Raw genomic sequence first — 60,948 nt, 5'->3', positions numbered from 1 at the left:
TTTCTCTCACTTTTCATGCATGATGCATAGGGCTGGGTGTCGTTTAAAAAAATACGATACCAGTACCAATACCAGTACCCTTAAAGTGATACCGATACCAATAGAGTACTTCATTCGATACCTTTTTTTTTAACGTTTTGGTGGCATCTCGGCACGCTGAACTGCCAACTCCGTCACATACACCGCGCTCGACTTCACCATCACAGACTGTATGGGTTGTAGCTGCTGCGGCAGTGGGCCAATCACACGTCGCATTAAATCGAAGTATCGAATGCAGGTATCATTTGACTGGAGAAGTTTCGATACTACTTGGTACTGGGTTATTTCGGTCGATACCTTAAAGGTATCGAGTACCGATACCCAGCCCTAATGATGCATGTATTTGCATTTCACCACATCGTGCTCATTTCACAAAATTTCATGAAACCAGGCTGGACAGATATTTTTCTGCAACAGAACACTGTCTCGGACTATAATCCACATACACAAAAAAACAAACCAAGATGTGCCATGATTGCATGCCAGTGGTATTTTCCTCCATAAAATGTGTGTTATGCAATCCTATATTGTTCAACGTTTCGACCCGAGGGTACGGTTTATAAAGATGCCAACCCTGTTCTCCTGCCTGCTAGACACAGCTTGCCCGGCCTGCTACTCCATCTCTCTCTTCACTGCCTTGGGGAGAGAAATTTAAGATGAGATTTGCATATAACTTCAAATCAAGTGCAAACCTATTAAAAGATAATATATTAAAATCCTAAATTTTTGCTTGAACAACAAGGGGTAATTTTCCTATTCACACCAGAGCTGGGGCAGATCGGGCCTGCACACACACACACACACACACACACACACACACACACCACCATGCCTCCGTGTTATGAAAACAGGAGCTCGGTTTAATGCTTAAACTTGCCCTCTGAAGGTGTGTTCCAACTACACGCATTCTACCAGACATGACTATCAGATAAACTGCAGAGGAAGAGTTAAATATTGCAGGAGCCGCAGTGTGACCTACCTGGCTGTAAGGAAAACACCCGCCCTGCTCTAAGGATCATGGGAAGGCGGAGGAATCAGGAGTCAGAGCGGGACACCGAGAGCCACAGAGAGAGGCGACGAGGCGAGGATGAGGAGGTTTTTCCGAGCGCACAGGGATGAAGACTACAGTCAGATCCAGTACCTGACGGCCAAATGCAACCGCCTGGCACATGAGAAAGGTGAGTTATACAGGTCAAGTCTTTTAACAGCTACATTTTCAATCAGTTACTGCAGTGTTGGTTCTGTCTAATGTTAGTTGCCTTCATGCTGGTTGTGTCAGATTTTACCTAACTGCCCTGACAAAGTTATTAAATGTCTAATTAGCAAACTGGCATTTAGTGTAAATTCAATGAAGCCGCCAATAACTGAGAACGACGGCATAATATTAAGTCAGAAAAAGCATCCGTTTCCGCTTATATTGATTGATCATTATCCAAAGTGACAGGTTTTATGAACGTGCAAATACAATACTCAGATCCCATAATGCACCAGTATAATACACACAGATAGTCATGCATTTACTGTGGCTGTGTCTGAAAGCGCATATTACCTACTATTTACTGGGTGTTTTCAATGTTTTAGGTTGATGTTTAATACCAGTTGCATGCCATAAAATGAAAATACTTACAGATGTTGATGTTGCCTTATGTATTGACATTAATGCGTTGTTAGTATTTGCATATTTTCCTCTGCATACTGTCTTTGGTAGCTAGTAGATACTTGGTTCAAAGGTCATGACATGAAAGTGAAACTACGCACAAAAGACTGTAAAAAGTGCATGTTGCTGTGGCTGTGTTTTTAGCACCAGTGACAGTTGAAGGAATAACATTTAACAGAATTATCACATAATAACAATAACACCATAGTGACTGTAATCCATTACAACTGTATTGAATCAGATTAGGATTGAGTAATTTCCTGTTAAACGTGTTTGAAGGATAAAAAGATATGCTGATTGGAAAATGATGGACACACCTGGTCTAAATAATTTGAAATAATGATTGATCATTTTTAAAGACGATGCTAACAAGGCTGATTCAGATTAAACACGTACCATTTAATTGACACCTTTAACCAAAGCATCACACAGAACCACAAGTGCGTACATTTTAAAGCTGGGTATCTGAAATTGTCTAGAAATCTGAATGAATGATCCATTTTGCAACTCCAGAGAATTTACACTTGAGTAGTAATTCAAGAAGTAAACCAAAAGTAACTGAAAATAATCTGAGGACATTGGTGAGCTGGAGTAATTGAATGAATTACATTGCTGGTTACAATTTTAAGCATGTAATCCTACTTTGTAACAGATTATATTATCAAAGTAACCATCCCTGTCATAACAACAGAGATAAAACCAATGAATGAAGCACAAACATCAATTATCAAAGAATTTTGTAATCAAGGGATAGACATCAGCTTTATCAAGTGTCAGACTGGTTAGCCTCCAAACTACATCAGAATCACACAGATGCCATACAGGATACTTTTATTTTATTTTACTTTTACTTACTTACTATATAACCAGTTTAGTCCCTCTGAGGTCAAAGATCTCTTTGCCAAGGGAGACCGCAGCAGCACATTTAGTTAAAGTTGAACAATATACACATTTCATAATAAGTAATAGACAGTAAATTATATGGGAAGAATAAGAGAGAGAGAGAGAGAGAGAGAGAGAGAGAGAGAGAAACAATGCCACAGTCAACTTAAAGGGGTAATCTATGACTTCTATTGATCTCTATTGGCGATTATAACATCGATAGAATTTCTCTCCTCCTACACAAGTCTCTGGCACAGCCTCCAGATACACTGCATGGCCAAAAGTATGAGGACACCTGCTCATGGAACATCTCATTCCAAAATCATGGGCATTAATATGGAGTTGGTCCCCCCTTTGCTGCAGCCTCCACTCTTCTGGGAAGGCTCTCCTCTAGATGTTGGAACATTGCTGTGTGGATTTGCTGCAGAAATAGTGAGGTCAGAAACTGATTTTGGGGCGATTAGGCCTGGCTGGCAGTCTGCGTTCCAGTTCATCCCAAAGGTGTTGGATGTGGTTGAGGTCAAGTTCTCCCACACCCATCTCCACAAACCATTTCTGTATGAAGCTGGCTTTGTGCACGGGGGCATCGTCATGCTGGAGCAGGGAAGGGCCTTCCCCTAACTGTTGCCGCAAAGTTGGAAGCACACAATCATCTAGAATGTCACTGTATGCTGCAGCGTTAAGATTTCCCTTCACTGGAACCAAGAGGCCGAGCCCGAAACCATGAGAAACAGCCTCAGATCATTATTCCTCCTCCACTTTTGGCCATGTAGTGTACATTATGGTCAGTTTGTGTTATAGGGCAGTAAAAATCTTACTGCCTCTTTAATCAAAACATAATTTCAAATGGCACATACTGTATATCTCACATTATATAGAGTTTAGAAATGAGTCCAACATTGCTGTGGTGCTGTGTGCTGTGTGGTACAGCAGTGCTCGACAGGGAGTGTCTGCTGGCCAGAGAGAGAGAGCGGAGGCTGCAGAATGATCTGGAAGCTGTGGCCACCCGGCTCCTCCGCCAGGAGCAGATCGACACGCAGCTCAGGATCAAACACGACCAGCTCATCAGCAGGCTGCACCAGCAACAGGTGAACAGACTGTTTTAGTTCTGCACACATTTCTGGAGGCAGAAATAATCTCATTGGTTGAGTTAAACCTCAGTGGGCGGAGCCAAAGAACCACAGTTTATTGTACCGCAAGTTAGCTAACTGGCAAACTTGAATGGCAAAAAAGGAACTCTAGTAAAAATATGAATAAAAAAATTGAATGGCAATGACTTCTTCTTTCATGTATTCATGACCAAGGCATTCATGATGTTGGAAGGTCAGCAGCTAGCTAACTAGCTTACCTAACTAGCTGTAGGCTAGTATGGCTAGTTTGAGCTATCTATCTAGGCTAAGGTCAACATAGATAACTTAGTATGACTAGATTGCATTTTTTCAGTTAGTAGCAGAGCGCTAGGCTTCATAATATTAGCTTTCTCCTCTTATAGTTTTCCTTTTTCACTGCTTCAGATAGTGTTGCCAACTCTCTTCCAAGAAAAGTAGCTATTCACTGCTCAAAAAGTTGCTAGAAGTCGGCAGATAACATCATACGCTAATTTTCATACAAATATATTTGCTGCACAACAAAGTTGCCAACAGAGGCTTCAGTCGATCATTAATTAGCCAGAAAAAGGTTCTTTGGACCCGCTCACTGAGGTTTAACTCGACCAATGAGATTATTTCTGCCTCCACAGCAGCTCTGCCTCTGAGTAACTGAAACTCTGATCTGCAGCAGGTGACCAGCCCAATCCCACAAACCCTGGACACTATAAATCAACTGCGCATTGAATGTGGTGGCCTTGTCATCTGCTGTGTATAAGAAGAATTGCCTCCTGGGAATACTTAAAGATCCACTCTACGCTATTTAACTCTAGTTATCATTCCCACCATGATTTCGAGCACAGCATGCAGCTCCATTTAAAAAAAATGTGACGTGGTAATTAGAGTATTGTTAGGCAGTTGTAGTTTAACCTCATTCCAACCTCATAATTTGAAACAATTCATGCATACAACCATGGCCATGCCAGCGGGGCACCTATGCCGCAATTACTGTAATTACACTGCAGTTAAGTGCCAGTGTTAACATTGAGTAAAATGCACACATTTCCTTACAATTAGCTTGGATGATTTCAATATTTTATCATAATTTGAAGATTCCCCATATGGTGAAGTGAAATTCCATTTATTAAAAACCTGTATTTATCTAGGGAATGTTTTCCTGAACATGCATACTGTTTTTCAGTCATTCCCTGCTCCCTGCTCACATTCATACAGTTACACAATTTCTTACTTGTTAGCCGCCCACTACAACCACAGTCTTCTACTGTTGGCCACTGAACCAACAGTAGGTGAGTGTGTCTTCCCCACCCAGATTTATTTGATGTAATCTCATGTTTGGGCTTGCCACAAACTGCCTGACCTATAGGTGCGTTGGATATCACTTCTGTCTGAACAACATGGTATGATCAGGCCATCTCAAGTAAGCTCACATTTTCTTAAAAGCACAGCAAGTGACTACATTCCTCACATATGAGAATATATGTTTACATGCGTGTGTGTGTGTGTGTGTGTGTGTTGTGTCTATGTTGATGAGATGAAACTTTATTGATCCCTGGGGGGAAATTAAGTCATTGCAGCAGCAAGGAAGGAAACTATAATTTAAGCACGCAAATACAATATATAATAGGCAATAAAAACAGTAGAAGCAATGAATAGTAAATATAATAGAACAATAAAAAACATTAAAAGCGATAAAATAGAATATAAACAGCTGTGTGTATGCTGCCAACAATTTCAGCACTACAGAGTGAGAGGGATGGGAAAGAGTATGGAGTACTTATATGTATGGATTTACTTAGTATCTGTGTGTGTGTGTGTGTGTGTGTGTGTGTGTGTGTGAGTGTGTGAGGGTGTGCGTGTGAAGGTGTGTTTGTACGTGTCAGTGTCTAACCTACATGTCCCTCTGCTCCAGGACCTGGTGGAGTTCCTGCAGCAGCGTGTGATCCTGCTGGCGGAGGAAGCCTCCAGGGACGCCGAGCTGCTGCAGCAGGTCAGCTCAGAGCTGCTGAGTCTGCAGAGCTCCGAGGTGCAGCTGGAGGGCCTGGTGGAGGAGCTGCACGCTGAGGCCCAGCACAGCGCTGCACTGACAGAGAGTCTCCAGGAGGAGCTGCACGGGTAGGCCCACGACAGCATCTGCATGAGGGAGGGAATTTATAACAAGGTTGTGGAAATTATGCAAGAGACACCCAGAATGTGAGTTTACCAACCTTTTTATTAGTGACATGTAATTTTACATTGCAAGTAATATACAACTTTATTCTAGTTCCACTATTCTAACTGCATATTTTCAACTTAATGTTAGCTTACGTTGTCTGAATGCATATTGGCTGTTATCGACTCTAATCTTTCTTGCTCTTCAAAACAAACTCATGCAGAGTGTCACCAGGTAGCCATCTTTACATCTTTGCAACCAGAAGCAATGGGGCTTCTGGGAAATGTGGTATTCATTTTGAGAAATGCTACATGTAGCACCTTTAAAGCTGCTAGAAATCTTTATGATCTAAATCCACTACATTGTAGTGAGAAATATAAGACTGAGGCAAGTTACATGAAAATAAGGTCATTAAAAGAAGATACAACATAAATTATTACTATTCTGAAAATGTAAGTCTTTGGTTTATATTGGTGATTATTGCATTGTGGGGATTACTGACTAGAGTTCACAATCTCCTAGTTTTTATTTACATCAGTGGTGAAGATGCCAAAATGATGATGTACAATATTTAAACTGAGGGTGCAATATGAACCCTTATTGTTCTTCAGTAGAACACGGCCTGTCACAGTTTTGAGTTGTAGATGAATTATCTGGAAAAAATGGTACTGGTTCTGTCCCACCCCCTGTTGTCTGTAGACATATTAAACTGGCAGTGGTTTGATTTAAATACAAGCCTCCACAGTCCACCCAGCTGTCCAAACTGAACAAAATGTAAAAACGAACGTTAACCCAGATAAGGGCACATACTACACAAAGAAACATTAAAATGAATGAAAACCGCTAACTTTTGATTACCATCTCCAGCAAACTCAAGCCAAGTGAAGCTGTCACCAGCTGCTCTGCAAACACGCAGTGAAGAACTCCACCTCGCACTGTCGTCTCACGATCGAATAAAAACATCAGAGTTTCTAATCTGTGATTTTAAGTCAGCAAAAATACAGTCATCCTCCGAGAGGCGCCGCACCTCAATCTGCTGACTTCAAATCCCTGTGGAGAGTTAGGGAAGTTGGCTTAGTGTCAGAATATGTTATCACATTGTGATTCCAGGAGTTCTCCAGCCGACAAGTGAGCTGATGAAAGAGACCTTAACATGAACAGAGAGCTTATTATTTACATTTTTACATTTAGCGGAGCCTCTTAACCAGATTGCCTTACAATGGAAACCTTGCAATACATTGAAAGTAAGGAGTGGAAGGGTGAAAGCCGTCCTGACAATAGATCCCACAAATATTTCCCCGTCCTTTGAACGACCATGTGTAATACAGAAATGTTAGGTAAAGAAATAACTCAATTTAACACAACCGCTGAAAGGGAAATTCATCTGCCAGTCTGTGACAGAGCAGCAAGGATCAAGGAGGGTCCAACATGTAAATCTTGATGAATAAATCTGTGGAAGAAGCACCTGTTAAAACACTGAATACTAAGAAACAATATCTAGCACAGTCATCTACTGAAGCCTTTTAACATTTCAAATGAAAAGCCTTCATGCTTCTTCCCTGTAGTTTTCACCAGTGACTGTTGACATTACTAGAATAAAATGTTCGTCATAGATAGTGCACGTTTTCATCGGGAATTGGCAATGATAAAATTGGGAGAAAATAGGGAGAAATACAGCAGTGCTGTGTCATGAACCAGACCTGGGTCATATTGTATTTGCACATTTTGTTTTTTTTTTTGTCTATTTAGGTGGCAGATGGGTGAGGTTTGCCATGCAGGACAATACAATGAGTGCCAGAATGTTGATACCATTACAGAAAGCCAATTGAAAGTCAATTTAGTTTATTCCTTTATATTTATTATATTTAGTTTTATCCTGTGACTGACAACTTACCTGATACTCTTTAAATTGTCCTGATGCTCAAAACTCTGCCCATCTGGCCCTGCAAGAAGATTAAAATGCCTTCAGAAAAAGTGTTGGGGAAACACAGAGACAGTGCTTTCTCATTCATTTATGCTTAAATCCCCATTTCCTTCTCCTTACTGTTGTCTGTTGTCTTATATTTGTCACCAACAGTAAGACAGTGGAGCTGGAGGAGCTACAAGGCAGCAAAGAAGCACTGACAGAAGAACTAAAGGAGTTACGCAGCGCCCATCAGAGGAAGGTGAGGGAAATCCAGCTCACAAACCAATTTACTTATGTATATAAAGAAATAGTTGCAGCCTTTGTCATTCAGGCCTCCAGCGCAGCCTGAAGCCAGTTTTCAGACAGTTTTGTAGATTGTTTCTGCCACATTCAGGGTATTTTGTTTACATGAGTATTAAGAGCCTGTATAAAGAAAATTCAAGTTGCACACTCTTCTCTTTTCTTTTAGTTCCTGCTAACCCTAACCCTTATTTCCTTATATGTTCTATATTGGGTCATAGGTCACAAAGTATCAGCATTCTGTGATATAAATATTAAGAGCCTGTAGTCAGCTCCACCAATCAATAATAATATCAGGGTTTCCCATAGGAGATGTGTAAGTCAAGGTGGTAGTGGCAGACTAACCTACAGTATATACCAAAATAAATAATGTGCGCACTTAATGTTCTCTATTTTCCTTTTAATATGCAAGGGCAAATAATCATAATTAACTTTGTTTGAAAAATCAAGGCTAACACAGTATACCAGTAAATGCAGGGAGTAAGGCAGAGCTAAATGTCATGAAGGAAATAATTGGAGGTATTACTTGACAACAGAGCTATATACCAATACCTATATACCACTGCGTATTCTGATATTATGGCTTTAACATTAGCTGAGTGTGTGGCAATACACTCACATGATGTGATGATCCCAGAATGATTTGCTCTTCATTGCTTGCAGTGTCACTTTTGGCCAGCAGATGTCGTGATTGGACGCTGTGTTCATTATGGCCTTGGTCTCAATGAAAGTAAACATAAATAATTGGAGTTTTTGAGTTTTTATGGTTTTACATTTTTGGTCAAAGTTGTAGCCAGCTCCACCAATCAGAAGTAATGTATTAACACAACTGTTGATGCTGTCTCAGGCTAGCTTAGGTCAAGATGGCGGTGAGCCAGCGAAAAACAGTGACTTATGGTCCACTGCCTGATTTTGAATAATTAGATTATTTCATGAGACAATGAAACGTAAAACCACAAAAGGTTCAAATTTATTGCGGCCAAATTTTAAAAACTACAACCAACGCGATCAGCACATTAATTCATAGCTTTGCTGGCGTTAGATTTGCATTAGTGTGTGTTGGGTCTGGGCATTACCGAAACATTCCTGTGCACTGTCAAGAGTTTTATTTACACTTGGCTCCAACGACACACTCCCTTACTGGCCCCTGACTCAACCAGTCCATCAAACGGAAAACAATCCAGGTCTACAATTATCTTTCCTAGGAGACATCTGCAGAAGTCCAAGAGAACAAAACAACAGACCGCCATGTCAGTAAAAAAAGAGAGACTTAATGAGAACGTCTATTTGTGGTGGATCATGCCAGTGAATTATTGTGAAAGTCCTGAGAGTCTGAGATTAAGTCTGACTCCATTGCCTTCGCTCATCTTTCCAGATGATGGCAATGAGTGCAAGAGGCAATTTCTTTCTTTTTTCTGATCTATTTTTAAGCAGAGACACACGCACCGCCATCACCACAACCGCCCCCATTATTTTCTGCTTTTTTGTGTTGTCTTGATCCCTTTTTAAGGGGCTTTAAGGGGCAATAAAGTATTTTCGTCTTCTTCTTGAGGTAAGGGAACTGCAGCAGGAGAATGAGAGGAGTCTGAGGAAACTACAGGAGACAGTGGAGCAGTTTGAGTGGCTGTGTGAGCAACAGCGCTACTGGATGTGTTGTGTCAAGAGGTGGGCAGTTTCTCCCTGCTGTATTTACCAGTACGCATTACCTGATCCAACTGTCCTTCACACCCACACACAGCATCTGATACACAGGATCCATTATACAAGATCTCATGTCTCTTGTGTTTTAAAGGGGCATTAAAGTGATGTTGAATTTAGGTAGTAGCTTGGGTTGTGTAGCTTCCTGGTCATGATTTAACCCCAAAATCATTGATTCTGTGTTAGGCTGTTGCTCCGTGAGAGATGATTGGAGAATTGCGTTTTTTTTCTCTCTCCATTCACTGCCATTGCATGGCCAAACAGGTCTGAAAATCACACTTCTAGCACATAAACAAACACGAACAAAGCAGCTTCTGAAAATACATAAAAAAACGAGTAGTGTCGTTCTCGTGTGTTTAAGCGATTCACTGTCTTTAGGTTTATTAAACCAAGTGTAACATCGAAATCCAGTCAGAAGAATTATGGTGTTACACTATGGTGTTCAAACTGAAAGGTTTAATAAACTTAAAGAAAGCGATATCAGCGACAAGTAAAAACTGCAACAACACTGCTAGAACTTATCTCCTCTTAGTCTCTGTCACAACCCCCCATCCCACTGAGTTACAGTGGCCTGTAACAGACAAACAATAAAGTCACGTTTTCACAATAAAGACAAGTAAGCTATAATTATAGCAGAGATCCAACAGAAATGTCTATATTTCAAGGGACCCTTCAGAGAAGTGAGGTGCTACTGTACTAAGTAAGACACGTGTGGGTGGGGGGTGGGGCTCAGTGTCACATTTTGTAAGGGGCCCCAGAATTCCCAGCAGCACCCTTGCTAACATTGGAAACAAATGTAAATTGTATGTTGACGTCTTCTGAAGGATTATGCTAGCTCTGCTGGGTAAACGTGAGGTTTCCGAGGTATTTTCAACTGAGCTTCATTTTCACATGAGAAACTTCAAGTTCTTATACATAATGTGAACATGCTTGCTCAGGCCCGCTAACCTCCCCACCAAATATTCCCTTTGGCACAGTCATAGTGCAGATGCCTGGGGTGAACAAGATACTAGTTTTGAGCCCTGCCTCTAGCCAATAAAATGTGTGTTCCTCTGAACTTTGCCACAAATTCAGAGATGAAAGATACTCGAAGGATACTCGCACCCTAGATTGGTTCTCCTAGCTTTACTAAAACCTTCTGTGGTTACAAAAGCCTTTGCAAGTTCAAAGTCAGCACTAAGACTTGTGATAGGTGCAAGACAATTTGTTTGACCAATCAGGGGTTATGTCATTGGTTTTGCACATGCTAAAAGGTTTTGCACCCAAGAAAGGCTTTAGTAAATCAGGACCTACATGGTTTAATCAGCAGTTTGAAACGTTCCTGAATCAACCACTAGAGGAGTATCAATCCAGTGAGTGGGTATCTTTTTTCTTTTTCATTGTCTCAACCTTTTATATCAGTCACACTGCAGTCAGTGTTTTGGATGTTCATATAAACTAACTCCTTACTACAGATTCAAAGACTGCCTGACAGAGGAGAAGGAGACTCTACTGCAACAGGTGAGCAGGTTAGAGAAGAAGGTTATGAAGCTGAAGAAGAGTTCAGACGGCGACAGTCCCACACAGACCCTCCTCTGCCCCCTACAGGACACTGAATGCAGGTAAGGATAAATATATATAGGATGAATAGAGTTGAATGATTGATTGATTGATTGACTATTTCACTGATTGATTGAGGGATTGGTTGAATGATTGAGCGACTGATCAGTGCCTGTGCTACTGAGAGGCCCTACAAAGAGAATAGACAAGGACTGATGGGGTTTTATGTTATTATAAGAATTAAACAATTGATAACTTGGTTGCCCGCTTGATCGATTGCTTGCTTGATTGGCATCAAAGGGATTAGCACAAAAAAATAACAATCAAGAGACATAGCAAGAGGCAAAGGCACATAAGGAAATAATTAAATACTGCTTCAGTCCAAATAAATCATACACAGACAATAGCACCAAATCAATCTATCATAAAATTCAATTTTGAATGTCCAAGTCTAATTTAATACTGCAACAACACAATACATATTAAAACACTTACCTCCATGACAGAGCTACACATCTTTTGCCAGAGATGAGCTCTGGAGTGTTTTAAAAACACTCTCCCATCGGGCATGAAATAAAGAAAAGAACATTCTTCCGCAGCTTCCATAATTTTTCTGTAGTTTCCACTTTGGTCCATCTCCTACATGCTTTCCAATATAACATGAATCTACATAGCAACTACTAGCTGTATAACCTGCCTTTCCTTTGAAGCAGGAGAACTTCGTGGGATGCGGAGGCCATGGCGGATCTGCACTCAAACGGGTTGTATGAGGAGCTCAGCCGGGTATCTATCTATCTATCTATCTATCTATCTATCTATCTATCTTGATGGTCATATATGTTTAAGGACTGTAAAAGTACCATCAGGGTTCATAAACTCTTCATAAAGTGTTTTGTTAATTAATCTTCTGGTTGCAGTCTGAAGAACTCCTAAAGATTTCTCTAAATCCCTTTACATTTTAGAGTGCACCAAGTTCAGCGTTTTTAAATCTCTGGGTAGGAGACAAGTGCAAACCTCAGGGGTGAAATAGTGGAGATTCATAACAGAAGGCTAATATTCAGGTGGACGGCCGCCAGTCCCCAGAGGAGCTGTTGTGCTGTCTGAACTTCCAGAGAACGCAAATATATCTTGGGCACTGGAGTCTGATTAGTCTGCTGTATACTCTAAAAAGTAAAAAGACCTTTGGGGAACCTGTAGAGGTTGCTCAAAGCCCTTTTGCAACCATAGGGTTCCTTGAAGAACTTTCGTGAAGGGTTTATGAACCCTGATGGTACCTCCACAAGCATCTAACATATGAGGGTTCTTCAAGTGACGAACTTACTTACCGGCTCCCTTCGGATTTTAGAAGAACCCCTGGATGAACCCCTATTTTTAGAGTGACAAGTTCAGTATTTTAAAATTTCTGGATCAGAGACAAGTGCAAATCTCAGGAGTGAAATAGTAGAAAACCAAAACACAGGGCTAAAATTCTTCTGAGGACGTCTGCCAGTCCCTAGAGGAGTTGTCGTGCTGCCAGAGCTTTCACAAAACTCTGATACTTCATGGGCACTGCAGTCTCATCAAAGTTTTTTTTTTCTGTCTGCCTGCTGTATACTCTAAAAAGTAAAAGGGCATTGAGGAACTATTAAGGGTTGCTATAAGCCTTTATGCAATCATAGGGGAACCCCAGAATGTTCCTTGAAGAACCCCTACAGAAAGGCTTCACAAACCCTGCTGGTATTTCCACAAACCTCTGACCTAGCAGGGTTCTTCAAAGAATCCTTTAGGGCTGTTTTTTCTAGCGAGGAACCCAAAGGTGACTATTGACTGCCTCTGGATTTTAGAAGGGACCCTCTATCTTTAGAGTGCCCAGTTCAGTATTTTAACATCTCTGGATCGGAGACAAGTGCATATCTCAGGGGTGAAATATAAATCCAAAACATAGGGCTAATATTCATCTGAGGACGGCTGCCAGTCCCCAGTGGACTTGTCATGCTGCCAGAACCTTCAAAAAACTCTGAGACTTCATGGGCACTGAAGTCTCATCAATGTTTTTTGCCAGCTGTAAACTCTAAAAAGTAAAAAGGGCTTTGAGAAACTTTTTGATTGCAAAGCCTTTTTGCAATCAAAGGGGAACCCCAGAACGTTCCTTGATGAACCCCTTCAGGAAGGGTTCGCGGACCCTGATGATACCTCAAACATAAGGAGATTCTTCAAGGAACCCTCTAGGAATATTTTTCTAACGAGGAACCCTAAGGTGTCTAATGGCTGTGTGTTTGGATTTTAAAAGACCCCCTATCTTTAGAGTGACAATTTCAGTGTTTTAAAGTCTCTGGATAGGGGGAAGCTTGACAGACAGAACATAGGGCTAATATTCGTTTGCGGATGGCTGCCAGTCCCCAGAGGAGCCGTTGTACTGCCAGAACCTTCAGAGACTGCTGATACTTTTTGGGCACCGGAGTCACATCAGGCCTTTTTCTCTGTCTGTCGGCTGTACATGGCTTCCTCCCAAGCCGTCCGGGTGCTCTTCCAAAGCAGCAGAGAGATGACTAATAATGACTGGAGGGAGTCGATTGCCAATAGCCTCTGTGCTTCATTCCCCTCACCTCTCACAGGCTCTGCAGTGCATTTCTTGGGATAATTATTCTGATTGAGTGCAGATGATGCAGGGTGTTTTTTTCAGTCCCTGCAGAGCTGAGAGAGAGGGAGAGGAAATTTAGCTGGAGGAACAGGGACCGCCGGAGACATAGAGGAAGCAGCCATGATAAAGCACATTACCGGTTTCAGCATTATTTATATATATGGCAGATTCACATAGTTCTAACTCTTAAATGCCTAAATGGACATAAGGGAGAACGAAATGGAGACACAGAAGTGGTATAGTTTTCCTGAATGCATTTTTCTCACTGTAAACTGTGTAGGTCTTGAGCATGGTTTATGTTTATTGTCTTTGGTCATGTTAACCTGCAGTTTATTTTTCTGTCCGCAGGCGGGGAGCTCTATTGACGGATACCAGAAACCTCCTTGAGGACACGAGCCTGGAGTCTTCTTCTTCTTTTTCTCTTCCCACCTTTTCCAACCAGAAGATACTGTAACTGCTGGATCTTGGTGTGTGGTTAGCTTTGTGTTGCACTTTCCAGTCATTGTGCAAAAACCATACAACCTTAGAAAAACATACATACAAAAAACCATACAGTGTCTATTCTTCTTCTGCTATTGTTTACCTGTCTTGAAAAGAATCTGCGTAATGATATATGAGTGAATGAAACACCGTACAGCTGTTTCACAATGTGCTTCTGTCTCTCTTTTGTTGTGACACATGTGTGTATAGTTATTTGGTCCCATTTTCCTATAATTGTCCATTATTGAAACCTTGTAATCAACACCACTAAAAGAGCAAAAAGCACCTGAGAATGTTCTTTTGTTGTTCTGCCAATGAATCCTCACAGGGAAGCACCAGCTGGCGTGCAGAGGAAACAACAAGTGTGTTGTTTTCGCCAAAATTAAACTGTACTGATTGTTCCCCCATTGAGAATTTGGTACATCCTGACTCAGACGACCACAATCACTTCACTTATCACTTCACTTTCACTTATCAACAAGTCTCTTAAATGTACATGAATGAGTCTTGGTGATATTGGTCCAGAGAAACAACTTAGAAGTACATAGTGAGACACAACAGGAACCTTGCAAGACAAACTATGGAGAGTAGACTATATCACTTTAGTGCTTTATAGCTGTGTGCATTTGTTGCATACAGTATGGTTGAAGCTGTAGAGGAAAGTGTAGATACTGACCAACAGTGTATAAGTCCAGACAATGAGGAAGTTAAGCTGAATACAATGAGATGCATGAAATAAATTATGAGTGTTGGTAGGCCTGCATTCAAGGTTGAGCAAGACTTCTCAAGTGAATGTTTTCCACTAACTCTTGTAAACAGTTTTTAGCCTGGGGCTCATCTTAGGCATCTACCAATACACATAATCTTCTGTAACTCTTCCTGCTGCTAATGAGGGTGAGCACCTATGTAGAAAGCTAGCTTGAATGTTAAGACCAGGGTAAACTTACAATGGAGTCAAAACTTGGCCAAAATAGAAACACAGTCAAACACGTCTTTGTATTACTTGTTTATTTACACTCCATGCCAGTTGGGCCGCATGACAATTAAAGAGGTAACTGTAACCTAGGGGAACTGGAGATAGCAGTGACAAAAACTCAAAGAAGAACAACAACAAAAGGATTTAGCAGTGGTTTGTTGGGTCTTAAAAATGCAGATATTCTCCAACAAGCAAGCCATGACTAAAAATGATTCATTTTGAAAGACTTGACCACAAGATATTAGCACAGAAATGGAAATGGAGACGTATTCCCTCAAGGAAACACAACCAATCATGAGAGATTTTACACCAAGCGCAGACGGTCTCGCAGTGGGAGCTGGAGTGCAAAGAATTCGACGAGTTCGGCCAGCAAGCTTGTTCACACTGTGGAGTCCGATGCCAATGTGATGCTTCATGTTTTTCCACAAATGTGCCCTTTTCTTAGAAATTCACTTCAGCAGCAAGTATACTGTGGCGTTTAGAAGAAAGAGGAGATGGGTGAGACCGAGTACATTAGATGAGCAACCCCCAACAAGCTTGACCTAACCTTGAACTTTAGATCTTCCCTCTATCAATAGTATCCAAATGGATATTTTGTTGATAGTTTGAGCATCTGTGGACCGTTCAGTGTAATACCTGGACAGTCTGTTGTGTTGACAGAATCTTATTCTCACTGGGTTTCCACACTCATTTGGACATACAATTCAAGGACTTTTCAATTACTTTCAAGGTATTGTGTGGTGAAATTCAAGGACTCAAAATTGGCATGTTTTGGGATAAGACATGACATCAGTCAAAATGATGACATGCTGTTGCTAGGACAAACAGAGGGCCAGAGAGCTGAGGCATATTGATGGATTTGGGTGCTATATTTTAATTAAAAAATCAACTAGTTTCAAGGCCACTCATTAATTTTCAAAAGCTTTTAAGGCTTTATCTTGTGTTTTTTCATAGCCTGTGGGAACCCGGTCCTCAAATCATTCCACCCTTTTCCCCGTTAGACAGGAAAAGCGTGGTGGTGGTATGGTGTGTGTGTGGTGTGTGTGTGGTGTGTGGTGTGTGTGTGTGTGTGGGTACTTTCAGGATTAGGGTTAAGGTTGAGGGTTGAGGTGATGCTGGACTAAGAGCTGAATGTGTCAGGGTGCAGGGCCCAGTGTCGCGTCTTGTCGGAGGGGTGGGGCCCCCAAATTTCGAGCGGCGCCCCCGACCACAAGGGACGCCAGTGGCAACACAGCAGCAGCTTGCCCTCTGACTGCCAAGCGCTAAAAGAGGCTGACCCAAATGAGTTCTGAATGCCAGAGGTGTAGCCAGAGATTAACAACGTGTGGCAGCTGGAAACAGGTCGCGTTTGCACACAATAAATACTCCTGCACCCCTCCATGCAGAACGCAGCCAGCGAGAGTCAGACCTTATAGGCGTTATTAATAGAACAATTATAGGTAGAGCAAGAATAGCATGTTTATGTCCAACGCTCGTCACAGCCAGGGAAAACACATTACAGATATTTAACACCAGGATATATCCATTAAAAAAGTGAGACTTGTTAAAATGGAGACCAGGAGACTTGTATTGCCACGTGTGACTTTTACTTTTGTCTGCACACTTGCTTGTGCAAACACAGATTATGTGGTACAAGCATGCACTGTACATAGCTTATATACAGATTATAAATAGAAGTGCTTGGGTTTGGAATAGGTTCAATTATTGTAAATAGGACGCCTTTATTGGACGTTTACGGGACCTGGGGTTCATGTGGAGAAATATCCCTCTGTCTTCCCTCGCAAAAACAAACTCTGAGATGTAACAGTGCACAGTCGTCTGCGGTTCCGAGCTTAAACCAAAAGACAAAACGTTAGCGAAACACGGAGTCACGTCTGATTGGCTCCCTCGCGGAGATGAGACTTCAACCCAGCTGAGTTGAAAGTTGTTTACTCCGATGTCCTCGGTGTATACTGCTGTTTGGTTTCAGCAGATTGATTACTATGGATGTTTTGGGACTTTTTCTCCCTCTCGGAGGAAGAGGCAAACTACTTGCCCGCATACTAATGTAAAACAGAGCGGGGTGATGCGGTTTTCTCCCTGACACTGTTTGGAAGGGTATGTAAATGTTTAACAGTGGCGTGAGTAAACACACACAAGGGTTAGGTGTCAGGATTTAGAGAGGGCTTTGTTTGGCGGCAGCGGATCTGAGCTGCGTACAGCGAGCATCCTCGTGGCACAAAGCTGTATATGTAAACGCAGTGCTATTCTTATCTGGGAGAAACAATGACATCACATGTGGAGAAGTCATCCCCATAAACAACAGTGGAGTGGCCAAGTCAAGTGAAAATGCCTGAGGTATATGTGACAGTGTTCAGAGTCCTGGAGGAAGGAAGCTGGAGAGTTCGGGGGTTCTGGTTCTTGTCCGTAGTTTACTTCTTTCTTACTGCGGCACCAACCATAAAGCACACACCACACAAATTAGGCATGTGGTGTGTGCACTTTGTTACAGATATTTTCATACTTTAAACTTAAACCAAACTAAACAGTACTGTGCTGGACCGCTTTAAAACCCATTACAGTTGAAATGCGACGAGAATAAGTGAAGAATAAGTGTGTACAGGATGTAAATTCTTATTGTTTACACATTACTTAACTCAAACTTAACCGAAGTAGTTGCAGCGTAGACATAAGTTCCGATTTAAAACCATAGACCGTAAAAAATAAAATTGAACCTTGAAGACTTTTTTTGTTTTCTTTTATATTTTGGTTATGTGCCTGCTTTCACTTGTACTCTGTTTATGTGCCTGTTTCATCTCTGTATTGAATATGTTTTTAACCATGTATCTGAAACTTTTGTGTTTTTATGGACGCCAGTCAGACTAGCTGTTATCTTGGTGATAGCTAATGTGTATCCTAATAAATGAACAAATAAACATAATGTTTAGTGTAGATTTTACTCTCTAACTTTCGATCCAACGCACGTTCAGCTGGTGCAACAGGCTGCAGGAGCATAAAGATGGCCGCCTCCAGGACTGATGTCCTCCAGACACATTTCAGAATGCATTACACACCCAGTACCCTCCTAATGGTTTCTACACAAAGCAGATGCTCACATTTGGAGGATCTGTATTGTAAGACAGGAAATTACCAATAAGTTGCCTTCCTTGTACACAGTCCACTGAGATCTACATCTCTGCCTGGTGTGTGACTTCAAAAAGAAAGCCGTTGAGTTTCTCACATGCTGGAACTCATATGAGGATCTAACCAACTATAGCCAACATGCAAGTCCACCCACAATGCATCTATCCTGCACAAAAGACCGGTTGCCACATAATGTGTTGTGCCCTCTCCTGTTTGAGAAGAGAAGAAGATTTTAATTTTCCAAATGTATTTTTACTGCAGAACAACAGTTGCAGGGCGGCGAGAATTAGGACACCGCCCTTGACAAGACACTGTAGCATTACGCCACATTAGTTCCCAGTTGCATATGGCAAAAGGAGGGACTTCTATGTTGGCTACGTCTGTGGCTTCTGACAAGAGGAAGGGACTGAAAACCATGTGACTCTTTAAGGCCCTTCAGCTCCAGAAGACGGCGACTATGAATAGACCGAAGCATTCATCGCTCCTTGGCTCGTACCCTTCCTTTTGTATGGCTTCAATAGGCGCTCTCCGGACAAAAGAGGATACAGCTCCATTGGAGCACCATTTTCTCTCAGTGTGTGTGTGTGTGTGTGTGTACTTGTTTTACTCTCCTTGTGAGAGCCTGTTTGAGTTTGGACCTTTCAGATCGAGGACATTTTTGCAGCGTGAGGTCAATCTGGCCGATCCTCACTTCTACAAGGATCTATTATGGGTTAGAGTTACAGGTTAGGGAATGAATGTAGTCAGTGAAGGTCCTTACAAATACAAATGTGTGTGTGTGTGTGTGTGTGTGTGTACTTGTGTCTATGTGTATCTGAGCATCTCCAAACAAAATAGAGGATAGAGCTTCATTGGATCACCGCTTGCATGTGTGTAGGTGTGTGTGTGAGCATGTTTGTCTATGTCTGTGTGTTTGCATGTGCGTGTGACTAAGTCTGCGTGTGTGTGTGTGTGTGTGTGTGTGTGTGTTTCTACGTGTGTATCTGTCTTCTTGACAGAGGCAAGATGTTGACACACCGCTGACCCCTGGCTGGCATGCGGCGGCAGCTTATTTTACAGCCCATGGGGTGACTGAAGGGTGACTCTGTGTGTGTGTGTGTGTGTGTGTGTGTGTGTGTGTGGCGGGAGCGATGAGCCCCAGACGGCTGCAGCAGGCGTCCGGACCATGGAGTGCACAGGTGAAGCAGAGCGATGGGGTCGTTCCACCATCAGCCGGCTGGGAAGAAAAGCCTCCCTTTACTGTCGTACGAGACGTAATGTCAACGGTCTGGAAGACATATGTGTTTTATGTTGAGAAATATACTTTCCACGCCATGGAGTATTTACCCTGGCAAGGAAATTTGACTGATATTATGGTGGCTGTATTTCATCGTTATTACATTGCCAATATTGCTAGTATTCTTGTTGAATTTTGATAAATTGCTCTGAAGGAGATTCCCAGCCGACAGTGTTACGGGGGAGAGCGAAGTTACGACCACGAAACGCAACGGCGCTCTCGTGAACTTGTGACTTTGTGACGTTCGATTGTGGAGAATGTGTGACGCTCGTCTGCTTTTTTTTTGTACCTCCCAGTATTCACTCAAGCTTTCATACAGCAGGCAAAATATTAGGACGACTTGCTCTTTCCTTGAAATAGACTGACCAGATGAATCCAGGTGAAAGCTGCGGTCTTTATTTGATTTCAGCTGTTAAATCCATTCATCGATTGAAGACAGAGGAGATGTAGATGAAGGACAGGATAAAGAAGGATTTTTTTTTAATCCTTAAGACAATTGAGACATGGATTCACTTCAAAAAGAAAGGAGAAATGTAGATGAAGGGGAGAAGATGGGGTAAAGAAAGTTTTTTTAAGCCTCGAGACAATAATATGTGCATAAGAGGAGTGTAACTCAACAGTAAGAAGGTGGTCTTAACACTTTGTACACTTGTATGATTCCCATTCAAGTTTCATTCCTCATACTTTCTTACAGAATGATTGGGAGCACAAATCAAGACAAATTCTAATGCTTTTTAAAGGATGCAAGATAACTTAAAGTGATGTTGAACCTTGGTAGTACCTTGGATTGTGTATCTTCCTCCATGATAAAACCCAAAAATCGTTGATTCTCTGTTATCTGTTGCTCCGGTCGAGGAGATTGGAGAATTGGGGTTTTTTCTCTCTCCATTCGCTGCCATTGTATGGAGGAACAAGTCTGAAAATCACACATCTAGCACATAAACGAATGCAAGCAACGCAGATTCTGACAATATATTACAATATATTGTTTTTTAAGTGAATCGCTTTCTTTATGTTTATTAAACAAGTGTCAGAGATATTGAAAGCTGAACTTCAGGTAATGATTCACGTTCCAAAATGGACGTATACGGTCTCCTCTTCATATGCTCACTGGCTATTTTTGGAAGTCCTGTCTGCTAATATCACTCCTCAGCTGTTGGACTTCTCCTTCAGTGTAAAAGCAGCACGATATCAGCCGTGCTGCTGGCACCTACAGGGTATACAAGGTGCACCAGGTTGGAAACATTTCCTCCTCAGGTTTTGGCAGACATCTGCAATCCATTTTCTCGCAGACCCGAAATGCCTTTTGTGTGCCAGGGCAGGGATTTGAGGCACTGCTTTTTACTCCATCTCTGTTTCTTCTCTTTTCATCTTCTTTTCACCTCCCCTGTTTCAGACGTCCAACTGTGTTTTTCTTTTTTTTGGCACCTTAAAAAGGCAGAAAGGAGAAGGGAGAGGCCTGTGAGGGATCCTGGGAAAAAAGTCAAAGGTTTTGTCAGACATCAATAGAGAAGGAGGGATGTCTTTCTTATCACTCCCTTCTTTGCCCGCCTTTTCTCTGTTTGGCCATTAAAAAACAGTTGAGCTACCGCCTCCTTGTGCCCCCCTCCCCTCCCCCTCCCCTCCCCCCACTGTCCCACCCCCCGGCTTCTGGTGGGAATATATCATGATGTGTGTAGAGGAACTATTGTCAGTACTCTTTAAATCAAGACTCTCCTCCTCAGCATGTGAAGCCAGGATGAAAGCCGGGGTAAAAAGCCAGGCATTAAAGTCCCACTCAGGTATCAGACAACTCACTCACAGCATTCACATTGTTGACATTTTTAAAACATGAAATGAGCCACAAGAAAGGAGAGAATATGTTAATAGGCAAAACATCGCTAGGATTGATCAGATGCCATTTCAATTCAATTCAATTCAATATCTTTAATGTCGACTTAGAACAAACATAGACATAGAACAAACACTGTAGCTAAAAACAAACATAAAAAACATATAAGAGAACAGAATCCCTAAAATAACACGTAAAACACATCAGAATCCCTAAAATAAGATAATTTATCATTCATAAAAAGCCGCTTTTATCCGAAACGCCTTACAGTATCATGAGTTCATACAATAGTAGATAGGTTCGCCCCAGCAGCAACTGAACCCCCTAACACTAGGAGTATTAATGCCATGTTCTAGTCATTAATCCATCCATTAAAGGCCTACATTGGGTCACACACATACCCAATGCACCTCAAAATCCTGATGTCAAATCCTCCTAAATTCTCAATGAACTTTAACCATCCCTACACACTCTAAAATGACTCTCTTACAGTGAAAATCAATGCAACGAGGGCAGTCACGTCTGTATCTGATTTCCAGGGAACTCACCCCCGTCATACCTGCATGTTCTCCATCATATTTGACCTACATGAGAGGCAGAGTGTTGTTTCACGGCTTACCCCGCCACTAGAGGTCCCTCTTGCACCAGGATTGCCAGATCAGTGCAAGCCCATTTGGCACGCCGCGAGACATCTCTCAAATGTGTCTTCAATTAGCGGGCTGCAGTCAACACCATCCTCCGACTTGGAATGTCAGCTGAGTTCGAGATAACCTCCTCGGTTTTCTTTTATCCCACCATAAAAACCCCAGCAGGGCCAGCAGCAGCTCTCTCTGGACGTCCTGCACACATTTGTAAAGCAGATTCAGGGGCTTGCAGATAACAAAAGCCACTTCTGAAAGCCACTTCTGAAAGTCACCGCGCTCCGCTGTGACTCGGGTCGGCCCGGCTGAGTTATGGCGCCGCTCCTTGCGCGTGAAATTTTCATTGGTGCCCGTGTGCAAGCAACAGGCTGGTGAGCTTATAATGAAACGGTAAGATGAGAGGATGAACTCAGTGCACCGGTGAAGATTCTTCAGCAGCGGGGTGCAGGGATGAAAGAAGGGTAAGCCGGGACATCCAAACATATGCACACACGTTTGGGTTCGGCTAGTTTTTGAAGGCCGATGTTGATATTTTGTGCTGATATTCAAAATCCTTACATCTGACAATTTTTATGCCCAAAAATGACAAGGATCCAGTGTTTACCCCAGAATTTTATTCTTCTTTGGGTGGAAAAGCCTTTGAAACAGCATTTAGACCATCATGGGACACTAAAACTCTCCACTGAAACCCTAATTAAATTCTTTTAGTGTTAGCAGCTCTTTAAGGCAGGGTGCCCAACCACACCTATTCAATGGTAGAGAAACTCTGGGATACATTACTGCCTTTTAATTAAGAATATATTTATAAGAACGTTGAACAACGAGATGAAACAAAAAGTGCAAAGAAAATGACATTTCATTGTAGGTTTTTTATGTGGCTGTGGTCATATTGGCAGGGGTGGACATGACTGGTTGACATCTAATATTTCATGAAGGCCCAATATCGGCCTGTTGTATCGGCAAACCGATATCAGTCTAATCCTAACACACATGCACACACACACGTGCACAGACACATGCATGCTCAATTGCACATAAGCGCACCAATGTATAAGTGCATTCCCTCAGACAGACAAATACATGCATGCACTTAGTCACAGACACACACAAAGACTTACACACACACACACACACACACACACACACACACACACACCCATTCCCTAAACTCCTGTGTAATATTATTGTAAGGTTTCCCACCTGTCTGCAGCTGTCAGCGGAGTCTTCTTGCTATGGATACCTCCCACCTACTGTGTCTGCAATGCTGCAACACACACACATGCACACACACACACACACACGCACACACACACACACAAAGAAACAGTAGTCTCCTCCCCAGTGGGAGAGCGGCCTTGACGAGCACGATGACCGAGTCGTCCGCCGCAGGAATGCAGCCTGCCCTTCTGCCAAAATTAGGTATGACAACAAACCTTAAAACATTCAGCAAACAATTGGAAAAGTTGAGCTACCCTTGGATTGTAACGTGGCCCGTTTTATGAAAACAAACAAAAAAAAGCCTCCGAGCGGAACGCAGGGAGACCCAAAGCTCTTTTTCTCTCTCAGTGATTTCTGTGTCAAATCTGGGCTTCTCCAAATCTCACTCCCATGCAGTCACACCAGTTCCAAGAATATGTTTTGAATAAAGCTATTAGGCGCGCAAATATGGTGCGTGGCACGGTCACCGTTCTCATAATGTGAAAAATATGCTTGTAATTAAGTAAATATAAATGGGTTTGTGAGTGTGCGTGCGGGTGCACAAGTGTGTGTTTGTGTGTTCTTGTGTACGATACAATGCACATCCAGAGTTTCCCCTACCATTGAATAGGTGGGTGGTGTGGGTGGTGTGGGGGGTCGCCCTGCATTAAGGTGCTGCCAACCCACCTAAAAGAGTTTCATTAGTCTGGTATGAGTCCAATGATGGTCTGAATGCTGTTTCAGAGGCTTTTCCACCCTGACAAGAATAACATTCTGGGTGGAAACACTTGTGTACACTGTGCAAAATGTTTGCATATGTTCATGTTTATATGTTTATGTACCCTACTGGATATTTTGTTGCATATTTTGTCTGTGCTCTGTGGCTCTGACCTTTGTGTTCCTTAATTTTTTTTATCTTATTCTACTGCTGCACTCATTTTGTGTCTCTCTGGATGAGAGTGTCAAGTAAAAGCCTAAGATGTAAATGGAAAAAATGTGTGTGTAAGCTCTCCACACATGCATGCGTGAGTTTGTATGTACTGGTTCCTATTTGTGTGTGCATCTGTATGTGTATGTATATATACAGTATGTTCTGTGTGTGAGTAAATCCTTCTCCACTTGCTCCGCCGTGTCCCTGCCAAGCAGACGGGGTGACATGAGAATTGAACCATCTGCGTCTCCCCGTTGGCCCGATCGCCAAGCAGCCGCTAACTCGCTCCAGCTGCCTGGGAATGGAAAAGACGATCCGGAGACGTTCCAAACGAATGGCAACCGCGATACAAAAGAATGAGGAATGAAGAAAAAAAAACAAGAACGACGTGAGACAACGCAGATGTAGATGCTACTTTCTCTAAGCTACCCATCTTAACTGCGGCTGGCTGGGTCTTTCTTTTCCGTGACTCACCGCTGGGGAGTCGCTGGAGCGCCGCTGACCCGAACAAAGCTCTCTGGCGAACTTGTGAGGCCTCTTCAGTGCCCAGACAGGACAGGGCAGCGGGTTTAAGCCCCGCTCTGACACGAGGGGTACGTGCCATAACTGTCAGACACACAGCAGGCTCACGATGGCTGGAAAAACGTGGAGACAGATAACAAGCTAGAGGCCATAAAATTGAAGATACACATGTCATTGTCACAGCAGTTCCACTTTATAGTGCAGTCCTATGCTTTCTGGACTGTTGCTCCGTGTTGGAGAGGAATTGTTTGGAGGATGGGAAGGTTTCTATTCATCTGTCATTGAGTGCATGGAACATTAAAGCTGCACTAGACAAGATATTTATGTAAAAATACATCCATCTTATCAGCCTAAATCACTACAAGACAGAAAAGCGTCCCATCCACACTAATTGAGACCCCATAGATTCGAATGAAGTTCTGGCACCAGGTGTGGACTCTCCTTCGTGCTCAGGATCCAAAACTTAAGAGCGAAATCCAAACTGTCTCCTAAACAGAGTGAGCAGCGAGAAAGCTGGACTCATCACCGTTAGATCTTTCCCTCTCTCGTCTGTTTGGTTTCCTTCGGTATAAAGCATCACCAGGGTTGGGTTGGTTACTTTAAAAATGTATTCCATTACTGTTAATAGTTACCTAATCAAAACTGTAATCAGTAACCTAACCCAAGGGATTATCCAAGCTCAGTAATGTATGTAATGTAATGTTGAGGTATAAAGTTTGCATACAAACACAAATTTTCTTCTGTGCCATATTTTATAAAGATATGGAACACCTGCCACTATTTAAATGGCCTTCAAAAGCATTCCCAGAAGTACTTTTTTTATAAGAATCTGCCATCAGAATTCATCATTTTTATAGGTAAAACAATACAGTTACAATTTTTGTATTTAGAATACATAATGCCGTTACAAGTATTTTGTTGCCGTCCAACCCTGAGCATCACAGAGCGTCAGGACTGCAACATGAGCGTGCCGTGTGCAGTTTACTGACATCATGCGATTTGGAGCCGCCAACCTGCAAAGTTGCCAAGTGCGGCTCTGAAAATAAGATAATAAAGATATAGCCAACACTGCAGTTTAATGAGCAGGTCGCTGTTGACCCAAATTTCTTCTTCCTCACACAGACCGGAGGAATGGAGGAGAGCTCACTGGTTGAAAAGTTTAGCGAGGCTGAGCCTCTGTCAAAACAGTTGACGCAACGCTGTCAAAACAATGAGCTGTGAGTAAACCCCTGATTACAGAGCGATGTGTATCTGCAGCATTGTTGTGGAAACACAGACCTGCGCGCCGCCGTATGGTTCCTCTTACAGACCGCTCACATTTAACCCCTTTGCTGATGTGTTGTTTAATAGCGATGCTATCTGGGCGCTCGCTCAGCACGGCTAACTCGGTAGCAATGCTATCATTACAAAGTCATTAACTCTTACCATGTTGCAATATGTTGACAGCGGAGACAGGCAAACATTGACATAACACCGTGTCAACAGAAATATAAAATACATGTTTAGATTCGGTTCACCCACCATCGAAAAATAAGTGGTTTGGATGAGAATCTGTGAGCGGGGGAACGAGTGTGCTTTTTGCTGTCTTTCTCCATATATCTCGCGTCTCTCTGTGTGTCTCTATTGTGATTCGGTTACTTAATTGAATCCATAAGCGGTGATACACCAGGCAAAAGTTTGGGCAATGTAGATGAACAACATTTTCAGCAACAGGCAACAAACTGAGCTGCAGGGTCATAAATCCAGTCGAATGTTCCCTGGCTTTGTGCTGAGGCAGCTTGTTGGCCGCTGTCGCCCGTCACCGCGGCCAAGAAAGTTGCCCCGTGCATCACTGCAACAGGCAAGTTTCAGGCCACTGATGTGCATTGTGTATTAGCCTGAAGCCTGAGTATGGTATCAAAACATAAGGAACATATTTTAATACTATTTTCTGCACAGTGCGGCTGCTGTACATCCATTAAATTGCCTCAGAGCTGAGGTCCAAAGCACTTTAAGACCGCAAGCTCCCCAAAGAAAAACAACGCGTTCGAGAAGAAGAAAGAATACCTATTCATCTGAAGGCCAAGGTATTTTCTTTGCGGCGTGGCTCGTGATTTATTTTTTTTTTTAATAATCCTATATGGCCCGGGTCTAAATTTTGTCTTTATGAACGGCTGTTTTCTTTCCAGGTATTTTCATTGTCAATTAACCCGTATGGATTGGTGTCAAGGGGTAGCGGTTGACTCCCGGACCCCAGACGGGTCGGAGAATGTCTGGCTGTAAAAGAGAGGAAGAGGCGTCTGGGCGTGGAGCGGGGAGTTGTGGGTTTTGGAGTCTGGGGCACAAGTACGATCCACACGGACGGCTGCTGGACGAAAACCACGTATCTGCAAAGAAGGAAGAGAAGAATGCGTATACTCTCATTGATCCCCGTGTATTTTTGGAGGCTTTTAACAAGCTGCAAAGGTCCAAGGTTCGTGAAACACATAAATGACCGTATAAACTTTTATTTCAAGAAAGAAAAACATAAAAATTGCATTACATTGTTTTCTGGAGACGGCCGTCATGGGTTCCACTTTTTCTGTCTCTCTCTGTGTGTGTGTGTGTGTGTGTGTGTGTGTGTACACAGTGAGGAAACTGACCTTGAAGCTTATAGGCTTTGCTTCAACTTCAAACCATACATGAGTTCCTGAGAGAATTGTACACACACACACACACACACACACACACCCCAATCACACTATTATTTATCTCTCTTCTTTTGTGTGATGAATTCCCCTCGTATTTAACATTTTTGCAAAGCTACTCATGGGACATTCATGCCAATAAACATGTTAAATTAATGTTAAAATTAAATTAAATTATCTCAAAACTGATTACAAATCTGTGAGCATTGATTGTAATATCCACAATCTAATCTACAATCTATAATCTAATACAGTATATTTATCAGGGAGTTATGTATTGTTTATTTTAATATGCTGTACATGGTTTGCACAGTTACCAAAGAAACAAGTGTGTTTGAACAACAGACCCTCTCCACTAAGCCCAATTCTCTGACTTTGGAGGTAATTAGCGGGGGTTTGAACGCGGGCCAGTGCGTAGCATATTGTACACTGGCGAGGGGTAGAGGACACGCCGCTTTGATGTAACATGGATTGGAGCGGATTGAAGAGTGGCTGCATTCCCAAAAACACGATGTGACCTCTATAAAGAGCCGGTCCAGAAGCTGTCTTCAATCTGCTCCAGGATCACTGCTTGGGTCACAAGACTACAGCGCTCTGATTAGGACTTCAGACGCCAAAAATGATCTTAGATCACGACTCCTGACAGGTTTTTCTAAAGGATTTGGGCTCAGAGCAGTGGGAAGCCTTCACTGCCTTTGCACAGTCTACATTCTCTGTTACGAGTATTGTAGTTGAAAAAAGTGTGGCCAGTGTAAAGCTGAAGGTTAGAGAAGTGGTCACTGGTTCAAATCCCCAGACCGGCTGAGATGTGTGATACTTTTTCTCATCATCTACTGTTTTAATGCCCTTTAGCAAGACACCCCATGTGCTTCAGTGGAGCTTCACCTGCTGATCAATTCCGCCATCATTCATTAAGTTCATCAAGTTAACTTTATGCAAATGAGCGCGGCGTTCGCATCTCGAGAGTCAATCGCTTTCAATCACGAGCCAATACGAATTGATCGCGTTCAGTGGGCCATCGCCGTTCTGCTGCAACTACTCTGTCCTACAAAGTCCAGTCAAGTTTATTGATAGAGCGCTTTTAAAGGAGCAATAGGTAAGATTTTTACTGGTCCAAGAGACAGAACAAGGATAACTCAAACTCGTAGAAATAGGGTCAGAGCTTGTGTGTGTGTGAATATGAGAGTATCGGACAATACCAGGTCAGTCTGCAGGAGAAGTGAATGAGTGACAAATTGGAGCAGTACTACTGTAACAAAGCTAAAACACAACAGAGATTCAACCCAATTCATGAAAGCTTTTACATTTGCTGTCTGCCGGTGTCTGGTAGGTCTTTCCTGGGAGAAATCCTCAGGAAGTGATGTGTTTTACATTTCCGGGTTGTTTGGAATAAACAGAAGAAGAAGAACTGGGTAGTTAGCATGAGCAGCGATAGCCACCATGGCTGAACAGACAAAGAAAAGAGAAACTCAAACTGCATCAACAGAAAATCCAAGCTCCGTCCACACTGTTTGATTGACAAATGATGAGCGCTTAGCACCAAAGATGGACACAATAAAAAAAAGGAACTCACCGATTACTACTTTAAAGTTGGTTGTAAGATGTGCTGAATAAATGGATCTTGAGTCTGGATTTAAATACTGGGTCGATGGCAGGAAGTTTGCTCCAGCTGTTTTCCTTCCAAAGCCAAAGAGCAGTCATTGTGAGAGAAGTGAAGCTGAGAAAATTGACGTCAACGTTCATCTCCTGTCCTGAGAAAAGTATTGTTGGCACAGCGTATCATTTAGTAGCATTTATGGTTATCATTTTTGTCAATTTTAAATTGAAACCTTCATCATAACCTTTAACTTTTAAAACACACAAAAAGTAGTTAGTGCTTGACTAAAGCCAAGTTGACGATGAATGGACCCAACCCAAGATGGTCCCAACTATCCTCCTCTTTTTTAACTGTCAAACAAATTACAAGTTTTGATATTTCTGACATGACAGGAAAGTGGATTCCCTCTGAAGCGTCCAGACAAACCCCCTTTTATTGCTCTCAGTCTGTTTCCTCACTCTATCACACACAGAAACACACTCAGCCCCTCACAAAAGACTGACCATGCTTCACAGACCTTGTATATACACATTTCGCAGCCCAAATATTTCTCAATATATCAAGTGCGTGATTCAAAGAAATCCTCTTTAGGTGATGTAATTGCAAAGCCAGTTATAAAAGCCTCCCTGGACAAAGGCAGGAGTCCGGAAACAATGAAATGAACACACCAAACAGGCTGTAATGAGAAAAGCAGCTACACCTAATCCAAAGACTAATTCAGCTCTGCAGTAAACCTGATGGGGAGCACAATTGGTCTGATTCTGAACATGCCTCCTCTGGTTTCTGGGCGTGCAGGGTAGAACGAGCTGAGGTGTGTTTAAGTGTGTAGGTGTGTGTGTGTGTGTGTGTGTGTGAAAGAGAGAGAGAGAAAGAGAGAATTCATCCAGGGTGGCCCTTTCCCTCCCTCTTAAACTTTTCCATCAGAGACAATGTGTGAAACCAGTAGGAAACCTCCCAATCTTTTATAACTCTTGGAACAGACTCGGAGAACAGATAAATTTCAGTGTTATTATTGAATAAATTGCAGTCTGGAAGCTTCCAAACCTAAAGATCTCATGCAGTGCACTCCTGAACAAAAAAAAAAAAAAAAAGAAAAAGCGAACAATACCCCATCTTTCAGCAGGTTTGATATGAAAAATACAACCAGAACCCTCTGAAGCTGGACCGGATAACAGCTTATGGATTTCCCATCTCCTTTTTCCCCTGGATGCAAATAATTTTACTTTACTATAGGACTTGATGGGTGTTGCAAATCACATTTTGGTTCTTGGGGTTCTTGGCGCGCCGCAATACTGTGATGTCTTTGTAACTCCTGAGAAGGCCAATGTGGGGTGACCCTCAAAGTGAGAACAAAAACTATTGGCTGGGGTTAACATACAGATGTAGACATTATAGAAGTCCCACTTCTTCCTGCATGCATGCTGAGATACTGCTGCGCTTTGGCTCCGTCCCCGAGAGGAAATATTTGAGGAAAACAAGCTTTGCTCTCGCTCTGACGGTTTGAAGTCACAAGGAATGGTCTGAATACTACTATTACTGAGTTTTACATCATGATTTATTAATTAGTTTCTATCATAACATTCTCTGCAGCACTAAAGGCGCGGTCACACTAGCACAAACCTACGCAGACATTTGCTTCGCTTCCCATTGACGTCAATTGAAAACCACACAAAGGACAAATTAAAAACAATCCCTTCTGGTTGCGAAGCGATTTTGCACTTCGTCTTCGTAGAGTTCAAATTTGGTGAACTTTGACCTGTGAATTTGCACAGCCGGCCAATAGAAACACTTGTTTGGACATGTTAACCTCTGAGGAAAAAAATCCAAGGAATCCATAATATTATATAATAGATGGTACATTCATGGTTTTCCTGTTGTAATGTAGCCTACAGTTAACATTGGCTTGCTAAACCACATAGCATGGCATCAGAGTCGATTGATTGCTACTTAGCTATGTTAACTTGCTAACCAAATAGCATAGAATCGGAGTCTATTGATAGCTAATTAGCTACTTAACCAGCTACTAAACAATGAATAATGATTGATGCAAGGTTGTTCACAAAGTGTCGTTTATTGTAGAAACCATGGTAGTTATATTCTAGCGATCTCCTCTCTGCTACAAGTTTGAAATGCTCAAACAACACAAAGCATAACGTCACATCTTTTTTCGCCCCAATGAGTGAAGAGAAAACGTTGGCCGAATTTAGGTGTGACCGCCCCTTTACGCAGGAGAGATGCAGGACCAACGCATTAAAGCGGACTTTCACATAGGCTACCGCTGTGTCCCTTATGTGAGAGCAAACATGATTGGCTGGGGTTAATGCAGCGCTAATGTGAGAGGTAATATAATTGGCTGGGGTTACCGTAGCCCAAACTGAGAGCAAACATGATTGGCTGGGGTTAATGCAGCTCTAATGTGGGAGCAAACATGATTGCCTCTGCTTCTAGTCTGATTATATGGCAGCAGCGAGGGAAAGAACAGCTTGGTCGGTACAGTGAGCACACACTGTCCCCACGCAACCTGCGTTTCCCTGACGAAAAAAAAAACACTGCAGCCAGCCTATTAGCCCCAAACTACTTATGGCAGCAGATTCTGAATGCAGACCAACAGCTGCTGTTTTTCTTACCAGGAAATAATATTATATTATTCTCTGTTGCCTCTAGAGCAATAAACAGCACAGGTCAATATTAAGCAGGAAAGCCAAGAGTATGGAAACAATTAGGGCTAGAAAAGCGAGAAGCGCAGGCCTTAAATGTATGTAATATGTTAAATAGATCTGGCCTATGCAATACTAAATGACAGAGTCTGAGCCGGACAGTGTTTTTGCAACAAACGAGTCATAAAGAAACTTTTTAGGAGAAACCAGATTAGGCAATCTTCTCTTGGGAGTAAATTCACACAGTTCTCTCTTAGATATTAGATATCCTCTGTTAGATATATTAGATATAATATAGATATTTATTTCCTCTGAGATAACGCTCAGCTTTCATGAATAGCCTCCAAACTTCACTTTCTATAAACTACAGCCATTCATCATGAAACCATGTTGGTCAATCCCCCCCAAGTCAATAGTTCAAAACAAGAGACACTGAATGCATCATGGAAGTGGAAGAAAGACTCTTAATGAAGGAAAATATGAGCTGTTATTCTTATTTCATACAGGGGCTTTGGACTACCAAAAATCAACTTCAGTGTCCAAGAAGTCACTTCAAATGAGGCAGAACATTCATAAAAACGGTAATACTGGCCATTAGTTGAAAAAAAAAAAAAAAATGCTACAATTCTGGTGTTCTGAGGTTTTATTAATGTGGGCCAATATATACCCATTTATCCTGAAACGTCCAAAATCTACTGCACTATTTTTACTCTCTCCAGACTAACGTAATTGGGCAATTTTTTTCTGCTGAGGAAATTATTCGCCAGCATTCGTTTTTTTCTCCCCTCTTTTTTTTTTTTTTTTTTTGCATTTATTTAGTTAGACTGACCCCTGTGGTTGTGAATCAAGGTTCTGTGATCCCTCCATTTCTAACGGAACTTCCTGCAAAAATACACAGCTTGGAAGGGCCTTCCTGTATTTCCCCTTCACTCTGCGGAGGAAAAGTTAAACAGAAGGGAGCCGGCGTTGACCTGAATGCGTTCGCGGGATTCTCTCAAATTGCACGGTGGGACAGGTTTGACGGCTGTGTGGTCTCGCTGAGCGTTGCCTCATGCCTCTCGCTGGCCCTCTGACCAGTGACGTTTGTGTATTCTGGGCCACAGCAGAGTCGCGGGTCCAGCCGGTGTCGAGGCTCGGCCAGACAAAGCAGACGAAACCGGTTCGGCCTCCGAAGGAGCAGCGCGACCAAGATCAACAAACAGAGCTAAATACGCAGGAGGAAGGCAAAATAAGCAAGACACGGACGGCGTTCGCGGGCCGTCGCAGAAGGGCTGGATCAGCCTTGGAGGTAATCCCGGGCTGCCGCCTAGGAAATTGATTGGCTAAGAAAAACAGGTCCTCAGTTGGTGAAGTATTCGGGTGATAGTTTATCTAAGAGCTGGCTATAAACCGACATTATGATAATTAGATCAATATGTTTTCGATTATTGCTATGAAACGGGACACCTCGTGTGTTGGCGTTCGCCCCGCAGGCGGGTGACAACAAAGCCAGATCTTTGTCTTCTGCAAACAGCAGACGTACGAAGGGGCCAATCTTCTAAGCCGTCATCAAATCCAATTTAAGGGCACTTATCAGTTCCTTGAAACAGTAAAAAATAATACCTATCTTAAGTCTCTCATTTTAAATGGCACGTGTGAGTCACTGGTAAAAATAGAGGCACTCATATCCATCGCCAATGTGTAATTTTGAAGGTATATCATTCAGAGAGAAAAAGGTTGCCAGAGGATTTAGACTCGGAAACCCTTTTCGGATGTGCCTCTCCTTTCTGTAAATAGTTTATGGTGTGTGTGGTTTCAGGATCTTTATGGTGGAGGAGGCCACCTAGGATAACCTATGTAAAAAAAAAAAAAAAACAGCAAACATGAGCGAGGGCAGGCCTTCTCTGTGTTGTAAAGAAATCATGCTTTGTGGTTTTGTAAGACATACAGTACAGCAGTAGATCATTATTTCAAATGCTACCGTGACATTTATCAAAACCAGCCAAAAAAATGAAGTCATAATACGATTAAATTTGTGGCATTTTGTACCACAGACTATTCATCCCATTTTCTCTCTCTCTCTCTCTCTCTCTCTCTCTCTGTTTCTCTCTGTCCCTCTCTCTCGCTTTCTTGGTCGACGGCTATAGAAAGAAACTCTTTGGTCACATTTTGCAGCTTTCCAATCACCGCTTTCCCCTTTCACTGTTGTGCGGTCTCTAAGGCAACGGCGACCTCTGACCCCTCCAGGAAGAGGGTTCCATGGTTGAGCTATGAGCTGCAGTAACTTAGTAGGTCCATTTCAGCGCAGTTCAACCCTAAACAAATAACTCACAGCCTGTATTCTTTGAACCTGACTGCTCCCCAGATCTCCAAGGTTAACACCACTCCCGCTTTGGAGAGTGATCTATAGTTTCATGTTTTGTCGTTTTTATCGAGCCCTCTGCCCCCGCGGGTCACCAGGGGTCAGCTCAGTCCACCACATGAAACCTTCAGAGGTAACGACAGCGTAATTTCCCTCGCTGAAAACCTAACGATTACACACACTTACTAAAAGGATTCTCACATGGCTCTTTGGCCTGAGAGCGGACCTGATGTAGGAATCAAGAAAAACTGTACATGGTCTGACTTTATGGTAATTGACAAGTATTTGCAGAAATGTAGCCATCGCAAATGCTAAATGAATGGGAGTCAAAGGGGCAAGCGTGACATGTTTCATAATTCTTGGACGCGTCACCGTCAATCAGCGTAAATCAAGAAGACTTTGTTTTATGGTAAATGAGGATGATTTTGCACTCAGGTCGCCGTTGCCAATCTAAAGAGCCTCCATATGTTTCTATGCTGAAATGTAATTTGGAATCTATCGAGTTCTGGCAGGAAATATCCTCACAAGAGCCATGAAAGTGTAGATGACTTGTGAAGGTGGTGTACCTGCACAGTGTGCGCCGCGGCCTCGCTTTCCCAAACTCATTTATAACTTTTATTGGCTATTTCAATGCCTCGGTTTACAAATGAAGGGTTTCATTCCAAAATACAATACATCCATTTTGGAAAATATCGTTTCCTTAAGCACATCATTCAATATCCTGTGAATGTAGAAGAGCCAGTCTGCAGAAATGTTAGCGTTTAGTGAACCAAGGACTTACGTTACAGACTATCTTTTAAAAAGCAGAATAATTGGTTTTAATTTTGTGCCAGCGATGATTTTATTGGAAAAATGTGCCACTTATTTCAAATGGTGGATGTTTAATTTTGGAACAAAACTTCATTGATAATTGTCATTGGCTATTTCAACGTCAATTGATTAGTCTACACATTTATAACCATGAATAGACAATGAGTTACAGAACCTCCAATGTTTCCAATCACTATTTCACATGATCTGATATAGATATTCCTCATGTCATGAAAAAATAACACTTTTTTTGTAAAAATTGAGCTTAATCAATGGATTGAAGTTGTAGCACATCATTACACTTTAGCACCTGTGTGTAAACATGGATGAAAACCTGAAATTAAAGGGGTGTAAAGTATCCTGTTACTTTTATCGAGCTATATTGGCGACCTAGGAATTGCAACAACATTGACAAGTCTCTGGCAGCTGACAGTGGCCTGTTGACAGGAATAATAAAGTTTTCATAATAGAGATGAATAAGGAATCCAACAGAAACGTCTAGTGAAGAGGTTATATCATGTTGCAAAGTACTGTAATAATAATACTGCTTTGTCATTTGCTTTTCTGGCTTGAGAACGAGCGCAGGCCGAAAAGTGAGTTTTGAAAGCCAGAAATCTCAGCACCTGGCCAAGTAATCGCTGAGTCATTGCTATTGATCAATAACCCTATCAACCCCTGGCAGATATATTATAGTCATTTTGGTGCTATGGGACAGTCAAAACTTTACTTATTGCACCTTTAAATCCAGCGAGGGAAAGTCGGATTTACATCGTATCAAGTTGCCGTATCTCACTTAGTTTATCAGGACTCCGACTGCGTTATCAGCGTGTCTCCTCAGTGTCGTAAAAAGAACATCCCAAATGTATGTGGGAGAGCAGTAGTTTATGGAAAAGCGTGAGTCATGTATTCATAATAAATATTTCCAAAGCACAGTGATACTTTACAGGCAGCTAATAAATAAAAAGTCCGAGGAGGCTCCTATTAGAGACCGGCGGAGTCGCTGCTTTGCTGCTCGCTATCAGCACTAGCGTACAACACTTGGATTGGATTACAATCAGGGTGATGTCTTTTGGCTTCTCTCGTAGGATATGATATAGGAATGGGAGTGATTTTGGTGGGAAGCGAAGTCTGGGATATAATAAATAGCTCCAAAACTTCTAAGCTTATCAAAAATCAGAGCAGCTGCGGTCAGAGGACAGGGAAGTTACGCTTCGGGCCCGCCGATGGTCACTCAATCTTGCCAGCGGCGGTTACGAGGATGAAACGCAGCTGCTGCTCTTTACAGTTTGAGACAGTGAAGACTTACTGGATGGACATGAACTGGCTGATGTGAGGTCCTGAGGGGGGAAAGAGACCCAAACCACAGCTGCAGGGCTACAAGCCATACAAGACCCACGTCTCTTCACTTCCTCGCATGCACCTACGCCCGTTTCCTGTCTGAGCGGGGATATTATGCAGCTGATAATGATACCTAAAATAATAGCCGCCCAGATGATGAAAACACTTGACCCCCGACCTCCGGAGGATTTACATCCGACCTCAGTAGTGTGGAGAGGGATTTTGCTGCCGAATCAGTGCCTTGCCTCTTGTTGTGTGGCCTCGGAAAAGCGTAAAAGGAGGCTGATTTCTCCAGGCTTGATTCAGGATGAGAGAGGGGAGCTGTGGTCACAACTCAATCTGTCCCATATGGCGAAGATGTGAAGCTCGGGGGATGAGTTGAGTGGAGGGATCTGTTTGTGTATGTGTGTGTCTGTATATGTGTGTGTGTGTGTGTGTCTGTGGTCGGAGAGGGACAGGACCGTGGCAGCACAGTCATGCTACAGTTGGGTGTATGCTGTGTATTATCCACTTTCACACTGTGCTGTGATGAGCCAAGTGCAGATGAGCTAAGCTGTTGGCCGGGTTTGTCTGGTTTAAGTTAATTTTTTTAGTCATTATTAACTTTAAAGTTATCATCACACCGACCTGATGAGTAGCTGCATATTGGAGGTCCTCAGCTCTTCGGAGCAGCATTTCTAAATGTATAACTTGGCCGAATTCAATAAACATTGTCATTTTTTGTGCTGTTTTTGTGTGGGAACTGATCATATCACTGATACATCTGATACATTTTGAGTTTAGCTAATGTCAGCTTGTTAGCTAACCATAGTATCTGGACAGCTAACCATTACTGTCTTTTTGTTAACACATCTGATTAACACACTAGCTAGTATCTAGTACATTAGTAGTAGCTAGCAGTCACATAACATTAACACTGGTTATTTTTCTAAATTAGGCTGCTGGCTGTTAACAAAGCCAAAAAACAATCTTCTCAAGCTACAACTTTGGAGTATGTAAGACTAAAGGCTGAAGACAAAAGAGTTTCCTGACACAGTAACTTAAATTTGTAAGCAAATCTATCTTATCAGACAATTCACTTTTACTTATAACATTACTGAATTGACCTATAGGCCTATCCACACACTACAACAATCTTTTTCAGGTATTTCTTTTTCTTGTCTGGTTGTTTTATATTTATCCATTATTTGTGTAAGGCCAATACTTCACCGGACCTCCATGTTGGCGCCAGCTGTGGTCACTAGGAGATTTGGGACGCAACTGCAAAGCCTCCACAGTAACCAATAGGGCGCAGGTTCAATCTCCACAACAGCCAATCCATCCGCTGCCATCTGTTGAAGCAGCTTTTAGCAAGACAGTGAAGCTCTCCCTGCTCATGTCTAGATGCGAACATCAGCCAAAGTCCTAAAATGTCTGGAAACAAATGTAACCAAAGAAGGATGAGAAAGATGTGTACAGTAAACTTTAGGGAATGACGTTTCGCTTTGGAAACATGCAGCACTTTCACATTACAGGAAGCCTACAAGGGCTTCTTCCTGCTTCCACTGCTCTATTCCTCTATGAATGAGGCCCTGCTACAAATCCCAGCAGACACCCATATCATCTGACTCCTCAGAGGCAATAAAAAAGAGTAAGGCACTGGGAGGGCGGGGGGGGGGGGGGGTCTGATGCGTTGCAGCTGGGGTTATCCTCTGCTTTTTTCTCATTTTGCCAATCACTGCACAGTGTGGAAGACTTAAACCATCTCTCTTTGTCTTTGGTGGGGTGGTGTGTGTGTTTGTGTAGGTGTGTGTGTGTGTGTGTTGGGGATGGGTGGGGGTGGTGGTGTCTAGTCCGACAGCTGAGTTGACTGGAAACGGTTTGTAATGAGAGTCAAATGAGCCGTATAGCATTATCATTGGGAATGATATTGTGTAATTACCTCATTCACACATGGACGCCATAACATTTTGAAATAGGCCAGTGACTGTCTGTGGATGTGTATGAGTGTGTGTGTGTGTGTGTGAGCATGCGCACGTGTGTGTTTTGCAAAATGTTGCGCAAATGTGACTCAGTGCCTTTGAACCCTAACACTCACTAATGAATACTCACCAGTGCATGCTGTCTGTGTTTGTGTGCGTGTGTGTGTGTGTGTGTGCGCGCCTGCCTCTGTATCTGCGCCTGTGTTTGCAGCTGCCTTTAAGGACTCCAGCTATTTAAAAGCAGAGAGAGATCTGGCACTCCATCAAGTCAAGTTGGTCTGGGACAGAGCCAAGGCACCAGCAGAGAAAATGAATCTACACATACGATCATCCACCGGGTCAAAGTTCACGCTGCAGGCTCGCAGAACGCTGTTCATCAGATTGCCGCACCTTTGGAAAAACATTTGGATGTTGTTGTATCTATGGACGGCTCAGTAGGGGCAAGAGGTGGAAACTAACCAGCTGAAAGTCGCTACTCCAGTTACTGTACTTTAATACATTTTTAGAGTAGAGAGGGCTTTCAGGTGTCAGATGATGTAATGCACCCAGTGGCGGCCATGTTGGAGGTCCTCAGCTCTTGGACAGGGAAATTATAATTTTCCCACTGATACATCTATCAATACTGTGTTTAGATCATGTCAGCTTTCTGGTCAGCTAACCATCACTGTGACACATCTGATTTGTGCTGATTTTTCAAAAAAGCTAACTAGCTATGTTCAGAGAAGCTAGCTCTCTTAGCTTGCAGGAGCATAGAAAAACAAAGCAAGAAAACAAAGTTTAGGCCTTTTTTCTTATGTTCATGAAACATTTACGTTGAGCTTACAGTAAGAGCAAGGTCCAAATTTGAAAATAAGGTTTATATTAACATAATTTGATGCATAAATATAAATAGCCCTGGGTTTATGTACACAAGAAGTGTGATATTGATGTTCAAGTTCAGGAAATGGACATTGTTCTTGAAGGGGAGCGTCTTACCTCAGGTTAACCTGCTCTCACTCCAACCAAGCAAAAATAAGCTAATATTACTTCTCTCTTGGGTGAAATATTTCCATTCTACCTTAATGTAGGTGAAGACCATGGCCAGGTTGCCTGAAGATATTTTAGAATTAGAATCATCTTTGTCTATTTGCTTTTAATGGAACAAAAACATTTTTTTGTTCCAGGATACTTTAGGGAAACCCAACCCAATTTGGAAAGTAAACACCAGACATAATGAGATATTCCATATTCCCATTTCAAACCTCCAATGTCTAAATCACATGGTAAATTCTTATTGTTAGCATAAAAGGTAACACCTAGCTTGAGGCAGAAATCCCGTTTCTCAGGAATGGCTGGGGAATCGCTGGAAACGAGGGTGAAGCCCCTGGTTCTCTACAGACACACACACTCCTGCACCCACAGGATCTCCTTTTAATACCCCACACCAGCTGAACCTCACTCTGCAATTACACCCCGAAAAAAAGCCTCCACCTTACACCTAAGCAGACGTCGAAAACATGTTGGTAATAACATCCCCGCTGAATGATGGATGGCTCGCTGAGGTCGGAGCATTGGCAAAGTGTCTGTTTGATTTGGACGGCCGCTCTAAGCATCTCTCCAGGTTTCGTTTTTCAGTACGTCTCGTACGCTCATTTTACCTCTTTGTATGTTAGCTCAGCTCTCTCTCTCACTCTGTCTTTGATATTTTAATCCACGGTCGCAGTCCTAGCTGGAACAATAAAACGATGTGGGCTTTAAGTGCTAAAACCTGACAAATAGAGCTGGAGGGAGTTTAATCACTGAGGTAGCGTGGGACTCGAGTATAAGATATTTTTATGTTTTGGGTCATGATTAGTTTTGAAAAGCCATAAGGGAGAACGGGGTCCTGACATAGAAGGATTCATGGGCTCACCAATTCTTATTAAACTTTTTTTTATTTGTGGTGAAGCAGTGATATCCAATCTGAATTCATCAGGGTTTGACACACTATTGATTTTGGATGTGGAAGCTGATACTGGATGGAATGTAAATGTGTCTGCTGCGGAAAATGCAGAGGCCATCTCTGCCGCCACGTAGGAAAACACAAGCACTGTCTGTTTTCAGTCATCTCCACGTTACCTACAGGTGAACTTTGGTACTCAGCCAACAGGAACATACACAAAGAAAAGGATGTTTTATGGTATCAACATTTAGAATAGACCTTCTGTGAACATAAATAAAAAACTTCTGGGAAGAGACATATCTCTGAGGCAGACTGAATCCTGTGCGCTGATTGTTGTAAGCCCTTTGCGACCGCAATCACGAGGAGCCCCAAAGCAACAACTCAAGCCATCAAATACACTTCAAGAATCCTTGAGATCAGGAAAGGAAACAGTTTTTTTGTCTGCAGGCCAGAGACGCTAGTAAATCCCAAAATTCACAGGCCGCATTCTCCATTTTATCAGTTTTATAGAAAGGAATGGGACCTCCAAATGATGGTGGGTTACCGGGCAGAGTAGCTGCTAGACACACGGCCAAAAATTTTGCAGAATTTGGCTTATAGTTGGTGTTAATTTCACATTTGATCGACATGCACAGTTGAAGTAATCTGCAAAGAGCAGTAATTCATGTACACAAATACAGAAGAAGCGAAGGAGAACCTGTTGAAATTAATCTCTCCCAGTAATATCCAAAGTTGGATAGTGAACGAATTTGGCATTCAGAAGCTCCACAGATAAACACTTCAGATACTTGCAGCTTCCAGTCACTGATGAACGGCTCCAACCAGACACTTTCAGCAGTACACCTTTTACCACACGATGCCCCCTCTGGATTTTCCCATCCACAGCACTATTTGGTTTTCATCGCCAAACTCGGAGACAGGAGACGGATCATCACTCATCCAAAACGCTGTGTGCAAAAGAAACAGTAGTACAAATCAGCTCATGAGGTATTAGACGTCTCAGATCCACATGTGAGGCATGGGGATATGCTGTCCTTGGAAAGAGCGGCTTTCCGGCACTTCTGCGAGCCAATATGCCCTTTATTTAGCCGCCAGAGCTAATCACAGATTCAGCCAGATTCAGCAGGGTGTGCTCTGGCATTTATTTACAGTCGAGTCCACAGCCAGGACATATCATCCATGATTCAGTAATTCAAAGAGCCTGGCCTCCGAGTCCCTCAACTGCCACAGTCATTGCTACAATTATCCCGTTATTTTGGATGGAGCTAAAACATGAGATCACTGCGGATCCAGCCTCATATCTAGTGATTGTATGGACTGGCTCGCTGCGGCACCGTGAAATGACCTTGTAAATGTCACATGCAGGCGCTAATTCTACTGGCACTGGGGGACTTTGGTCATCAGGTGGGGAAAACGGCAATTTCAACTTGTTAATCCGATACTTTCAGTAATAAAGGAATTCAGTCATGGAGAAAACCTGAAAATCCCCAACAGCCAATCTTCTGTACATATCAGATCTGGGTCAAATTATGTATTTGAAAATAAAGTTCTTAGCCTTTGTATAAACCTTATTAGAGCAGCAGATGGGTGGAGGGTCAGACAGTGCCAGATAAGTTTATAAATTGACTTAATTGGCTTTCATATAATCAGAAATTTCTGGTGTTCATTGTATACTGTCCTATGTGGAAAACCTCACCCATCTGGTCCAAGTGGTTTAAAACAAACACAAAATATAAACAAATAAACAAACAAGTAGTAGAAAATACAGCTGGACTTGCATAAGTCAAATACCCTGCAAATTATTTCACTTCTGGGTTGCATTCAACACAGAAGCGGAACCAACTGAAGAACAAAATAGTCCAGCAATCGGTGTGAAAATCTATCTGAAACAATATGTGACACTCCCAGATGCCCAGGTTCTTTACAAGACTAGTGCAGTGCCCGTTCAAAATAGGCGTAGGCTATCAGTCGCTTGCTTTGAGCCCCGCTGCTGCACAGAGCGCTGTTCGCTTGTTTATTCAAAGTTTATTAATATTGAACGTGTCGCGTGTCCAATCCGACACTGCACGTCCTTGGGTCCCCAGCAATAATACACCCGCCAAGTGTGAAGTAGATCGGACGAACGGTTCGCGAAGGACACACATACAGACAGAGATTCCTTGCTTTATAGTATGATATAGAGCAACCTAGCCCATTAGTTTGCCACTTGATGCTCTCCTTGCTGTAGTTATGATGCCATGTGATGTGTTGTGGTGCAGGACAGACATCCTCATGGCCCTGAACTAATGGCGGAGCTGTGAAACATCTCGATTGGGGTTAATTCACTTTCAGTCCGGGGAGTTTAATTTCTTCCAAAAAAAGAAACTGGATTTTTTTTTTTTTTGCCTTAAAAAGGTTCTTATATCCAGTTTTTAAAGTGGTAATCTGCTGAATTCTCCATCTTGTATTTTTAATTTTGGTACGTGGTGTGGTGTGTCTGCACTGCACTTCCCACAGATCACCTGTCAATCAAACAGTGTGGGCGGAGCTTGGATTTTCTGTTGATGAAGTTTGAGTTTCTGTAGGTGAAGTTTGAGTTTCTTCTACTATCGCTGCTCACGCTAACTACCCAGTTCTTCTTCTATTTATTCCAAACAAACTGAGAATTTCTCCCAGTAAAGAGCTACCAGACACCCGGTGTTTAGAACAGCAAATGGAAAAGCTTTCATGAACTGGATATAGGTTGAATCACTGTTGTGTTATAGCAATTGGCAACAGAGAGTAGCAAAACAGACATTTATTTATATGGAAATGTCAGATTATTGCTCTAAAGAAATCATTGAGACTGTAGGCTTTGTCATTATTGTATGAATCTTAGTTTCACTTTCCATATGGACCTGAGTGAGCTGAAAGTGAATAAACAGCTCTGGTAGATGCACCTGGGCCAGCTCAGTAAAGGTGCAGCTCAGGCCACAGCGTCAAAATGAACTAAAATATACAGACCTCCTTGGCCTACTACTGTATGTTCACATTCAAGTCCAAGAGTCTGGCATTCGCAGGAGCGGAGCGAGTCACAGTGGATGGATGTGCAACTGTATATGCTCAGAGAAGTGGAAAAACAAATCTTGAGATTCACATTGACATTGACTTCCCAGTTGCAGGTAGAATGGGTTTAGCTTACGAGTCCAAAGGCCTCCAAGTACATAAACATAAGGGCTGGAGCGGCACCAAACTTCATGGCCTCACGGCTCCATGTTCTGCAGCATTGGCAAGTTTTGATTCCAAAAAGGAAACCTTGCCATTACAAGGCAAGTGGGCAATGAAAATTCAATTACGGCCTCACACCTCTGGTGCTACACAGCAGTGGAGTGAAACGGTCCAGCTCTCCATTGTACGGCAATCTTTTTTTCATAAACACAACTCCAGTTACCATTTGGAAGCAGCCACTGTATTCCATATCCAATTATCTGAACACATCTTATCAACACTAAGCTCCGATTTTTACATTTCCTCTTGTGGTTTACCAGAACAGGCTTCCATTTGGTCTCATCTGAAATTTGTACTGTTTACGGCTGTGTAACTGAGACATGGTGGCAGTAATAAATAAGCAACACCACTGTTTGGAATAAATCTCTCAGTTGCTGGAGATGCAAAGACATAAGAAATGCTTGAAGAAATAAATGCTTGAACTAAAAAAATAAGACTGTCAAAGTTGATAAAGCTGCTATTATTGGAATGATCTCCTTTCCGAAAAATACAAAACATTTGGTTTTGGGAATATTCCCTTTTTTCATATGATAGCCCTTCAGACCTCCCCCAGAGACTAAATATAGAAAACTCCATCACTACCTCTGAAACCGAGTGGAAGCAGTCTGTTAAATTCACTCTTCTGGCAGAAATACAATCCAACTTCCCAATTCAAGAGTGTTCCTTTGAATTGGCTTGACTGGCTGTCCATGAAAGGGACAATTTAGCTTGGCATTTTAGCTTCTTGTATCATGCCAAACACATTTTTTCTGTGTTTAAGGTGCATTTTCAGATACACTAGAAGACTCAGCAGTAATGAATCCTTTGTAGCCTCCAGTCTTTGTACATTTTACTATAGTAATAGTGGTGGAAAGAGTACAGAAATATATTTTGCAGAAGAAAGATAAGATAAGATAAGTTTGCACTTTATTGATCCCCTAGGGGAAATTCAGGAATGAAAGTTGCAGTATTGTTATTTGAGATGAATTTTACACAAATCCGAGTAAGACAAGTTACTAGGAGTAATTTCTCAGGCAAAATAAAAGAGTAGTTTGCTACTCACACATTTTCTTGAGTATTTGTTGTTACTTTGAAATAATAATTCAATAATTCAATAGGTTGTTATCAGGCCTAATGTTAGGGGACAGGCCTTTTCTAAGCTTATCAACAAAGCTAGTATAAATTGTAGGGAGGTAAAGTCCAGACTTGCTGTTTTATCATAAATCACAGTACTAAAAAAACAAGTAAAAGTGGGAGTAAGTGCTTTAAAAGTTAATAAAGTAGAAGTACAGATTTTCAAGAGTACTCAAAAAGTACTGTTAATTAAAAAATGTTGAGTAAATAGAGTAATGTTACCTTCCACCTCTGCGTAATACGTGACCTACACTGTTACAGTCACCATCATCTGTTTGCGGCCCCCGCTGACTCCCCACAATACCCCCCAAGCGCTAGCGCTCTCTGTAAGCAATTAAGAATAATTTATTCTCTGACTTGATGCAAGCCATATTGATATTTCCTCTCCCTCTCCTCTGGATGAGTGCAACGAGGAAAAACACGGGCTTAAAGGTTGTAAACATGAAGAGGATCTGGTTGGGAGATAATTACGGCAATTTCCATGATTCATTCATAGCGAAGTATGCCGATAGCGTCCGTGAACTCGGCAACATAATGACGACACTGACGGAGGCGAAGGAATGCTGAGGCTTTGATTAATCACATACAATGAAGATGGCGTGTAGAGTAAGAGGTAAACAGGACTGAACCCATGAAAGGGACAGTTCTCCTTTACTGTACTTTATGTGGCCTTCTCCAAAAGGCATGACCCCAATTTTTCATCACCGCACAATTTTGAACCGCTAATCTCCAGAGTCTCATCCGGTCACGAGCTACTTCTGCAGCTTTAGGTGAATACAGATGGCTGCTGTGATGCTGACAGTCTGAGCTATAGACCATTTAATGAAGCAGTGTCTCACCAGCTACCACAGGATGAGCCAGGCTCCTCTGCTGAGCGGAGGGCTGTGGTTTATTTAGATCCTCCTTTTGGAAACATTTGATTTTGTTATTGCTGTGTAGTAATACAACTACCAGTACTACTACTACCACTGCTACTACTACTACTACTACTGCTACTAGTGATACCATGTAGTCACAAACAGCCTTGCAACCTGCTATCTTTCCAATGGCACGCTTGCAGTCGAGTGTTTGGTGCGCCTTCTAATGGGCAGAGAGACCAGCATCGCATCGAAGTCAAACGGCTAACATGGTCTATTGTGTCATTACAGAGTTGTTAGCCTGGGAATCGTCTAAAGTGACAACATAATTTCAGTGTAAATGTGTATAAAAATGTAAATGGCGAGATGATTTATTGTTGTTTTTTTTCCATATAATCCATATTTGTACATGTCCATGCTAGCATTGTGGCTAATCAGCGCTCCCATGAACACACAACCTTCACCAGCTGTAATTTCATCAAACAACAGGTAATTAATCAAAGATAAATAAAATCATGGCTACTCAGCAAAATACCACTGCGGTAAGAAATTCTGCTACTGTTGGACTACTAGGGGGCAAAGGTGAGTTTTTTGAGTAAGTCTGTGTAACCCATAAAAAGTACTTCTGCTACTACTACTACTACTACTACTACTACTACTACTACTACTGCTGCAACTGATACCACTGATACTATTGTTATTACTACAACTGCTACTACAACTGCTATTACTACTACTACTACTACTACTGCTAGGCTACTACTACTGCTGCTACTGCTACTACTGCTATTACTATTACTATGCTATTACTACAACTGCTACTATTACTGCTGCCACTACTATTACTGCTACTGCTGCTATTGCTTCTACTACTTCTACTGCTACTACTAACAATAATAATAATAAAATGAAAACATGAAATCCAATAAAATGAAAAATAAAAATGTCAGTCATGAATTAAAAACTGGGCTAAAGAACAACAAAACAAGCCTATACAACTTGAACAAAACAGGTAAAAAAAACAATGAAACCAAAACCCATCAGTATAAATGTGTTTTAAGAAGTCATTTACAACATGACACTCCTCTCCTCCTGCAGCCCTGCGCTCTGCTGTCCAGCCCCTCAGCTCCTCCTCCTCCTCTGAGCAGACCGGGGCTCGGTCTGCTTCCAGCTATGACGGCTTTGTTCTTCCAAGGCCTCTTTGGGGCCTGCTAATGCAATCAGTGCGAAAAAGCTTGGACATAAAATATAATAGGGGGGAAAGGAGCAGGAAGAGTTATAGGGCTGGGATGAATAGTTTCCCCTTTGAGTTGGTTCCGTTTTCGTTCAATTTATTGCTCTCAGCTAGCTCCTGACCAGAGAGCTCTCTGTGTTTCAGCTCCACGCCGGAGGGGTCTAGTGAGTTTGCAGCACACTGGCCGCATCTGTGTGAGCCAAACACATGTTCTGTTCTGCAGGTTCTCCAGTCAATCCCCCCCTACACTGCAGGAGGACTTAGTATAATCCATTTCATTGCTAACACTACCGTATGTTGTCATGGAACGGCCTAACTCAAGATAAATGTGAGTTTAAAAGAAGTAGCCGTCCGAAATCATTAAGGTGGAGAATAGCTCTGCTCAAATTGTTTATGTTGTAAGTGAACCGCGGCTGATCGTGCACTTTGACCTCGCTCTGGAAATGCGTGTGTAGAAGCCTTTGTGCATCTGTAGCACAGCGTATGGGAAAAGACAAATTCCAATTCTATTCGGTAACATGGCATAAATTTCCCTCTTTTCAGTGCATTTCCACACTTCCATAAACCATCCATGAAAGCTGGGTGGTGAAGTTAATTTCCATTAGAGAGCAACAGGTATTGATTTGAACTAAAGAGTTAAAACATCAGTTAACGATGTACTGTAGCCATTTGTCCTATTTATAGTTAATGTGTGGTGCCTAAGTGCTGGAAAACGCTCCCCCCTCAGGAAACAGACATCATTTAGGGGAGGCGACTGCAAGAGGTCACTTGCTGACAAACTAAACTCTCCACATATGTTGATTAGAAGCAAACATTGCTGGAAACGATGGCTTTTCGATATGTGTTTAGGTGTGAAAACATTACTCACTTCTTAATGTTCCAAAAAAAACGAAAGGCATCACTTCTAGATGACTTCTGAGTCTACTGCCGCTCCGATTCTCACCGACGAAGAAACGGGATGGAATTGGCATAGATGCTGAATGACATCATCGCAACATGAGGTGGCCTTTTGGAAATGAGACTCTCTGTTTCCAATCTCAGCAAAGACATTTTTTTCCCCCCCTATCCAGTCATACAGCCATTTAGAAGGCCTGAAACAGAACCACACGCATGGATGACTTTATTGATGGAAATGGAGCCAAACACATACCTTTACTGGTAGCAGTTGGATATTGAGGCTGCACTTTCATTGATTTCTTCCCCGGCACCCAGCATGCTCTGAGGCGCTGTATTGATCACAACAATCTGTGTGACTGTGTTGAAAATGCTGCTGTCACCAAAAAGTGCCTTCTGAGCCTTTAGGACCATTGCAGTACAGCAGTGTGCTAATAGCAAAGTGATAGTTTTGACAGTTTTATTTCTTTATTGATAGTTCCAAGTAAAGAGAGAGACAGAGGAAAGATTAGGAGAGAGAAAGAGAAATGACATGGAACAAAGGTCCTGGTCTGGATTTGAACCCAGGACATTGTGTTTATATGGAACGTCCTTCAGACCACTGAGCCACCAGGACGGCTCCCATTTCTTTAATTGTTCTTTTGCATCCTGGCACCCAAACTGAGTAAATTCACTCTGAGCCAGGACCCCGGGATGGTTCCAGCATACCAGGACTCTTGTCATGTGGGAACTCAAATGAAACAGGCCTTGTTCCCTTCTCGGTCCTGACCCGTACTTTAAATCTGCACAAGGGAAGATTTTTTATGTGAAAGCACATCCATCTTATCAGCCTAAATCACAAAGTGGGGCTGCAACAGGGAAGAAAGTCCAGTCTCCGGTAATATTGAGACGCTGTAGATTCGCGCATTTTGCCCAAATGAAATTCTGGTGTTGGGTATGGACACTGACGGGAAATTTTCTTCACCTACAGAAAATTAATGTAAACTTAAACCTGCAATATGCGATTTCAGACCCTGTAACCAATCCTGAAACTAACGTGTGCTACGTGGAGAGGTCCGTGAGAAGTAATGATATAAACAAACAGCCACACACGAGGCGGAATCGATGAAGCGAGCGAGTAAACGTTTTAAACTAGTAAACCTGCTACCTGCCTCTTCACTTGTCATTGTGGGACATGTGACCTTCAGCGGGAGAAAAATCCGGCAAAGTGAGACCAGTAACCGGCGATATTTCTCCATATGTACGTTTATTTTATGCACGGTTTGTCCTAAGGGGCTTCCGTTGCCCAGTAGCTTTGCTGTGTGTGTTTACAAAATGTGTTGCGGTTTCTGTCACCCTCTAGTGGTCAGAAAAAATTGCTCAGTGTAGCTTTAAAGAGCGAAATACAAACTGTCTCCTAAACAGCAGAGAGCGAGCGCTTCGTCCAGAGAAAGCTGGACTCACAACGATGGCTCAACCTCTTCACTAAGAAGAAGACATTTAGGTTTGAGAAGTACGCAGTTTACTGTTACATGACTTCTGGGTTGTTCAAGTCTCATAATTCAAACAGTTTCCTCTTGTTGCCACTTGGTGCAGCCAGCCTGAAACACTGATTTAGGCTGATATTTCATGGACATCACACTTCATTACATATTTGTGACATTTACTGTATGTTACATGCTCATCACTAAAATCACTACAATGTGTTTGGGGCCACGATTGCCCAGAATGGATCAGGTTGAATCCAAGCCTGTCTTTCTTATAATGATCACTTTAGCACTGTTTTCGTAAAAGCTCCAATCTTTAATTGCAGCACAACAACTTCTTTTGAAACACTCTCACCCCCTGCTGCTAGTGATTTATTGGACAGAATGGATTTTTCACTCTGCAGTTTCGATACAAAGGAAGTTCAAACAATCTTATTTTCCATCTACATGTTACTCTCTTCAAGAAAACTGCGAGTTGAGTCAAAATTTGGACGGTGAAATAAATTCCTGATAGCATCTGTAACATTTTGGTTTTCAGCATCGTTGCAAATGAAGTCAGTTCAGTTTTAGTTGTAAAACTTCCCCTTACTCTTTCTTTGCTTTATCATAATCATGTAATATGTTTTAGTCACTGGGTCTGCTTCGCCTCAGAAAACCATTCAGGAACCGCTCCACTGTCTGGCTTTCATCACTGCGCTGTTGAAAACTTTGCGTTCTGTCACTCCTCCTCGGCTGGTGGAGTTCGTTTAATCATTCTCACACCGAGTCGCGCATCGATGCTCTTGGACTGCGTTGCATCGCCTGCAGACTGGCTGGGCTCGAGCGTTTCAGCGTGAGGGTTTTAATGTCCTGACGTTGGCCCGAACACGCTGAGCTGATCCAACACAATGCCATATGTTAATGCTGACACACAAAACCTGGTGGATGCCGACACGCATCAAGAAATCAAAGGTGTTCTTCCAAAAAGTTACATATCCACGTTGAATAAAACATTGTTAATTTGTGTAGTATTGCCAAAGCACAGATAATTACAACCTCTAAGATTTAACTGTTTCATAACTCACAAGCCTTAAAGTTATAGTCCTTGACATTTTCATATAAATAAATGTTCATTTTGCTACTCTCTGTTGCCAGTTGCTCTAACACAACAGTGATTCATCCTATATCCAGTTCATGAAAGTTTTTCCACTGTCTGTTCCAAACAGCCGGTGTCTGGTCGCTCTTTCCTGGGAAAAATCCTCTGCTGCTGCACAGGAACTGATGTGTTTTGTCTCCGATTTGTTTGGAATAAACAGAAGAAGAAGAACTGGATAGTTAGCATGAGCAGTGATAGCCACCATGGCTGAACAGACAAAGAACAGAGAAACTCAAACTGCGTCAACAGAAAATCCAAGCTCCGCCCCACACTGTTTGATTGACAGGTGATCTCTGGGAAGTGCAGTGCAGAAACACCACAGCAATGAGCGCTTAGCAACAAAGATGGAGACAAAATATGATACACTTAAGATAGTTAATACCTTCAAAAATATCCAGTAGTGAATTAGAAGTGAATTTCAGATGGTGAATATCTAATATTGGTATGATTAAACATTCTCATACACAAGATTACTTGATGCTAATACTCCTCTCACCCTTACTCTGACTTAAACACATCTGAGGTTAATCTACTCTGGTACATCTTTAGTGTTGACTTTATTGTTAAAACCAATAGCAACAACTTTCCTGTTGCCTAAGGAGCAGCAAAAGAGTTTTTTTCCAAACTGACATATCCACCGTTTAAAAAGGTGACGTCCACTCTTACAAAATTAACGTCCACTCGTTCAAAATTAAAACAAATTTTGGTACTTGGTAACTCGAGTCTGAGGTTTACAAAATGAGAACACTTGGACTGGATCTTCTATGTTTTACAGATCTTGAAGGATGAACTACAGGAAACGATTTGTTTCCAAAATAGATGTGCAGTGTTTTGGAAATGAACTCTTCAATTAAGATTCCCTTGGTAATGTCTGACATTTAACTTGATAATTAGGCGCGCCGCTGCAGAGGCTAGCCCACCTCCACCAACATCCCCTTAATCAAAACTTGGCCTTTACCTTTGGGCTGCTTAGTCATGATGTAACACTCCAGCTCGACTGCTTTAATTCACTGTAAGGGGTAACCATCTGTTTTCGCCTTTCCTAGCTGAAAAATTAATGCGTGCACGAGTGACCTCTCACAGTAGACGTCCTTCAGATCAGCACTAGAGGGGAGAGCTGATGGGGTGGGGGGGTGGGAGGGGAGGGGAGGGGGTTATTGCCCATCAACATACACCCTGAATGGCTGTATATAAGCCAGCATGCACAAGCCACATCCGCACTGCACTGAAACTCATTTAAGCAGCAGATAAATTAGACTGACAAAAGGTCAGGGTGTGAGGGTTGTGTGTGGTGGAGCTTGAGGTTTTGGGAAGCGGAGGGGAGGTAGGACGGGGGTGGGGGGGTAGGAGGTGGGGGGTCGTCTGGCACTCTGGTTTTAATGGTGCTCTGTGCCTCCCAGCACCGAAGACCGAGGCTCTGTTCACACTGCAGGCTTTCACGCTCAACTCCGAATTTGCCGCTCATATGTTTTTTTGTTTGTTTGACTGTTCATATCTATTCTAGGATGTAACTCATATCCGATATCGATATGAACTGACAGCGATGTGGAAAAGACACACCATGAGCAGAGTAACAATAACAAAAGATGTCACATCTGTTTTTGTACCTATGCTTCTCTCGCTTGTTTTGAAAACATTTCCGTTACGCTGCGTGCTTTTGAGTTCTGACTGAGTTGAGGCATCTTCCCAAATACCAATCAAGTCGGCTATTTGGCTTTCTTTCCATTGTTGCGTCACGTTGTCCTCCATGCTAATTATCTCAGGAGAATGATGTAAGATTTACTTATTGTCATGGCAACGCTGACGAATTCCGGTCTGAGCGTTCTGGTCCAGACTGGAATTTAGAAAATGCAACTTCATGCAGCTTTCTGCTGTTCACACTGATTAGAAAACATCAGATCAGTGTCACGTGTGAGGGAAAACATTTTGGACACATTCAGCTGCAGAGTGAACGGAGACTAAGTGAGTTCCCATCTCAGGTTGGAGGGGGGGGGGGGTAAAAGGGGGAGGGAGGGTATGTTCATATCGGGGAGAGAGTGTGAGTTTCTGAGACAGAGAGGAAAAGAGAGTAAATATGTGTGACAGTGAGAGAGAGAGAGAGAGAGAGAGAGAGCTTGTGTGTGTGTTTGTGGATGCATTCCAGCGGGGCCACAACCTCCGGAGCAGATTTGGAGTTCGAGCCTCGCTGCAGCCGAGCCGAGGGAGCCTTTTCAGAAACAGACGCCTGATTCGGTGCCAAATCACCGAAAGACAAGCGGCTGTGTGGTAGCCGGCAACTGGCCTCTGCAACGTCTGAAAACAACTCTTAGTTTTATCTAAAAAAAAAAATACCCCTTTGTTTCAAAACATGAAGTAAAACATGAATTATGGATGCGATATTTTTATTCTCGTTGCAAAAGATTATTTTTGTTTTTACTTCTGCTTGCCATACGACTGCTTTATAGACAGAATTTAGAGTGGGTATAGATGATGTCAAAACACTGCGGCGCCACCGATTCATAAAACCTACAATATGTTTGCCATCATTACTCAAAGACTTGCATTCAAATTGCTCTTCCAGACAATGACTGCAGTCATTAGGAGTAGAGTAAGTGATTATTCTGGTGGTCGCAGCCCTGCAAGCCTCAAATGTCAAAACCGAGAGGCAGTCTCAGTGGATGCTGAGTTATACGAGGTACGAGCTGAACCGGAGGCTGAGGACACACAGCTGCGGACAGGATCTGACACCGTCTCGCCTGGCTAGGGGCGAAAAAAGACCCTCAAAGGAGGCGAAAAGCCCTTAAAGCCCCGTCCTCTCTGGAAGAAGCCGTGGATCTGACATTGTCTTTGGCAGGAGTCGTCTGATTGACTGCAGATTCCTGCTCCTGACTGTCTGTGCGGGTGTTTACGATTCCACTGCATCCAAGGATTCCAGCGCGTCCCTCGGAGTCCGCCGTAAAAAAGATCCGCGCAAGGCCGTTTTCCTCGCAGCGGGGTTACGACTCCCTCGCGGCCCGGACGCCGCCGCCGTCGCGCGCTCCGCTTCCACCCGAGTTGTGAAGGCTGCCTGTTGTCCAAACAATCCCTTTGAAACTGATGGAAAACAGATCAAGATGAGGCCCGGCCGTGTATAGTCGGATTATATTACACTGACCTTGAGACCGTTTCATGAGCCTTACACGAACGTATTGATATATCGAATGCTGCTCTGCTATTTTTCCTCACCGACTTGACCCTAATTGTCTACACGGCTAATAGCGTTACCCGAAAATCGTCTTGTTAGCATTTTTGCGGCGAGCAGAACCCCTCGTTTTGAGCGAGGAATCCTTAGCCATTTCTCGGTTGACTTATACTCTTCCCCCACAACGTGACAAGCCCTTTGCGAAGAAGAAAAACAGACGAAAATTTCGAAATGTCAAGTCATCCCTTCGTGATTTCTGCCTCTCTGCCCTGTCCATAGCTCACCAGGCCTCGCTAGACAGACCACCCATTTTCTCCAACCGCACTTTAAAGGGGAGGACGTGTTATCAGATGTGCGCCAGCGGCTACCAATAGATAAAGATTCAGTCTAAATCAGCTGCTAAAGAGAAAACAGTCTCTCGCCTGGCTTTGAACTCTCGACCGTAACTCACCCAGAAAGCTGGTGTGAAGCAGATAAAGAGTTAAAAAAAAGAGCCAAGAGAGATCAAATTGTTGCCCTCCTGTTTGATCTTATTTTGCCGTGGACCAGACCTTGCCCTGAACTGCCATGAGCATCTGCTCATATGTACCAGAGGTTCAGAGGGATGCTGTTTATAGCCAAGCAATTTCACAGTGGCTGCAGATCAGTGATGGGAGCAGAAAAAAAATAGCAACGTAAACACATTGCATTTCACCCACACTTGTAAGGAAAAAACAAAACCCACACAAAACCATTGATATATACAGTATATATGTTGGCCAGATCGACTTACTTACTGTAAAGACAAAAAACCTATCAAAAAGACTCTATTTAGTCTAGTTTGAGGGCCATCTCCAGGGTTTGAATACACATCATTTTCTAACACAACAGAGGAATAGAAGTATTTACTCTGACCAGGCCAAAGACAACAAATGTGCTCCGATGAGACTAACAATGGCATCAGGACTGTAAACGTCTGAAACTCCCCTTGAAATATTTGTTCAAAATCAGGGTTGGCAAATCCCAGTTTGTGGTAGTATGAGTAGCTTTGTTTGAGCAAGGGCCAGAGGAGCGTGACTATCATTTACATTCTTGGCTGAAAAACAGAATACCTTATCGGATCACTTATTAAACACAGCCAGCGGTATCTAATGCAACTGCCGGTTATGTAAGGGGATTAAATTCAGTGTCAAAATGGGGGAAATCCCTGGTAGAGGATGACACTAAATGTATACGCTTATAGTATTTGTCAGGACTGTAATCAAGACCACCTTAGTTCAGTCTAAGTCAATTCGAAGACCAGGTCGAGTCCAGACCAAGTCCAAAGGGGGTCAAGCAAATTGAGGTCAAAAAAGGTGATAAACAGCGTAGCCTACATGTTTTTTAAAATGCAAAAATTATGATTCAGGAGTCTCTTAAAGCTACACTAAGCAATTTTCCGACCACTAGAGGGTGACAGAAACCGCAACACATTTTGTAAACACACACAGCAAAGCTACTGGGCGACGGAAGCCCTTAAGGACAAACCATGCATAAAGGCTAAAATGGCTAAAATAAACGTACATACAGAGAAATATCGCCGGTTACCAGTCTCGCTTTGCCAGATTTTTGTCCCGCTGAAGGTTACATGTCCCACAATGACAAGTGAAGAGGCAGGTAGCAGGTTTACTAGTTGAACAAGTTTACTCGAGGGAGGAGACGAGCTAGTTTTAAAAAAAGGAAAAGCTCGGGCCGAACGTGACAACAAGCTTTAGAAAAGAGGTGAAAACAACAACACAGCTGGTCCGTGTGTTTGTTTGTATCGTTACTTCTCACGCAAATCTCCACATAGCACGCGTTCGTTTCAGGATTGGTTACAGGGTCTGAAATCGCTTATTGCAGGTTTAAGGATCAAGAAACAGAGATGTAGATCAATCTGCAAATCTGTTCTGTACTAAACCCTTCAGCATCCAACAGGAACTGACTAATCAATGCACACAAGTGTTGAGGACCAGTACATACTCAGGTTCCTACAGGTGAAACCCCTTGAATTGTTTGTGCTACTGGGAAGAAAATCAACCAAAAATCAATAAAATTATTATTATTATTATTATTTTTTTTTTAATTCGGGTAAACATCCAATAGCGGCTGAGACAAGACAAATGCAAGATGTCAACATGTGTTCTTTAGACTGGAGTCAGGAACTACAGCCCTGCTATTTGTATAAAACATCCACAAAATGTTGTTTGTTATGTTCTGTTACAGCTCCCATCTGTGGCCAGTTTACCAGTGTTGGATGCGCCCTAAAAAACATTCAATATAATTTATACAGGGGACACGAAATGGTGAAAAGTGAAAGCGATCTATGCGATACAAATGAAAATCGCTTTATATTGACTGATGTACACACTTCCCATTCAAATCCATGTATTTTTTAGATCTTTGAGGAGCCAATCTAGTTGATCTCAAATGTTTTAGTTATGTTGCATGCCATGATGTTAGCCATGTCTACTTTTCTATATTTAGTTGTCTTTGCCAGAGACTTGTGTACAAAGAGATACGTTCTATTGATGATGTTGCAATTCTTACTGGTTGCTGAAAGAGGATGATTACTGATTGATGAGGTCATAGATGACTTTAATATATCTATATTTCTGGGGATTTGGATTGTGTTTTTGTCCCCCATCAAAAACTAAGCACACGCTGGGCTCTCTTGTCCACAACTTTTCAAATACACTTTCCATGAGTGTTGTTATCACATCTGGATTTACTGTATTTACTAGACAAAGTAAAAGTAGATTGTTCTGAGTTTATGGCAGGGCGTCATTTGAAAAAGCCAGCATTTATCAGTTTGATGGAGCATCTGAAGGAGTCTTTGTTACTACATAACTGGATGAGGAATGTCTTGACTTTGGTCAGCAACTGACGTCAATGATCGGTTCTGGTAAGATGTTGATAGGTTGCAGTATGACAAACATTATGAACTCATTTTGACAAGTTCAAAAACGCTCTGTATTTTAGATTAGTGGGTTTATGTGCGAGCGTGCGTGTGCTTTGGTGTGAGTGAGTGTGTGTCAGGGCGTGTGCAGGCGTTTGGATAATCTGTGTGTGTGTGTGTGTGTGTGTGTGTGTGAGAGTGAAAGTGTCCACAACTTGAATTATAAACGCATTGCCAAAAAGCAGCATAATGAGCAGGGTGTAGGATCGAATGGTTCCTCACTTACCATCCATCACTGATAGTTTGTAAACAAGGCTGGGATGTGAAGTAAATGTTTGTGCTAAGTGCTTGTGTCATGGGTGTGGATTCAGGCATGGAAACACCACGTTCACATGGAGAGAATCAAAAGATCTACTGTACTTCAGTTTCAGCAATTAGGCTTGGACATGTTGGGTTATACACAACCCACATTGGCTGGAAAATCGAGTCCCCTTACTCTGTTTCGACAATGGAGACTTTGAGTGCCGTTTTTTTTGATTCAGCATTTTCCCCCCGCTGACAAAACGAAAAGACTAATCCCAAATTACTTCGGCGAACCGCTCGAGAGTCGCGTCTTGGGAGAGAAAAGTGAGAGAAAAGTGTTGTTCCACTTCAAGATGGTTTAGTTTGACGGCGTACCAGACGGGGAAGGTGTACCTGGCAGGGAGGAGCACGGATCAGCACAGACGAGCGCTCAGAAAGTACATTTACATCGTCTCACCTCAACAGTTTGGCACAACACAAGCATCAGCGCACATCCAGGTACGCACACATAGACACGCACTGAACATCAGATAAGCGCTATCCAAAAAAAAAAAAAAGTATCCCAAGCCGCAGAGAAAAACGGAGAACTGGGCTGCGTCCATCCCGCTGTCTGGAGCTTAAACCCCAGGCTCTGTAATTAGCTTCATTAGAGAGATCATGACAGATGGACTGCAATAAAACTCTTGTAGGTCTTGCAGGGTGTTTGTGCTTGAGAATGTCTAGTTGTCAAAGCTGTCAGCGGCTTGTCTGCTTGTTCATTTCCCTGAACCGCCATGGCCGCTAAACTCAACAGTTTCATTTCCTCTCAGCGCAGGTATGTCCCTCTCCCCAGTGTTTGTGTGTGTGTGTGTGTGTGTGCAGTATGTATGTGTTGATGGTGAGAAGAGTCAAACTTGACTTAGGGTGCAATCACACAGACAAGTTTGTTTTGTTTTGTCCAAACTATGGTGGAAAAATTTACTTTGCTGCATTTTTACAGTTGGTTCATTTAGGTTCACACTGTCTAATTACAATGAAGCAGGACTTGTAAAAAAAAGAAATCACATGGGCTCACAAGCAGTGAGTTTATTGGACAGAGATTTAGTAACCTGTCATCCTGTAAGGTTAGAGATTTTGGCAGCGGGGCGGAGTCAAAACAAATCCAATTTCAGTGCCTGTAACTTTAGCTAATCATGATGGACTCTTTGACATTTTACCTTCTCTGGTGTTCATACCTGTTCGGTTCATAACAGGTGAGGCTTACAGTTCTGTGACTTTTTGTCCGCCATGATGAAACTGCGGGAGGATTATGGATTGGTCTCCGTCTGTTACTGAAGACGAGACAGTTTAATGTGTCACAGTAGCCTAAATTTAGGAAACAAGTCACTTTAATTTATAATGTTGCTAAATTGAGCTACACACACACCACAAGAATCTTTTTAAGATATCTCTCTTTTTCTTGCCATATATTTGTGCAATATATTTATCCATCATTTGCACACAGCCAATCCAATCCAGCCAACGGACCTCCATGATGGTGCCAACGGTGGTTGGTAGTAGACATGTGACACAACTGCAAAGCTTCTATAAATATGAAAAGATTTTTTATGGTCCGTAACAACTTAGTTTCTGACAATATTTGTGCATTTGTGATGCTCCGCGCTGTATGACTATATATTTTGCATTATTTCTGCAGTCATAATTGACAGGTCTGCCCACAGCGCGGCTGCAGCCTCGCATGCTGACATGAAGGCCGCTCCAGGCCATGCAATGAATTCTCTCAGCGTTTGAGTAGCAGTTAGGACGAGGAACCATCGCTTTATATACACACAAACACCATTTCCCATGGCATGCGGCTGCCTAAATGAGCTGGTTGGTGTGACACTGTTTGTATTGGGTGGACCCACATGTATATTTGAAGCTGGTTCGTACTGTAATTGCGTGGAATAACAGCAAACCGCACGCCACCTGAAAATGTGATGTATTTCTGCCTTAAGTCACAGGAGGACACTCGCACAGGCAAGAGAATGTTTTTTCAACCCAGAAAGCAATACAAATTACTCATTCTTGTACGCATTTAATATATCATTCAACCGCAGCTAAAGATATGAAGTGAATGTCACCATTTTAATATATGAGATGTGGTTTATTGAACTGTTCTCAACAGGTTCACTTTATGGTCAAAGCCGGGTGTTGGTGACCACAAAGTTCCACTAACTTCCTTTGAAACTTAATCAGGTTTTCCTGTTGCACTTGGAATTCAAAGATAGGGTTTATATCCCCAGCGCTGATTAGCAGCAAAAATAAAAACAAAGCCTTTCCCATTTGCCGTTTCAGACACACGGTCTCTGACTGTGTGACTGATATGATTGAGAGTTTAAGACTTGCGGTTCTCCGCTCTCCACAGCTGTCACGAAAACATACCTCTCACTTCCTTTGCCCTCTTATACAACTGATTGCACTGACAGACACCTTTACCCACTTAACACAAGAAGCAGCATGAGGTCATTTTTACCTCTCTCACGTTTTCAGATGCTTGTTATTCAGTTTCAATGCATGGTGGTTCTAAGAGATTATACAATCGTGGCATTTTGTTGTGTTAAAGGATAAGGCTGGTGTTTTTTTAATGCATTTCTTACCGTCAACAAATCCTATGAAAATAACAAAATCAACAATGCGTTACTTTCCGTTACTTTCTGACTTTCCACGTTTAAATACAGCTCACAAAGACATAGTTTAAATTTTAAAAATCGCTGTTACCATGAAAAGTCAGGCTATTATAGTTATTACCAAATCAAATTCAAATGGGAACAAATTCTTCATTTCGCCGGGGACTATTTTCTGTGCTACGGAACTACTTTCCTGAGATGGAAAACGTGTTTACGGTTGGCTTATTAAGTTGTTTGAGGAAAAAGTCGGCCGGCCCGGTGCATTGTGATGATGAAATATCTTTGACAGGTTTTTAATCGTTTTTTTTTAATACAATGGAGTTCTATGGCTGCTGGGACATGGCTTTATTGGGCATTGGCTACATAGATGAGACTTGTTAGCAAAACAAATTCATTGCTGATTTTGTTATTTTCATAGGATTTGTTGACGGTAAGAAATGCATTACAAAACACCAGCCTTATCCTTTAAAATAGCTTCCAATGCTCTGAAAATACCAACAAATGATGAAACAGTGGTAGCTGTAGACATACAATATACTGGAATGTACAGTATATTGCTTGTATCTTAAAAAAAAAGTCAACTTTCGAGGAATTTAGACAAGCTGTCTTGCTGAACGGACAGACATGCATGTTTAAAACTTCATCATTTCACATGGGTTTCATGGGTTACAGGATATGGATCATGTAAACACGTCTAAAGCCTGTGATAAAGTTTAAAACATGATTGGTTTTCCATATGAGAACCAGACAGCTTTTTTAAATTCCTGAAAGTTTTAGAAGATATTCTCAGAGCATAGATGGTGATTTTAACACGATTATAGCCATTTATTTCTGAAACTTTATCACGGGGTTTAAATGGGTTTCATGAGTCATATAGGATCATAAAACCTGCTCTACCTATAAAGGGCCATGTAAACCTTCAGTTCAAGTAAAAACATGAAAATCACCAAAAGTCTTTTTCTGTGACAACAGCAATATGTCAGCCACTAACCCCAATGAAATCTGACAAACCGGTTGGTTCCAGAAAGGTATTTTCCAGTGTCAGTTCCACAGCCTGTGCCTTTGTGATCGCCCGGTCTAGACAGGTGGCTTGCAGCTGATGGAAACCCTATTCTCACTGTCTGCTCGAGCGCTGAACTCCACCTACCGCTCTCCGACCGCGTCAAGGTAAAGGCCCGCTGAATTATGTTGAGGTGAATTCCCCGCGGCGGCCATGGGATACGGTAGCCGGGGCACCAAATGGACCTCTTTGGAGGAACAGTGAGTTCATGAGGTGTAGAGTTTCATATCTTGTTGACAGCTAACGGGGAGCATTACCATTTGAGCCTGTCATTGGTAATATTGGATTCCCTTTACGGCTGGGGGCCTTTTCTGATTTACCTCCTCGCCCTCAACCCTCCTGGGCGAGGTATCGGCGGAATTAATGCGAAACGAATCGCCAGCCGCCGAGGGTTTCGCTTTCAGCCGTTTTTTCACGCTGTGAAGCTGTGACGACGACGGGAAAACCCTGCTAGGAATGTTTTTTTGCGGTGTGACACAGTGTTCATTTCCGGCCGCTGACTGACTCTGGAGTACATGTGGATCCTATCGCCTTTTGTGGCGAGCAGTAATGCAACACATTGGGTGAGAATGGAGAGAGAGAGTATATTGAAAAATGGTTCTGTTTTCCCTCCCACCCACACACACAAACCCTTCTACCACACACACGCACATACACACATGCACACGCTCATACAAATATGGCTATCTCTCTCTAGTACACACACACACACACACACACACACACACATTCTCTCTCTCTCTCACACCCACACTCACCAGCCAGCCATCCT

At 42.4% G+C, this 60,948-nt stretch overlaps 1 protein-coding gene across 3 annotated transcripts; it reads left to right on the top strand.

The window, feature by feature from the left end:
- The first annotated feature begins 1,029 nt into the window (after positions 1-1,029).
- Positions 1,030-14,777, top strand: LOC139927945 (uncharacterized). Of its 3 annotated transcripts, none has more exons than XM_078289167.1 (8): positions 1,030-1,217; positions 3,512-3,666; positions 5,594-5,796; positions 7,911-7,998; positions 9,592-9,704; positions 11,192-11,338; positions 11,987-12,059; positions 14,245-14,777. In XM_078289167.1, exons 1-8 carry the CDS (start codon positions 1,127-1,129, stop codon positions 14,281-14,283), a joined length of 909 nt encoding a protein of 302 aa, XP_078145293.1. In that variant the 5' UTR covers positions 1,030-1,126; the 3' UTR covers positions 14,284-14,777. The 3 variants fall into 3 exon arrangements, with proteins under 3 accessions (XP_078145293.1, XP_071776363.2, XP_071776362.2); XM_071920262.2 differs by having other exon boundaries at positions 1,033-1,217; positions 3,509-3,666; positions 11,990-12,059; XM_071920261.2 differs by having other exon boundaries at positions 1,035-1,217; positions 3,509-3,666.
- The last annotated feature ends 46,171 nt before the right edge of the window (positions 14,778-60,948 follow it).

The sequence above is a fragment of the Centroberyx gerrardi genome, chromosome 16 (assembly GCF_048128805.1).
Source record: "Centroberyx gerrardi isolate f3 chromosome 16, fCenGer3.hap1.cur.20231027, whole genome shotgun sequence".
In the NCBI taxonomy this organism is placed as follows: Eukaryota; Metazoa; Chordata; class Actinopteri; order Beryciformes; family Berycidae; genus Centroberyx; species Centroberyx gerrardi.
The sequence above is the reverse complement of the archived record's forward strand: the minus strand, read 5'-3'. Positions and strand labels throughout refer to the sequence as shown.

What these genes read in the sequence shown, in the direction of transcription:
- LOC139927945 (XM_071920261.2), top strand. Translation starts at nt 1,127, where the DNA reads ATGAGGAGGTTTTTCCGAGCGCACAGGGATGAAGACTACAGTCAGATC. An exon ending in CCGCCTGGCACATGAGAAAG is followed by an intron (nt 1,218 to 3,508) that starts GTGAGTTATACA and finishes TGTGTGGTACAG; the next exon opens with CAGTGCTCGACAGGGAGTGT. An exon ending in GCAGCGCCCATCAGAGGAAG is followed by an intron (nt 7,999 to 9,591) that starts GTGAGGGAAATC and finishes CTTCTTCTTGAG; the next exon opens with GTAAGGGAACTGCAGCAGGA.